The 72,089-nt window shown below is 34.3% G+C and overlaps 1 pseudogene; it reads left to right on the top strand.

The window, feature by feature from the left end:
• The first annotated feature begins 18,963 nt into the window (after positions 1 to 18,963).
• Positions 18,964 to 33,851, top strand: LOC149231178 (uncharacterized; annotated as a pseudogene).
• The last annotated feature ends 38,238 nt before the right edge of the window (positions 33,852 to 72,089 follow it).

Raw genomic sequence — 72,089 nt, 5'->3', positions numbered from 1 at the left:
AATCATTGTGAGCTCATGGTTTTAATTTCAGAAGCTAGATACATATTTCTATCCCTATGTTAGATACATGGACAATTACTTAAGTTTCATATTGGTAAATATTGTTGGTTTTCCAAGAGAATGGTGTTATTGCAAGTTTCATGAAGACATAGCTATTTGAAGACATGGCTAATTGGAGACATGGCTTAACTAGTCACATAATGATGATGACTTCTTGCTTTATGATGATAGGTTTAATACTCACATATGTTGATTATCATGATTGATTCTTATCAGATGTGGGATGTTAGAAGCTCCCTAGTGATGTGTTGTAAAGGCTACAACCACCCTCCAAAATTTTGGCCCGCACCAATTTCGGAACCTCCCATGAAGAGTTTCACTTGATGATTGCACACACTCAGGTTCACTCCATGAGTTCGTGTGAGTCTTTAAATTTTCCTTGAATGTTTATTGCACTCAAGTCTCTACATGTTGATGTCTGAGTCATGCTTATGACCATTTTCTGGTTATGCTCAAGGTCTTTGCTACGTATGTGTCTGTTGTGTTTGCCATGAAGGCATTTGTTGCACTCACACACGGAGTCATATTCATTGTGTTAGTGTCAGTATTTGCAGCCTTCCTATAGTGATCAAACATGCTCTTACAAAGTGATTTTAAGGTGTTGAGGTCAAATTTTGTCATTTCAGTGAGTCTTCAAGCAAAATTTGGTCACTAGGTATTAGCTCTAGGGTTTGCATTTACTCCTGTTAAAGTTGTCCAAATGTCGGTCCATGTCACCATTCAACTAAGTGTACCATCATTCATAGGCTTTTCATCATCATTTCAAGTTCTAATGGGTCATTTTACGCCTTGTTCATGCTTCAGTTGTGCCTAGGTAAGGTTCATTTCCCTCTCCTAGGGTTTTGAAGGTAACGCCTCTTGGATGGTCAAATCATCAGCAAAACTCTTATCCTGATGTTCATACACCTTCCCCTATCATTGATGTACCTTATTAAAGATTTCCCATAATTGATATCCCTCAAATTCCTCATTTTCGCACAAACCCTAGTTTCTTGCTAGAATTTGACAATTTTCTAGGCTAGGCCTATGTTTTTCCCTTTTCGACCCCTTTCCCTCACTCAAATCTTTGAAATTCCACTTTCCCCTACTTCTGAACATCCATCCCTACTCCCCAAAATTTTCTCAAGAATTTAGAAGCCCCTTATCCCCTTCATTTCTACAAATCCCCTGTTCCACACATAGGGATAGGTTTTACTCCAATGATGTTTCTGAGCAAGAAAAGATGAATTTGGGAAAAATGAGAAAGGTTTTTGTCCACAATAGGCATAGGAAGAAAAAACTCCTTATTTTTTTACACATGTGTCATGGTTTTATAGAAATGTCAAAAATACAGTTGCCTTAGGAGAATTGATGCACCTCTGAAGTGACCTTGGGAAAATCAAGATTTCTCCTAGCTTGGTTGGCCAAATAACTCGTTTGATGAATCAAATGATAACTAGACACAAAACTATGTCAAGTTATTGGCGTTCTTGTGGAAAATATCCCATAATTCTATGGTTTAATCCTTAGTAGAGATTGGTCTGAAAAGATTCATGGCTATTTCACAACAGACTAGTTCCATATGTGGCTACCTTATAACGACAAGCCAAATCAAATCAAGGTCGACTATGAGAAACATCAAAAGTATATCGTCATAAAACTGGAGGGAGAAATTGAGCTTGTTGCATACAGTAACAATATCATTGGAAATTATTCAGTTGAGTCATTCCTAAGCAATTCTAATGTGAATACTTCACCCTTTTTGGAAAATTTTGTTACATCACAAGTCGAAAACTATTCTCAAGCCGATTCTTCTAAATGTATCAATTTTGTACATTAACATGTGGTTGAGTCTTTATTTTGGAAACTATATTTTGATGGATATAAATCTAACGATGGACCTAGAGTAGGTTGCATATTGGTTAGCCTCGAAGGGGAAAAAACTATGTTGGCATGCAGAGTTGAATTTGAATGCACAAATAACACTATTGAATATGAAGCATTAGTTCAAGGGTTGTACAAAGCCATCGGCCTTGAAATCAAATATCTTCAATTATTTGGAGATTCAGAAATTGTAATTAAACAAGTGAGGAATACTATACACTATCTCTTCGAACATTTGAAACATTATCAATCTCTAGTCCAAGACCTCACCTCTCATTTTACAGAATACAGCATTTCCTTGATTCCAAGACTTCAAAATGCAAGTGTCGATCTCTTAGCTAACATTGCATCCAAGCTCATTCCACTAGGAGATTATAGTCTTGATCACTTTTCTATAGAATTAATTTGTAGACCTTCTATTCCCGAGAACATCACCAATTGGAAATTTTTTATTAATGATTCAGATATCATAAATTTTCTAACATCTGATGGCTCTTATGATGATCATACAATAGATGAAGATTAGCATGACAACCATCTTAAATAGGAAACAATAACAAATTCCATACTTAAATCTGTGGTTAAGCTGGAAGATTTATATGATCTTAAGGACAGATTCAAGAAACCTACTAACTCAAAGCTTCAAAGTTCAACTTTTAGTATTGAATTAGTTAATCTTGGAACTAACCTTAAACCTAAAAATATTAATCTTGGACTTGATCTTACATTTGATGAAAAACTATCCTTTATTCATTTGTAAAAGAAATACAAAAATATTTTTGCTTGGAACTATGAAGATATTAAGACATATGATACTTCTATCATTCAACAAACCATTCCTATGATATCTGATGAAAAGGCTGTATAACAAAAGTTGAGAAAGAATCACCTAGATTGAGAAAATCAGATCAAATCTGAATTGAATAAGCTTCTCAAAGCCAAAATAATTTTCCTATCAGGCATTCAAGGTGGGTTTCTAACCTTGTTCCAGTCAGGAAAAAGAATGGTGATATTTGAATATGTATAGAATTTTACAATCTCAACAAAGCTTGTCAGAAGGACATCTTTCCATTACCTCCTATGGAATAGATACTGCAATTAGTTTCAAGATCAGAACTAATGTCTTTTCTGGATAGATTTTTAGGTTATAATCAAATTCACATACATTTAGATGATCGGCTAAAGACCACATTTCGATACAAATGGGGAACATATGATTATCAAAAGATGTCATTTGGATTAATTAATGATGGTGCAACATTTCAGAGAGCCATGGATATATCTTTCAAAGGTTTGGTGAATAAATCAATGGTAATTTATTTAGATGACATAATTGTGTATTCAAAAAAGTGCAGTAATCATTTAAAGGATTTGAAACAAATCTTTGAGTGTTTTTAGAGATATGGAATTTCTCTAAATCCCAAGAAATATTTCTTTGCTTTGAGTGAAGCAAAACTTCTTCGATTTATTGTATCTAAAGATGGCATTCACATTGATCCTGATAGGATAAAAGAAATTTTTGAAATCTCTTTGCCTCATAATAAAAAATCTATGCAATGTTTCCTAGGTCAGATAAATTTTGTCAAGAGATTTGTCCCTAACTTTTCACAAATTGTTTTACCCCTCAAATCTATGATTAAGAAAAAATTTGTTTTTAAATGGGGAAATACAGAGCATGAAGCTTTTAATCTCATCAAACAAGCAATCATAAATGCTCCCTCTTTAGCAACTTCGTTTTTTTCTAATCATTTCATTTTATATATCTTTTCTTCTGAGATATCATATGCAGCTATATTGACACAAGTCAATGATGACAAAATCGAAGCACCAATTTCCTTCTTTAGTTCCAATTTGGAGGGGGATGAATTAAATTATTCAAATTTTGAAAAGAAAGATTTTGTTGTTTCCAAATCAATAAAACATTTCAGACTCTTTCTTCTCAAAGCTCACACTGAGGTAGTAGTTCCATTATCAACAGTGATAAATTTACTAATGCAAAGAGAAGTAGGTGATAAAAGAGAAAATTGGATAACATCACTCCAAGAATATGACATTGAGATCAGACTAGCTAAAATTCTTAAAGGTCAAGGTTTTTGCAAAATGCTAGCAGGAACATGCAACTTACCAACACTACAAGATTCAGGGGATGATATACAAATATGTGAGGTAAGACTCAATGATATTGAATCTAAATATGTTGATATCATCTTCTATTTGAAAAATGGGTATGCCCTTTGTTAGCCTCCTATTGCAATAGGTGTTCATATTTCATAATTGACAGTTGAAAGTGCCACATATGTCATCCTTTCATGCTGCAAGGTTCCATATTTCCAAAAAGAGGCCAAAAAAGAGGCCATGAAAGTGTGCTAGTCTATATGCCACTGTTGTATTCCAATTTTGATGAGTCATTCCATTTTTGAAGAATTTTCAGTTAAGGGAAGGCCAAACAGCTTAATCTTGGCCTCTCTGGGTTTCAATTTCTTGTTTTAGAATATAGAGAATGAATATCTGTCCAAACTGTTTAATCTTGGCAGATTTGTAGATAAGTAGAGAAAAAATGGTGCTGAACAGCTTAATCTGAGCCCCTGGATTCAATAAGGATTGATTTAGATAGGAGGATAGCAAAAAGAAAAGTTGAAAAGCTGGGTTTGCTAGTTCAAGTGCACCCAAACCAAAAAGAAGAAAAAATGCTAGGTAAGTAGGCTGAGTAGGTAGCCTTGTGGTGGCAGAATGATGGATTGTGATCCATTTTATATTTTCAAGTGTTATATCTACTCAATCACAATTGCAAGGAAAATTCCATTTAGAGCAGCTCAAGCGAGGCATGTCTAATTCCCCCTTCATCCTATTCCCCAAATCATTCACTAACTTCCCCAAAGAGGTCAAGATCTGCTTGATATCTCTTTAATTCATTATGTTTCATATCATTTCCCTTAGTAAAGATCTGCTTTACTTAAGGAGTGTTCATATGTCCTCTACAAAGTTCTATCTCCCCTTTTAAGCCTAAGATCTCTAAACTTAGCGCTTTCTTATCATTCTCATATTAATTTCTAACTATACTATGTAACTCCCTATCTATTTCCCTTTCCCCTACTAAAAAATGCTAAATAGCTCCCCTATGTACATATTCCCTCCCTCTGGTTGAAAAATAACCATAAGCATGCTTGGGAATTGCTAAGTTTATCTGAAACATAGCAAGAACCCTCATTTGCCCCTTTGTTCCTCTCAAATCCCTTTCCAAATGCATTTAGGACTCATTCCTCTACATAAAGTCCCTTCCATAGTGTAAAAAACCTCCATTTACTTTGATTTTACCTTTTTCAAGGCCTAAATCCTTCTTTTCATGCTTTTGGACCCCTTCCGTAGCATTAGAATCCCTTCAAACACCATTAAAAATCCCTCAAAAGCATTTAAAATCACTTTTTGATCCTCATATGCCCCTCCCGATGTACAAAATCATCCTTTTTACCCCTCCGATCTCATCAAAACCCTTTTTCTTTTATAAAGTCATGCCTCCGATGCGATATCACTGTCGGAGGTCGTGGCGACTAAAGTGATGGATTTATTTTTTGTGACTGATGGTTCGCTGATTGCCGATTGCGATATCGCTAATTGGCAATCGGCATATCGCATATATCGTGCCATACTATATACGCCCCCGCCCCGATCGCTGATGCTCCGATTCATCCGGAGCCATTGATCGGGCCCTCAGATCAACGGCCCCGATGATATCGCAGTGCCGCCGTATATGGCTCCGACTGGCCGGAGCCGAAGTAATATAAAGCGCATCATATTAAAATTTCAGGTCTGAAAAGGGACTGGCACTGTGCGCTCCAATATTCCGGAGCCGAAAAGTTATAAAGAACAGTTGAAAGGGTTTTCGGGTCCGATGACCCGTTTTCATTGTAAATCCGCCGATAAGGGTTCGCCGATGGGCTGGATCCAAAATAATAAAAAGTGAGCCTATAGCATTTCGGGTCCACAGGGATATCGCATGTCGGAGGCATTGTGGTTTGGAAGTCTGCCATTCACCGATCGCCGATTGTGCGCCAGCCGTTGGATCGGTTCGCGTCGGATCCAACGGCTAGGATCTAATCTTATGAACAGTGTTCCGCTTGTGCCCAATTTTGATGGTTTTTTACGTTTAAAGGCATTTTTGCCTGTTTTAAAGGAAAAAGGGCCATTTTCATTGTTTTATATGCGGCGCCCATGCCCGCAATAGATGCAAAAGAAACAAGGCATCCCTCCGCCATTTTCAATCGCTCCAAGCCCGAAATTCTTCCAAAACACATAATTTGTCCTCGGCATGCCTCTAGAGATCCACTATTCCACTAGTTTTTCAAATTTATCAGTTTAAAGGAAAGAAAGAGCCCAGATTCATGTGGCAAAGTGTATCAGGAAGCGACAAAGAGTATCAGATGAAGATATCAATAGAAGACTTAAACAACAACACAGGTGGGCAATAAAGGCCTACAACAAAGTCAAAGGAACAGTCCTGAGCCATAAAGGCTCACCAACTCATATTTTTGGCCTTTAAAAGCCACTTAAGGCAGCAGAACTACTTGAAGGCGTAGGCAAAAGGATTCAAAGCCTGGTTTTGCAGAAACATTGTATAAAGCCACATTTGAGAGCAGCGCTGCAATTCCCAAGGCACAGTTATGGCTAAAAAGCCAGTGCATTACAGCAAAGGACCCCTATTAACTCAGTTTTGAGGCGGTTGCCTCCAGCGCACTGCTTATTAGATTTGTTTCATGTTTTTTGCACATGAAGTTAGCTTACTCACATTTATTTCCCTTAGATCTGTTTGAGATCTGTTCTTTAGATATTTTTGAGATATTTTTCCCTCAGATCTTCTAAGAGATCTAGTTTGTACATATTTTTCTATATAAACCACCCTCTGATATTAAAAAAGGGTTGGTTGGTTGATTTGCTCCAAGAGATACTCGCACTGTATATTTAAGAGCTTCTATAATTAAAGACTGCTGAAAAGCTTGGAGAATGGACTGTTCGTTGTGTTCTTAATGGCTGAAGAGTGAACTATAGAATTCTTTTGCTGCTACATGGCCCAATAAGTGTTTTGGACCTCTATTTACACTTCATATATGCTTATATCATACATATATCACCACCTAAGTTATAGAAAGAAAGATTAGCTTAGAATTTGTTTGGCTGCACTCTATGCTCAGTTTCTGTGACTTCTATATGTTTTCTTTTGATTTAGGCATGAATATGAATTCCTCATTGCTCATATTTGCTCTATTTCATTCATGTGTAATTGTTATTTAGGAATTCTTGACTGCTCGTAGATACAGTTTACTCACCTTCCCTCTGTTAAGCTGGATGAGAGATTCTTAGTTGCCTTTCATTCCTTAGCCTTCGTTCCATCTTTAATCTAGCTTGAATGTTGTTTCATGTGTAGCTATCTTGCTCTATATTCCTCTTGTGACCAAGAAAACACACCAGCAACCCTACTCCAGGACTCCATGCCCAATGGTTTGAACCTCTCACACTATGCACGCCTGCCTACTTGAAAACATCAATCATCCCACCAAAACTTAAACAAAACCCAAAGAAGTCCATAACTAGCCTAAAATCATCCTAAACAAAGCTAAATCATAAAGAGAGAGCCCTCTCTGATTGAAGGTTGGCTAGGACCTGCAGTCCAAAGATTGGTTTGTGGTTACCTCGGTCATATCCCTTAAGGAGCTTAGGGACAACCTGAGAGTTAACACCCTTATGCAAATCAGTTACAAAAGAAAAATGGATTTGATGACAAAAGCTAAGCAATATGAAATCATTGATGATGTTTTGTTTAGAAAGAATTATGATTATGTTTTACTTAGATGCCTTGAAAGACCTGAGGCATAAAAGGTTTTGCAGGAACTCCATGATGGGCCAGCTGGTGGACATTTTGGAGGAGATACAACAACACATAATATCCTACATGCTGGCTATTATTAGTGAACCTTATTCAAAGATGCACATGAATATGTAAGGAAATGTAAAAATTTTCAAGCAGTTGCTGGAAGACAGAAGAAACTCGCATTACCATCACAACCAGTCAATATTAAACAACCATTTGAACAACGGGGACTCAACATAATAGGTAAGATCATTCCTCACTCTTCAAAGTAGCACAGATATATCCTTACAACAATCGATTACTTCACTAAATGGGTTGAATAAATTCTACTTAAGGTAGTCAATTCTGAAAACATCATTGAATTTATTGACCAATTTATTATTACTAGATTTGGTCTATTAACTACCCTCTTGTTCAAAAATGCATCTTATTTCATAGGCAATGCTATGACTGATTTTTCTCTTAAAAGAGGTTTCAAACTTAAATATTCTACTAACTATTATCCTCAGGGAAATGGTTTTGCTGGATCTACAAATAAAAACCTCATAAGGATCATGACATGAACTTTGATCAAAGTCAAAAAAACTACCATAAATCTTTAACATTTGCTCTTTGGGCAGATCGAATAAGAGATAATGCCTCAATATGAACTTCTCCTTTTAATTTGGTCTATGGGAAAGAGGTTGCTCTTCCTACAAATGTAGTTATTCCCTCTTTAGCCCTGGTTCAATTTATTGAAGAAACTCCTTCCTCTTCTATGCAATTAAGGCAATCATAAATCCTCAGTCTCGAAAAAGAAAGAGACAGCTAAAATCATATATGCACTTCATCAAGAGTTAGTCAAATCTTCATTTGATGCAAATTCTGTAAGTCCTAAATCCTTTCAACTTGGAGACCTTATATTGAAGTGGGATAAAGCACATGAGGAAAAAGGTAAACATACCAAATTCCAAAGAATGTGGCTTGGCCCATTTCAGATTGTGGAACAAATCGGCCCATCAAACTTTTTATTACAAGGTTTATCAAGTAAGAGATATTATCTATGTGTTAATGGGCAAACTTTGAAGAAATATTTTTCATAGAAGATAACCGCTTCTATCCCTTGTACACTATTGCCTTTAATTTGTTCGAGGAAAATAAAAGTTAAATAGTATTTACTTTTAGCCTTTCAATGAAAATATCTTTTATATTTTAATTTTTCTCTTTTATAAGTAAATATTGTTGAGAAGATAATTTTCACATTTGATACATAAGCTAAGTTCTATTTCTCTGAAACTTGTTTTCTTTCCACCAAAATCCTTTGTCCTTTGTAAAACCTCAACTTTATAAAGAGACCTTTGTTGTACCACCAGTCAAGAAAAGTATTTTTAACAAAGCAAATACTCTCTGTAGATAAGCACCTTTAACTCTATAATTGTCATCCAGAAAATCTTAACGAGTCAATGATTCTCCCTATCTAGTAATTTTTTCCTTTTTTAGAGTGTAATTCTAAAATATACTTAAACTTAAAGGATAAGAGGTCTCACCAAGAGTCGACTTACCATGTTCACAGGGAAATAATAAACTGGCATTACCAATACTCATATCAAGACAATGTAATGGCTTGAGATTATTTTATTCAAAAGACAAGGGGTCTCATTATGAGCCAGCTTGTTCAATTGAGTTACAGACAGTGAATGGAATTGTTAATTTTAGCCACCAAACCAAGACAATGACCTTTAAGTAGGAAAAAATGAAATTTTTAAGAAAAAATAAACTATTTAGAAAATAAAGAGAAAAGAGTAAGTATATGAATCTGAATTTATCTCTAAAAATTGCACTCTTATCTGGATGGGATATTGAACCATTAATGGCTAATAGGTAACCCTGTCGAGGCTATGGATGCCTGCTGGGAGTATAGGCTCTACCTCTAACAAATGAGTACATCTAAAAGCTAATTTGCAAGAGCCCCGTGCTTTATCTTTAAGAACAAGTAAAGACTAATGTAGACAAAGGAATTTTCATTTTGAAGAGGATATAAAGTGGATGGTAATGAGGTGGATTTTGTTTTCTTATTCAGAGAAATGTTACTTATCCTAGATTTCATGTAATTACTATTTTTGAACTATCTTTATTTTGGAAGTTTTAGAAGTTTCAAAAGACAATTAGAGATAACTAGTTCTTCTAGTGAATCACCAATTGTTGTGTTGTTCAACAACCCCCCCATTTATTGATTTAATAGTTAATATTATATTAATAAATGGGGACCCTTTATAAAAAATCCTCCAAGAAAAACCAAGAAATTAAGTGCTTTCTTTTTAAATTTTGAGAAATAAATTAAGATATCAAATCAAATCCCTTTAAGACTAGCAATTCTTGCTTTTATCACATATCGTTGGACCAAGTGTGTCAAATGTTAATTAACAACCAAGATTCACAAATTGCGATGGAAGGGATCACCGTAATAAACATAAGATATTATTAAACTTTCCATTTCAAGCTAAGACTTAAAACATTTCTTGTGAAAATGAAGCGCATATCGCAATCGCATATCAACTTTCACAAAAGGCACAACTCACAAAGCCTGTCGTAGTATGCGAACTATGATATTGTGGTAGAGAAAGTCAATGCCTATCGCATCATGACACTTTACTTAAAAGCCGATCTTGTAAACAATAAAGGTTTGTGAACTGCGATAGAACCTGGACCCAATAAAAACAAATTTCATAAACTATAAGTTAAGTCTCACACTTAGTAAAAATACACTTTACACAATAATTATTCATTTAGGCATAGTGCACTCTAAACAATGAAAAGTATGTCAGTCACCTCGTGTCTCGTAGAATTCTAAACAACTTTGGAAAAGTGCACAACCAAAAATGTGGTATTGTGATAAACTTATCGCAATTGCATAATCGGTGTTTCACACTTTAAACTTGCCACCTTCAAGTTTCTTCCTTCCCATTTGCGATGTCGTAGTTTAAATGAGTAATAAAGCAAATGATAAAAGATCTTAGTCTGTATTTAATAATTTTAATGGCATTTATGTTAAATAGGGATCAATGTGATTTGATATCTTTTCATCTGCATTTTGAATAGAAGCTACTTTCTTATCACCTTCCAAGGTTAATGGTATCATTTAATTCTCACTGTCATTATCTCTATGTGTTTATCCGATAACCTCCATTGCTCCATTTCATGAAACCTCAGTACAAAACATCGTTAAAAATAATGGCGAAGAAAGGAAAGGTGACTGCATCTGAGAAATCGGACATGGTACAACTTTTATCCAATACCACATGTAGCAAGGATGGAGTAACTATGACATGGGAAGCCATGTATAACCTGTTAGAATAAGAGAAGCCCAGACCACTGGTACCAAAGACCATGGTTAATGTTCAGGAGTCACTTGACACCTATTATTTTGAAACAACATGTTCATTCTTGCACCGAATAGCTACGAGACCAAAGATAATACCATACACGGATATGGTAAAATGGGTAATTAATGAGATGGACATTTTAGACAGAACTTTCAATAATAAAAGGTAATGGGTCATGGGTTCTTTCTCACCAGACAATCTACAACTAATGTATTGGCTACCAGAGCCTCAAAAGCTCTATAACAAAGAGTTCCTTGAGCATTTTCTAAAGAGAATGAGGACCCATTAGACGTTACATAGACCTGGAGGTCAAGTGGAGGAAAACTCATACATGATAAAACAAGTATGTACTCAATAGCATCCATCTGTCCCCCTCATAGTTTTGCAACAGCAATGATGTGTAGGTTATTTGGTACACTTGATAGTACCAATTTTTCTATGGAGTGGCTCCTGTTAATAGATGCAGCAGTTAATGCAACAATTATGAACTGGGGTCAGATTTTATCAAACAATTTTGTAAGGGCCATTATGGAATATAGAAAGAAGAGAAGTGGTTCTTCAAGGATTTTCCCCCTTTCGTTATGAGTGCTTTTGTTATGAACACAATTTGTTTTTGTTCTCAGTCAACAAATATGGGATGGAATTGGACTATACAAAACCTTCTCCCCATCCATATATACCATAAAATTTTGTGGGAATCTCAATTCCACCCCAATTATTATAAACTATGTCAGGGTGCTATGCTGCTTATTCATAAAGGAGTTTCTGATAGAACAACCCTTGGTTTTCTAAAGCAACCGAATTAAATATCTTGCCAGTATCCAGATGGTTTGGGCAAGAGACATTCACCAACATTAGAGTTTTTGAGAGCATTACTTCTCTGCATGTCCTCCCATATTATGTCCTCGAAAAGCTATTAGCCAGAGAAATAGCTTACCAGACAGTAGGGGAGGTCGGTGTAACCAGAGGATTGGAAGAATAGAAGAAAGCCATTTGGTCAACCTTCCCATTACAATGCAGTGCTTTCACACTACACGATTATGGAAATGTAGTAAAGGAAGTAGAGATTATTATGTCTCTAAAATTGGCTACAGTTCCAAGAAGGCAATATGACCCAAGTCATGTTGCTAAGGAATTTACTACTATGGTAAAAGTCAAATAGTTTACTCATGAAGAGGATACCTTTGATGACCTCTTCCAACAAGAAGAAACATTTTCACAAGTTCTACATATGGCATCATTACTGTTGACCCCAGAAGATATTAATGCTTTCCATGTATACAGGAATAAGAGACTTTTAAAGGTCCCATTGGACCTATTCTAGATTGAGCCAATAGGAGAGCCAACTCCTAGCATAAGCTTGGAGGGAAATTCCAAAGAAAATTCTAAAGAAGAAACCCAAGAGAAGTCGACTCATTAGTCAGAGCACTCGAAACAACAATATCAAAATGGAGGAGAAAATACAGATAAAGAGTCTAAGAAAGACACAACTAGAAGTAGAGAGGAGACGGTCGAGTAGGCCTTGGACAAGAACAAGGTAGAGGTTTCTTCTACTTCAGCTCAGTCAGGTAAAGCTCCAGTCATTGACCTAGAACAAGAATGGGAGAAATTCAATAAAAATCCCCATACAGCCATAAATCTTGGGCAAACATCAAAACTGCAAACCCCAAGCAAACCTTGCATAAAGAAAATACAAAAATAGTAGAAGAAGGAGATAAAGGTTCTCAAGATATTGATATTATTCTTGTTGTTCCTACTTCTGAAATTGTCTTGAGAATTGAGGAGATACCTCCATTAGATATATTCTATAGCCCTACGCATAAGGCTATAGTTAAAAGATAAAAAAGAAAAGAAAAGGAAACTAGACACTACTGTTGTTATGACTCTAGAAAATGAATCAATGGATGTTGTTTCGAAGGACACGCCTGTCGACCCATCAGAGAATCTCACAAAGCTATCACTATTCGTAGGAGCTTATGCCACATCAACCATTGATAAGGCAACAGAGGTATGAATGCTGTTGAAGGAAAAAAAACAAAAAAAATTTGCTACTAGAACAACAATTAGCACAAGAAAAAACCAATGAGCAGGCAGAGCAACAAGTAGTCCAGCTTTAAAGGGAATTCGAGCAGATGAGAGTGAAACACAAGGCCATCTTATCAGTAAAGGATTCACAAATTCATCAAATTCAAGCTATGCTGGATAAATTCATAGATAACCTGCAAATTGACGAATTCATCAAAGAAGCAGTTAGCCTCAATTCCCTTTTCAAGCAGCAAGAGGAAAGATTCTGTTCGAAAATCTTGCAAATAAATCCTTACTACGAGACAGTGATAAAATGACGAACTAAGTAATTGATATGAGGTTTGAGTACGAAGAAATCCACAGAAAGTTTTTTGAATTTATCACCTAGAAAGAATTAGAGGATGGAAGAAAGGTTGACCTACCAAAACAGGAGGAGTCCCTCAAAGATATTATGTTTACAGATTGGGATTCTCGATTGAAATGGGTAGAAAGGGTGACAGAGATAACAACAGGAGAAATAAGAAGCATAATAGAAGTTGTAAATGAAAACCTCCATGGTGCCAACAATTTTAAGGAGTGTGTACCAAGGTTTCTACCGAATGTCAAACAACTAGAGCTACAGTGGAAATAGACAATGCAGGAAAATGAAGAGGCAATTAAATAGCTAGACATGTTGAATTGGGAGACATACTAGTAGTTTCTATTAATACCACAAAGCCAGTGGATGACTCTGAGGTGTTTAACAGCCTCTACACAAAAGATGGTGCCAGCATTGACAGATGCCCTATTTGCTCGGCAATTAAAATCTACAATCAGCCAGCCGCCTCAGCTCAAGCTAAAGATCGATATTTGAGACGTGAGAGATCAAGTTAGCATATTAACTTAGTTCAAGTTCAAAGGATGATAGTAATTAGTTTATTTTAGTTTTAGTTTTATTTTTTGCCCATTTTGAGGAATGTTGTTTGAAACCTCCTCATCTATTTTCGTAATAATCTATTTTGAATAAAGTATTTTAGTATTTAAACCCCTCTCATGCATCTAGATAGGGGTCCAAAATTTTTATCAAAAACTCTTTTCAAGACATTACACTTCTGTACTTTTCAGAAGGTTTTGTCGAAATGAATGGAACATGATCTATTTTTCTTTGAATATCTGATATGCTCTACTGAAATGCACTTTTGTACTCTTAGAATGTGTTGGATTGAATGAAATTGGGTCAATATTGTTGAAGAACATGATCAGGACTTATCATATATGGTACCTTTATCGCATGATTATGTTTTATTTATGTATTAAGCAATACTTCTTCTCTCGATTGTTTTATGTATGAAATGTAAGAATTATAGTTCAGCATAATTGCACTTCTGTATGATGTTAGCTCTAACTCTATTTTGAATACATGAGTGATTTTTTATATGCGATATATTTCTCTCAATTGTTTTGTCTAACTATTTATCCAAAAAAATTATCGTTAAAAGGTTTCATTTCTTTTGGCTATTGAATGATATTTATTACCAATTACTATAAGACATCATTGTAGATCGAATATCTTATTTTGTTCCGGGATATATTTATAGTTATAAAATGTTAGATTAATATATATGCATGTGTTTAATACTTAGATTAGATTACACTTAGTTGAATCATTTCCCGTTACATCTTATATCATCCCATCAAAAATTTTCAAATTAATTCTATTTGGGAAACTGGTCCCATTATCCCCGATCAGAGCCACTATACCAAAGAAAAAAGGAGTTGCCTTCAACGTCCAGATCAGGTGGTTATCCCCCATGTTGTCACAGCCAATTTCGAGGCTTCAACAAGTTGATATGATAGCGCTCCATGAGAATATTATTGTGAAGTTTATTTCCACTGATTGAGGGATGGTTTGAGGAAATTAACTACAATACTGGAGTCAAGGAAGGGTGAGCCTTGTCCCCAATTATCTTTTTCATATGAATTGATAAGTTAGAATAGTTTTTGGAAGAATTAGGATCTATTTGTCTCACTCTCACTTGTACATTTATCACTCTTCTTTTTTATGTTAATGATAGTTTTATTTAGATAAGGAATCCTTATGATTTTGGTAAGAAACTAAGAATCATTTAAGATTTATGTCCCAAGGTGAGTATGGTTGTTAGTATTGACAAAACAAAAGTCTAAATATATTTCATCTGATACTTTCATATCTGACAACAGCAACTTGGAGGTAATTCCTTACTATAGATATCTTGAAATCCATATCCATCAGAAGATCAACTAGAATTATAGCGTTAGAAAAAGTAAAAATGCACGATGTAAAGCATGTTATTGATATTATAACAGTTGTACCTCTATTGATATTTGGAAATGGGATGAAAAAAATTCTTAAGGACTTTGATCATCCATTTTATTTTATATAGATGGGAGGTTTGGGAATGAAATATCTCAAAATAATCACGGTTGAAGTGGTTGAAGATAGAATAGATTTAGAATTAGTTTCTAACTTATAATCTCAATATTAAAACAAGTTCACCCTATCATATCCTCCATGCTAAAGCAAGTTTTTCCCCCATTGAAGGCATGGTTGTGACAAGGAATCTTAAGTATAATAGGAGGCTGTAAAATATGGAAGAGATGAGGTTTCTTCAAATTGATTGTAACAATATCCAAAAACACCTTATACTCAAGTGGGGATGGCATAAGGATTTCCATTTTTTCCTAAATCATTGGGAGATAAAGGAAGAGATCTTTTTACAGAGCATGGGTAACATTAAAAATATTATTAGCTCAAAATTTGAGTAGAAATTGTGGGTTTCTAAAGAGTGAGAGAGAAAAAGGAAACTCAGATAGTATAAGGAGTTGATGAACCCAAATGTCAAAAATCAAAGGTATGTCTTAAAGCACAAGAGGGATTATGCATCTCCTAGTGAAATATTTTAACCACCATTTTCCAACAGTGATCAAATCCCTGAAAGTGAAAACATTTCCTCAATTTTTAATACTTATTAGTGCATGGTAAGTCTAGTATTTAGATGATGCTCAATATGTTAGGTGTCAATTCCATGTTGGGCATGAAAGGAAGCCTAAGGGTGTTGAACACACCATTCAAAAATTTCAACCAAAATCTATCTTGTGAGATATCATATGTCTTGGCAGATCAAATACCTAGAGGTGCAAATATTCCTTGTTTTGATCCCTTTCAGCAATTGATATATTTGGCATTAAGATGGATTTAAGTTACTTCTTGACATGTTGCATCTAGAATCCATGTTGATCATCGAAGGAGTTACACGTGTTCCTCCAACATAGAAACACACCTTTGAAATGTTTAAACCACCATGCACTAAAAGAAATCAAATCCATATCCATAGAATTGTAAACATTTCGGCAAATTTTGATCCGTCTCAATGCATAATAGATAAAAAATGAGAACCTTTCGTCTAACTTTGGTCCTTATTGGTGGATGATGGATATAAAGCTAAGATGAATTTATGTCATTTTGTATTGAAATATTTTAGCTATTGGACATTGAAATATTTGTTTTACTAATATTTTTAAAATAGTATGTCAACTCCATATTAAAAACGGAATGATTTTCACATCTCTCTCATACTATTAGTACTGTTTTATTTTCAAAGACTTTTTTTGTACGTATATATGAAATTGATATAAATAATACATATATCGAGTTGATATAATATTATATTATTTAACATGACCATTAAAATATTTTAGTTAAATTGTCACGAAAGTCTTATTTTATTATTAATATTTTTTTATAACACTACATATCGAATTCATAGAGACCATATAAAAAATTAATTATAAGAAAATTTTAATTTCAATTACTTTATCTCTATTTATATAAAATTGATATAAAATTATATTAAATAACTATTATTATTTTTTAACTATTTATAAACACTAAATATTAACCAAAAGAATTATAAATCTCCATCATATCAAAAATATCTTTTATATATATTTAATTTTAATCACAAATTTAATAAAATATGTATTTTTTTAAACTATATTTATTAATTATTAATCAAAATTCATATATAAGAGTTTACTACTTGCCTCCCTACCAGTTGGGAGACAAGGCAGTGGCCATACAATAAACTTTAATAACTATCCGAACCAAATACATAAAATTGTGTGGCATACTACCATACTAGGGCTGAGAGGACAAAATAATTATCAAAACCAAACAACTAGAAAGTTGTATGCTTCTGGACTATGATTAATTTTAACAAGAAAAAGTTGAAGGTTCTACCTCAATAGGGTTGGTAGCATATATATTAGTTAGTTTAGGGATACACTTCAATGTCAAATGAGTCTGTATGTATTTCATTTTTCAATGCATGGTAGTCATTCAAAGCTGGAACTCAATGAAATTAATCTAATTTCATCTTTCGCATAGCAACACCTTGTCGTCTAACTGATAAATGTCTAACTGTTTGAAGCTATTTGTTCACGAGGATATTGGTTTTGGAATATTCTAATTCAATAATATATTTTAATTATTATTGGTTTTGTGTATCTAAATCCAAAAAATATATATATTAATATTATTTTAAATTTAATTATTAAAATTATAGAAAATATCAAATTTATTAAATAATAATAATAATAATTTTTTAACCTAAACTTTTTATTTATTAAAAAATATTTTATATAAATTTATTTATTTATTTTTTATTGGAATTTCGAATAAAACAAAACTGATTAATATTAATGTAAATTTAAAATTTATTTAAAAAAAACATCTAATATTTAAAAAATAAAAATTAATAATGTATATATGTAACATTTGTAAGATGTTATTATATTCTTTCTTTACCATTTATCCAATTGATCTCTTTCTGAACAATTATTCAAGAGACTAAAATTCCATGATATTTTTTTCAGTTTAAAGTTTCTGCCATAAAATGATCTTGATTGATTATATATATGTGATTTGATTGATAAGGTTACAAAATCATACATATTTTACTTTTTTTAGTTTTGAACCTATGACCAGGAAACACATACTTTTAACTATTAGGCCCACTGAAGATGTGTTAAATACTAGCAATTGCGCCAATGTTGCAAAGGAAACACACATACTTTTAACTATTAGGCCCAGTGAAGATGTGTTAAATACTAGCAATTGCACAAATGTTGCAAAGGAAACTTTGTAAGGCAATAGCATATAGCACTAATTAATGCTTCTTTGATAACTGTTGAAACATAGAAATATCAACAAAAGGAAAGGACATGCTACAGTGAAACCTTACTACAATAGTACTTCATTTAGCTTTACAAATATGTTGGAGTTAAAAACCTTGCCTGATTATGCCAACATGAATGCCTTGTAAATAAATAAATAAATCGTAATTTGCTATTTTCCAAATCAGAGATCGTTTTACTACAATTCCTTCATATTTATTGTTGATCACCCTTTGGGAAGAACTCCACTAAATGCCACCTTGCACCATTGTTCACGATCAGAGGATTGAACAATGGTGTTCCCTAAAATTAAATGGTTAATAAAATGATTAATTATTATTAAACATAAACATGAAAACATTAAAAAAAATAATAGTTAATTATTTATCTTGTTCTATCGTAATTGATTGCTTGGATCTATTGAAAGTTTGTATCTATTCATAACACCAAGAATCATCTCTAATTCACAGTTCTTGCAATCGTTTCTCTTTCTTTCTATAGGTTTAATTCACAGTTCTTGCAATCGTTTCTCTTTCTTTCTATAGGTTTCTGAGTTCTAGGTATTCAATTTGTTTCTGTTGTATTCCAAGTGTTTAAATGGCTTCCTACGGTTCTTATTATGGCGATTCTTATTATGGTGGAGGATTTCCTGACCAGGATTTCAGCCATTCTTCGTGGGATTACAATGTTTTGAAGAACATAAAAAATATCAGTCTTGTCGTGCAGTGTCATATGAAAAGTGTTTATTTGTAGCTTAGTTGTGGCCTGGTAACATCAACTATCAAGGTTTATTTACATCTTTTTCTGAATATTGGTAGGCTCCTCTCCGGGCTTGCACGAGTTTTGTAATCTGACTCTTATCCATTCCTACTTACTCAAGCAATGATGCAAGTTCTTTAATTCTTTGATTATGTAGGCCATTTTGTTGATTTTTTTTATGTGAATCTTCTCCAATGGTGAATGATAGGGTTTCTTCTAAATGAATGGGATGGATCTGGTTGAAATAGTTTGTTTCATTTCAAAAAATTTGGCACTATAATGGTGAGTGCATTTGTCGAGACCTCTTTGGCCTTTGCTTTCCTTTCCGCAGCTGCAATCACAACCAGGAGTTGAGAGTACCTATTTCTGGGAGGATTATTGGGCTCGAGTATCAGTATATTGATGTGGCTGCAACTCGCATCTTCGATCTTTGGTGGTGCTTCGGCAATTTACACAATTGAGAAAAATCTAAAGTTATTTGCATCTACTAAAACGTATATTAAAACGTATATTAATAAAAATGAAATGATATTAGTGTTAGTGTCTGAGCGTCCATAGAAATGTAGAAGGAACGTGAAAACGTGGAAGAAACATGAAATACTGAATCATACAGATTAGATGGTCACTCGTTCTAGAGGTCATCCAGTAGTTATAAAACCCTGGAGTACTTACTATATCTTTACATTTTTTGCACACAAATTTGAGGTTTAGTGTGATTTATATGGAACTCTGAGCAAGCACTCTCTGAAGACATCATCAGGAAGATTAGGAATAGTTTCATCCGATCTCACCAATGCCAACCTCTTTGACCTACGCAGGCTCTTGGGTTTTAGATGAAATGAAAAAAATAAACAAAATTATTAGTGAATAACAGTTATTTACAATACAATTTGTACTATCCAAATTTTCCAACAAAATAATAATGGAGTGTTTGTGTTATTTACGTGAAATGAAAAAAATAAACAAAGTAAGTAGTGAATAACAATTCATTACAATACAATCTGTATTATCCAAATTTGCCAACAAAATAAGTGTAGAGTATTTGTGTTATTTGTTGGGTGTAGTAGAGAAATTATGAATCATAAAGTTAATATATATAAAAACCATAATGGTTGTTTTACATGAAATGAAAAAAAAATAAACAAAATGAGTAGTGAATAACAACTCTTTACAATAAGGTTTTTATTATCTAAATTTACTAACAAAATAATAATGAAGTATTTATGTTACCATATTATTCATTTGTTGGGTGTCTTAGAGAAATTATGAATCACTAAGGTTAATATATATAAAAGCATAATTGTTATAAAACAACGGAACACACTGAAAAAATTATGAATCGCTTGGAAACAAAGAGGGTTAATATATAAAGAAACTTGAATGCTTGGAAACAAAGAGGGTTAATATATAAAGAAACTTGAATGCTTATAAAAGAATGAAATGTCAAACTCATTTTGTTTAATGAAGAAGTGATCGTTAAATATTTGAAAACCGGTTGAAATGTGAACGTCTATACTGGCTTTGACTAATGGTTTTGATTAAATTGCACTATTATCAAAATGTAAATCTTAAAAGTGGCATGGACGTTTTTAACAAAGTTTTTAAATGCCATGAAAATGTAAATTGTATGATTATTATTATTATTTTAAATTTTAAAATAAAATTTAAATAGAAAGAGAAGACAAATTAATAAATAGAGAGATGAGAGAGCATGTATTTCCTCTTAAAATGTCAAATGTTCAAAACTAAGGGGATCAGGTATGTATGTCTTCATAGACTTAGCAATCAAATCGTTGGGCGGAGTTGGGTCCCTTGTCCCACAAACAAGGGGGTCTCATATCGTCTTGGTCATGACTTTAAAATTACATTGAATAATAATAATAATAATATGATAAAGGTATTGTAAAATTAGATAATAAGTTACATAACTAGACATGCATTTGTGACAATTTGAACCAAAAAAAATAAAATTAGACAACAAAATCTATTTTCCACAAATATTTCTAACAACTAAATCTATTTTTATATTTAAAAATATATGTTAAATTAACAATCTCATTACGAATAATAACACCAAATTTTACGAAAAAAAAAAACACTTTATTAAACTACAAACAGGTTCAATCAGATTGATTTATGTTTCAATCCTTGAGTGTTCGTTCCTATAATCAAGTTGAAATAATCAGTCGGACCATCAAGTATTTATTATAAATTGTCACAAGACACTTTTTCATATGTAATAATACTGTATATTATGTTATTGAAACCTAATCTAATCTTTTCCAAGTTGAATGTAGGCTAGATTAATTAATACCTTAAGCTTTGCCTCCATGAAATCAAGGATAGTTGCTGGAATATTCCCTCAAACTCCTTCATCAATACTTAGAATTGTTATTGTCTTTTCACTAGATGGTGGGGATTCCTGCAAGCCTTAGCCATGGCTGATGTTCGAGGCCTATCAAATACTTTTATATAAACATACGATATATTGAATGAACTAAAACAGTTTATCCATAATATATTTCAGTGGACAGAATGAAGCAAACACTTCAATGGATTGATACAGAGGGCAGAAGAGTGAGATGGTTATGACATCATCCATCAAGTCAGATCCCTGAGACATTTATGAGATCATCCGATGGCTAAGAATGCTACTTTAATCATCTAACAACATATCTCACATGGAAAATGGTATGCAAAATGGCGCAAGATGACATTTAAGGGTGTTTTTCTCAAAGGAAATGCTTTACAGTACAACTAGCACAACCATATTTACCAATATGGTTGCTATATGCCGATAGGCGTATATGAAGCATACATACAACCACATTTTCCAATCTGGTTGATATACGCCGATAGGCTTGTATCAAGGACATTAATGCTTATTATGTGTATTTTTTTAAACACCAACTATTGATGATTATTAATAACTATATAAATAATAAAAACCATATCTTTATATATTTAGCATATATTATTATATGATTATTATATTAATATTAAAATAATAATATTAAATCATAATAATATTATATTATTATAATAATATAATTATATTATATTATAATAATAATAATATAATAGTTAGTGTATTATTAATAATACTAATAATTATTATTATTTTTATTATTATTATGAACCAATAATAACAAACCATGGTCTAGTAATAATTAGAATTGTGATAAGTGAATTATAAACCCAAGGGATTAATACTAAAATCCAATGGAATAATATTAAAACCATGAGATTAATATTATAAACCTAATGTATATAAACCTTAAGATAAATATTATAAACACTAAAATAAACATAATTCAACATCTTAATTTTTATAAATAATGACAACCATATTCTTATGATTATTGTATTAGTATTATAATATTAATATTAATTAGTAATAATAATAATTATAAGAAGAGCTTCGGCATAAATCACATATAGAAAGACCTTTGTCGATGCGTTTCGAACCAACAAGTGTGGTTCATGGTCAGGACAAGTGTGGTTTCGAACCAATAATAATAATGGATAATAATATTACATTATCATTTTACTATTATAATAATAATATAATATAATAGTTATTATATTATTATTAAAAATAATAATAATAATAATAATTATTATTATTATTATTGTTAACTCATAATAACAACCCATGGTCCAATAATAATTAGAATTGTGATAAGTGAATAATAAACTAAAGGGATTAATATTAAAACCCAATAGAATAATATTAAACCCAAGGGACTAATTTTATAAATCCAATGTATATAAACCCTAGGATAAATATTATAAACACTAAAATAAACATGATTCACCATCATTGATTTTTATATTCAGACAATCCTTATCGCAATTCCGTGTTGGACCATGGTTGATCGGGGAATATAAACCCAAATCAACAATAAAGCCAAGGGATTAATACTACGACCCCAAGGGATTATGAACCTAAGGGAATAATATTGAACCCAAGGGACTAATATTATAAATCCAAGGTATATAAACCCTATGTGGAGACAATTTTTATCATAATGCGAGATCGGACCATGATTTACCACAATTGACCATGGTTGATTATGGTTGGCCATGGTTGACCATGATTGATATTATAAACCCAAGTTAATAATAAACCCAAGGGATTGATAATATGAACCCAAGGGATTAATACTAAAACACCAAGGGATTATGAATGCAAGGGAATGATATTAAACTGAAGGGACTAATATTATAAACCCAACATTGGTAAAACCTAATATGAATATTACAAACACTAAAATAAACATGGCTTATTTTCATAGTCACACAATCCTTATCACAGCGCGACATTCAACCATGGTTGACCATGGTTCGCTATGATTGACAACGGTTGATCATGATTGATATTATAAACCTAAGGGAATAATAAACCTAAAGGATTGATATTATAAACCCAAAGGAATAATAAACCCAAGGGATTAATACTGAAATAAAGATGGTTGAATTAATAAACCCTAAGATTTAATATTATAAACTCAAAGGATTAGTAAACCAAAGGGATTATTAATATTATAAACCCTAGGAACTAAAAAACTCAACCGTTCAATATTATAAACCCAAGGAATTAGTGAGCCCAAGGGATAAATATTAAAAACATAAGGGATCAAGAAGCGCAAGTGATCGATATTACAAACACAAGAGATTAATAAAGCTTACCATGATTGATATTATAAACTCAAGTTAATAATAAACCTAAGGGATTAATACGAAAACCCTAGGGGATTATGAACCCAAGGCAATAATATTAAACCCAATAGAGTAATATTATAAACCCAACATTGGTAAACCCTAATATAAATATTACAAACTCTAAAATAAACATGGTTTATTTTAATGGTGAGACAATCTTTGTCACAATGTGACATTCAACCATGGTTGGCCATGGTTGGATATGATTGGCAATCGCTAATCATGATTGATATTATAAACCTAAGGGGAAAATAAACCCAAGGGATTGATATTATAAACCCAAAGGAATAATAAACCCAAGGGATTAATACTAAAATCCCAAGGGATTATGAACCCAAGGGAGTAATATTAAAACCAAGGGACTAATATTATAAACCCAACATATATAAACCCTAAGATAATTATTATAAACACTAAAATAAACATGATTGGCCATCATTGATTTTCATATTGAGACAATCCTTATCCCAATTGCATATTGGACCGTATTTGACTTCATAACAAACCATTGTTGGCCAAGGAATAATACACGCAAGCAATTGATATTAAAAACACAAACGAACAATAAACCCAAGGGAAAATAAACCCAAGGGATTGATATTATAAACCCAAGGAATAATAAACCTAACGGATTAATACTAAAACTCCAAGGGATTATGAACCCAAGGGAATAATATTAAACCCAATGGACTAATATTATAAACCCAACGTATATAAACCGTAAGATAAATATTATAAATGCTAAAATAAACATGATTGACCATCGTTGATTTTCATATTGGAACAATCCTTATCACAATTCCATATTGGACCATGGTTGACTCATAACAAACCATGGTTGGCCAGGGAATAATACACCCAAGCAATTGATATTATAAACGCAAAGGAACAATAAACCCAAGGGATTTATACTAAAACCCAAGGATTAATATTAAACCCAATAATAAAACCCATAATGTTATAATCCCAATATTAAACTCTAAAATAATAAATCTAATATTAAACACAATATTAGAAACCTAATATTTGAAACCCTAATAACAAACCCTATTTTTCTAATGTCACATTACAACATTGAATATCACATTATTATTGGATTGATTATCACATTGAGACAATGTTTGTGACAATGTAATGCTTGACAAATTTTTAGACAAATGTGACATTCGACCATTGTTGATCATGATTGACTATGTTTGGTGACAACTAACAATCGTTTACCATTGTTTACAATAGTTGACCATGGTTCATTTTCATATTAAGACAATCTTCCTCTATAATATGAACCCTCAAATTAATAAACCCAAGGGATTGATATTATAAAACCAAGGAATTAATATTAAAACCCCAATGGAATATAAACCCAATGGAATAATATTAAACCCAAGGGATTAATATTAGAAACCCAAGGTATATAAACACTAAGATAAATATTATAAACAACATGGTTAATTGCCGTTTACCATAGTTGATTTTCATATTGAGCTAATCTTTGCCACACTGCGACATTGGACCATCATTGTCCATGGTTGATCATGGTTGGCTTTCATATTGAGACAATCTTTGTCATAACGTGACGTTGCACCATCGTTGACCATTGTAGACCATGGTTGATAATCTTACAACACTTGACCATGGTCCATTTTCATATTAAGACAATCTTTGTCTAGGAATATGAACCCTTAAATTAATAAACCGAAGGGATTGATATTATAAACCCAAGGGATTAATATTAAAACCCCAAGGAATTATAAACCCAACGGAATAATATTAAATCCAATGGATTAATATTATAAACCCAAGGTATATACTAAGATAAATATTATAAAAACATGGTTAATTGTCGTTTACCACGGTTGATTTTCATATTGAGCTAATCTTTGCCACAATGCGAAGTTGGACCATCATTGTCCATGGTTGATCATGGTTGATTTTCATATTGAGACAATCGTTGTCATAATGTGATGTTGCACCATGGTTAACTATTGTAGACCATGGTTGATTTTCATATTCAGACAAATCTTTCTCACAATGAGAGATATTGTCTCAATATAATAAACCCAAGTGATCAGCATAATAAACCCAAGAAATTAATGAACCTAAGCTATTAATAAACCTAAGGGATTAATAAGCCTAAGAGATTGTCCCAATATCATAACCCCAAGCAATTAATCATCCTAAGGGATTGATAAACCTAAGAGATTAATAAACCCAAGGTATTAGTATTATAAACCTAGGGGATTAATAAAGCCAAGGGATTGATATAAATAGTAGGATTAATATTACAAACCCTAGGATTAATATTAAACCCAATAATAAAAACCCTAATATTATAATCCCAATATTAAGCTCTAAAATTATAAATCTAATATTAAACACAATATTAGAAAGCTAGTATTAAACCACAATTTTCTAATGTCACATTACAACATTGAATAAATTTCAATGAAATATAACATTGCAACAAACATTATTAGATTTATTATCACATTGAAACAATGTTTGTCACAATGCAATGCTTGAAAAATTTTCAGACGAATGTGACATTCGACCATGGTTGACGACGATTCACAATGGTTTACTATTGTTGACAACAACTCACCATGGTTCAATTTCATATTAAGACAATCTTTGTCTAGGAATATGAACCCTTAAATTAATAAACCCAAGGGATTGATATTATAAGCTAAAGGGGTTAATACTAAAACCAAAAGGGATTATAAAGGGAATAATATTAAACCCAAGGGATTAATATTATAAACCCAAGGTATATAAGCACTAAGATAAATATTATAAAGGCTAAAATAAACATGGTTAACTATGGTCTACCATGGTTGATTTTCATATTGAGTTAATCTTTGCCACAATGTGACGTTGGTCCATCATTGACCATGGTTGACCATGGTTGATTTCCATATTGAGACAATCTTTGTCAAAATGTGATGTTGGACCATGGTTGACCATGGTTGATTTTTATATTTACACAATCTTTCTCACAATGACGCATTGGACCATGGTTGACCATCGTTGACAATGATTATAAACCCAGACGATTTTTATCAAACACTATGATTAATATTATAAATCCTATGAATAATATTATAACCTAGGAATATGAACCCATGGATTAATAAGCCCAAGGTATTAATATTATAAACCCTCAAATAAACATGGTTGACTAAGGTTTACCAAGGTTGATTTTCATATTGAGACAATCTTTGTCACAATGCGACATTGGACGATGATTGATCTTGATATTGTCACAATGTGACGTAGGACGATACCTAACCATGATTTACCATGGTCTATGATGATTGAAAGTGGTTTACCATTGTTGGCCATGGTTAACGATGGTTGAGAATGGTTCATATTCTTACTGAGACAATCTTTGCCACAATATGACATTGGAAAATGGTTGACTAAGGTTTACCATGATTATAATCCCAGGGGATTTATATTAAACTTAAGGATTAATATTATAAACTCTATGAATAAATCCAATGGTTTACCAATGTTGACCATGGTTTAATATGGTTGACCATGGTTGATTTTTCTATTGAGACAATATTTGTCATAATATGATGTTGGAATACGGTTGAAAATGATTATAAACCCAAACGATTTGTATTAAACCCTATGTATAATATTATAAACCCTATGTATAATATTATAAACCCTATGAATAATATTATACCCTATGTATATGAACCCTTAGATTAATAAACCCAATATATTTATATTATAAACCCAAGGTGTTAATACTAAAATCCCAAAGGATTACTAACCCAAGTGAAAAATATTAAACCCAAGGAATTAATATTATAAACCCAAGGTAAATAAACCCTAACATAAATATCATCGTTGACCATGGTTGATTTTTATATTGAGACAATAATTTTCACAATGTGATGATGCAACATGATTGACCATAGATATTATATCCAAGGGATTAATATTATAATCTCAAGGTATACAAACTCTAAATAAATAATAAAAACCCTAAAATGAACATGGTTGAATAAAAGAAATATGGTTGACTATGGTTGAATACAGTTGACTATGGTTGACTATTGTTTGGAGATTTATGAGATTTAAATTAAACCGAAGTATTAATATTATGAACCATATGAATAATAGTACACCCTATGAATATTAACCCCTAGATTAATAAACATAAGGTACTGATATTATAAACCCACGGGAATAATAAACCCAACAGATCAATACTAAACACCCAAGGTAATAATATTACAGAGAAGGCATAAATATTATAAACCGAAGATATATAAACCCTAAGATAAATATTGTAAACCATAAAATTATCATGGTTGACCATGGTTGATTTTCATATTGAGACAATCTTTGTCACAATGTGGCATTGCAACATCGTTGACCATGGTTGACAATGATTTATTTTCATATGCACACAATCTTTTGTCACAATGCAATGTTGGTTCATGGTTGATTTTCATATTGAGAAAATCTTTGTCACAATGTTATGTTGGACCATGATTATAAACCTAGGGTATTTATATTAGACCCAAGAAATAATATTGGACCCAAGGATTAATTATGAAACCCCCAAATTTTATAAACTCAATGGAATAATATTGGACCCAAGGGATTACTATTATAAACATAAATTATATAAACCCTCAAATAAACATGGTTCACTATGGTTGACCATGGTTGACTATTGTTGATTATGGTTGACAGTAATATTAAACCCCAAGGGATGAATATTATCAACCCAATTTGATTAATGAAATTCATGGAATTGATATTAAACCTAAGGATTAATATTCTGAACCCTATCAGTAATAGTACACCCTAGGAATATGAACATTTAGATTAATAAACCCAATGGAATTATATTATAAACCCAAGGGATCAATACTAAAAACCCAAGGGAATAATATTACAACCAACGGATAAATATTATAAATCTAAGGAATACAAACACTAAGATATACATTGTAAACCATAAAATTATCATCGTTGACCATGGTAGATTTTCATATTGAGACAATATTTCTCACAATGCAATGTTGCAAGATGGTTGACCATGGATATTAGACACAAGGGATTAATAGCATAAACCTAAGGTATATAAGATGTAAAATTGATATTATAAACCCTAAAATAAACATGGTTGACTAAAATAAATATGGTTGGGAGTAATATTAAACCCACGGGATGAATATTATCAACCCAATTTAATTAATTAAATCAATGAGATTTATATTAAACCCAAGTATAAATATTATGAACCATATGAATAATAGTACAACAGAGGAATATGGACCCTTAGATTAATAAACCCAAAGTATTTATTTTGTAAACCCATGGGAAGTAAACCCTAAAATTATGATGGTTGACCATGGTTGATTTTCATATTGAGACAATATTTGTCACAATGCCATGTTGCAACATGGTTGATCAATGATATTATATCCAAGAGATTAATATAATAAACTAAAGGTATACAAACCCTAAAATAAATATTATAAACCCTAAAATAAACATGGTTGACTAAAATGAATATTGTTTACTATAGTTGACTATCATTCGCTATTGTTTGGAGTAATATTAAAGCAAAGGGATCAATATTATCAATCCAATTTAATTAACTAAATCCACGGGATTTATAGTAAACCCAAGGGTTAATATTATTAACTGTATGAATAATAGTACACCCTAGGAATATGAACCCTTAGATTAATAAACCCATGGGATCAATACTAAACACCCAAGATAATAATATTACACACAAGGGATAAATAACCTAAGATATATAAACCCTAAGATAAATATTGTAAACCTTAAAATTATCAGGGTTAACCATGCTTGATTTTCATGTTGAGACAATATTTTTCACAATGCGATGTTCCAACATGGTTGAACATGATTTATTTTCATATGCCGACAATCTTTTGTCACAATGCAATGTTGGACCATGGTTGATGTTTATATTGAGAAAATCATTGTCACAATGTGACATTGGACCATGGTTGACCATGATCATAAACCAAGGGGATTTATCTTAGACCCAAGGATTAATATTCTAAATCCTGTGAATAATATTGAGCCCTATGAATAAGAATCCTTAGATTAATAAATATAAGGGATTGATATTAGAAACCAAAGGGATTAATACTAAAAACCCAAGGGAATAATATTTCACCCAAGGGATGAATACTATAAACCCAAGGCATATAAAACCTAAGATAAACATTATAAACCAAAAAACAGACATGGTTTACCACGGTTGACCATGCTTCATCTTCATATTGGGACAATCTTTGGCACAATGTGACATCAGACTATGGTTGACCATGGTAGATTTTCATATTGAGACAATCTTTGTTACAATGTGACATTAGACCATGGCTGACCATGATTATAAACCCAAGAGAATTATATTAACCACTAGTATTAATATTATAAACCCTATGAGTAATATTATACCCAAGGAATGCAAACCATTACATTAATAAACCTAAGAGATTGATATTATAAACCCAAGGGAATAATTCTAAAATCCCAATGTGTTATAAACCCAAGTGAATAATACTAAACCCAAGGGATTGATATTATAAAACTATGGTATATAAATCCTAAAATAAAAATTATAAACCCCAAAATAAACGTAGTTCACTAAAATAAATATGGTTGACTACGGGTTGACCACAATTTTAGAACATTGTTTATGGTGACCATGTAATTAATAAACCGAAGAGATTAAATCCTTGGATTTATTAATCACTTAGGTATATTATATTAATCAAATAAGAGATGCTATTAAACATGATTAATATTGTATTAACGATGTTAATAGTTTTTTAATTAAGAATATTGTTTTCAAATTCATTATTATTAATGATATATTTTATTTAAATATCTTTTAGAATATATTATTTATTTATAATAATAACTATTATAATTTTATAATAACTAATATTTAAAGTGTTATTTTTAATATCTATAAGAAGTAATATTTAAAATGTTAATTTTTTTAAATATTAATAACCTAAAATTGTAAATGGTGGAGATCACATATGACTTTTTTTATCCTATTTATGAATTCTTCATTGCAATTTATATATAAAACTACTAGTACATTGGATTTAGTTTTAATATTCAATAGTAGGATTAATATTATAAACCTTATGAATAATATTATACACTAGGAATACAAACCCTTATATTAATAAACCTAAGGGATTGATATTATAAACCCAAGGGAATAATAAAACCAAGGGAATAATTCTAAAACCCCAATGTGTTATCAACCCAAGGGAATAATATTAAACGCAAGGGATTTATATCATAAAACTAAGGGGTATATATATATATATATATATATATATATATATATATATATATATATATATATATATCCTAAAATAAAAATTATAAACCCTAAAATAAACATTGATTATGGTGACTATGGAATTAATAAACGAGAGACATTAAGTCCTTGAACTTATTAATCACTTAGATTTATAATATTAATCCAATAAGAAATATTATCAAACATGATTAATATTGTATTAACGATGTTGTTAATAGTTTTTATTTAATAATATTATTTTCAAATTCATTATTATTAATGATAATTTTTATTTATATATTTTTTAAAATATATTAGTTATTTATAGTAATAACTATTATAAATTTATAGTAACTAATAACTAATATATTTAATATTCAATATTTAAAGTGTTATTTTTAATATTTAACTAGTAACTATTATTTTTAATATTTATAATAACTAATATTTAAAGTGTTATTTTTTAATATTTATAATAATTAATATTTAAAATGTTATTTTTAATATTTATAATAACTAATATTAAAAATGTTAATTTTTTAAAATATTTAATAACCTAAAATTTTAAATGCTAGAGATGACATATGAGTTTTTTTATTTTATTTATGAATTCTTCATTGAAATTTATATATAAAATTACTAGTATATTGGATTTAGTTTTAATATTAAATGGTAGGAATACAAACCCAAAGGATTGATATTATAAAACTAAGGTATATAAATCCTAAAATAAGAATTATAAACTCTAAAATAAACTTAGTTCACTAAAATAAATATGGCTGACTATAGGTTAACAACAATTTTAGAACATTGATTATGGTGACTATGGAATTAATAAACCTAAGAGATTAAATCCATATATTTATTAATAGCTTAATTATATAATATTAATAAAAAAAAATGTTATTAAATATGATTAGTATTGTATTATAACTATTATTAATATTTTTTAATTAATAATATTGTTTTCAAATTCATTATTATTAATGATAAATTTTATTTGTATATATTTTTAAAATATATTATTTATTTATAATAATAATTATTATAAATTTATAATAACTATTCAATTTTTAATATTTATAATAAGTAATATTTAAAATGTTAATTTTTAATATTTATAATAACCAATGTTAATTTTCTTATATATTTAATAACTTCAAATTGTCAATGGTCGAGATCACATATGTTAATTATATGTTAGAGCATCGAGGCTTTCCCTTAATTTATTTAAAGTTAAGGTTTTTCTTATAGAAAATATTTTCATATGTACTATTCATATGGTATTGTGAAATGTTTGGAAACCTTCCCTTAATTTAGTTAAAGTTAGGGTTTTTCTTATAGAAAATATTTTCGTATTTATTATTCAACCTTTGTTACCTATTATAAATAAATAGTTGTTTCAACATGTTGTAAATGTGGAAGAACATGATGCAGTATATCTATACCAATAGAATGAGGTTTAACCATTTTGGTATCTTCTAAGCATTTAGTTTATGATAAAATTGTAATTTTCTTTGTAATTCAAATTAAAAATATGAACTTGGATGTGGGTGATTAATGGGAATTGAATGCCGATAAGACAGGAGAATGGTAGACGACAGTGTCACATGGCCACCTGTGTCCTCCTTCATGCCAAATTATGGCAAAATACAAGTTACAGGCAGGCACCATTAATCTGGTGCATCGGTCAACGCAACCATAGCAGGCTTAAAGCCATGGCGAATATCAGCAACATTTCATTATCCCTCTCCCTGCTTGACTACTTTTTCCCCCCACAAGTAGAGGAGCCGAACACATGCACTGTCATAGGGCGATGCTTCTGGCTTCTATGTTGTGTGGATTTGAGCAATGGACACCACTTCACCCATTCCACCCACTGTGCTTTCAATTTTACCTAGCATTCCTCTGCCACTAGCCCAATCAACACTAGAAACCCTAGAGCGAACAATATCCTATATGCTTCTAATTCTGGTCTAACTCTGCTATCCCTGCTCAAAACTCCAATAGCCATCCTGCTGGTCACGTAATGATGTAGATTAGGCATAGAATGCGTAGTAGACGTGGACGTAGTTGAGGCTGTAGCACTCACCCAGCCACGTAGCCCACTGCTGATTCAGAAACCCCTGTCTCCTCCCCCTCTTCTGGCTAATTCAGAGGTCATCTCTCTGACAACTACCCACATGCTCGTAGTGGAAGAGGCCGAGCATAGATTCATGGTGCCTGTAGAGTGAATGTTGCCACTCAATGACTGGCCCTCCTGTTCTCCATCACCCCTCTTACCACAGTAACCAGTTTCGCTTTCAGAACATGATGAATCAACCAGCCATCCTTGCCACCATAAATGTGGCTTTCAGTGAGGAATTGAATCAACAGGAGGCATAAATCACCGAGACCAGAGAAAGGGACACCAAGTAGGAAGGAGAAGGCCGAGAAGCCGGGTGATATAGGAGCTGGAGCAAACATAGAAAAGAATATTGTTTCATTTAGGCACAGAGAAAGATACGACAACATCCTACATGGTGAGGATATGGCTAGTGGCAAGCATTCAAGAGATGAATGCAGGAGAGACACGCAAAAGGCCAGACGTAGCGAAGGTGGCATGTCTACTGTGGTGGCGGAGGAGGAAGATTACAGCTGTGGCATCATGGAAGAAGCGGTGGAATAGGTGGACCACGGCTGTCGCATAGTGGAAGAGCAGCCACCTGATGACTACTGGGCTCTGTTGGACTGTTGAGAATGACAGGTGGGCATCGATGGACTGAATCATGTTTTTCTCTATTTTGACTATATGTATCATTCGTACTAGATCACAACTGGGTTTTACCAATTTCATGCTGACTGGAATCTGACTGGGTATATAGTCTTTTTCTTTATGAACTGGCTTTATTTACTAGATACACTTGGACTGGTTTCCCCTTGGTGGGCAGTCTTGTTTTTTGTATTCTAAGATACATACAGAGATAACTTTGTTCTGCACCACAGAGGTGGAGCCTCCATATAATTTTACTTTTTTACTTTAATAGATCATCATTACTTAGAAAAAAAATAAAAAATAAAAAATATGGAATTGAAGCAACGAGTTTCTGTCAAATGAAAGGATGGGATGATTTGAATCCAGATGCCAAAGTAAATTATAAGACTGGTTCACTTGCTATAGATTTATAAATTTTTAATTGTTATATAATTTTCAAAGAGCATATGGATTGTATGGCTGAACTGGCTTGGAAGCTTCAAAGTTTCTAGCGGATTATGTACACTCTAAAGGACTCAAATTTGGAATATATTTTCTTGCTAGATGGTGTAAATCAAATATTAGGTAAATTAAAACAATTCTATAGATATTAAAAATTTGATTCATTATGGTTTTATCTGTGCATTCAAATTAATTTTGTGCGTGGAAACTTGGCATGTTTTTCATACATCCAAAAAAACCATTGCAGGTTCCCTTGGATATCAGGAACACGATGCCTTTGTAGATTATCTAGTCTATGTGACATTGGTGTGGAACTTTGATGGAAAATTAGGGAGACCCAAAAGTAAGTGAAACTCTTAGTAATGATATAAAAATTATCAAACCATTCCTGGTTGGTTTTGTTGAGTTTCTTTCTCTATATTTTCATTATGCAAAACTCTGCATTCACTATGAATGCCTTCCAAAGAAAGTGAGAAAGTTGAGAACAGATGGCGTTAGAAACTTGAGAGCATTTGAGAATATTTATGCAAATTTTGGTTTAAATATAATGAGTGTGTGAAACTAGTTGGTGTGTTATTCAGCGGCTGACCATAGAGCCCAATCTTGAAGTATTCAAGAGAATCTGTATGCAACCCCATCTTGAGAATCTGTGTGCAAAGTGGCACATGCAATTATCTCCTCATTTAATCATGAAACGTTTGACTGATGGCATTCTACTCCACTATTCGAACAAAAAGCTCCAAATAAGCTCATTTTGCTAAATAGATGGGACCTTGTGGCCGTCTATTTGCTTTTAGAGTGATGTCTAATATGGTAGGACAAGTTCATGCTCCTTTTTTCCTTTTTCGGATGTTTATAACAACCCTAGTGTTGCTTTGGCCACGGAGGGGGAGGAGTAAGTATGTAAAAAAAATTGATTTAGGTGGAGAAACAAAAGAAATTACATCGCAATTAATTATTATGTTGTATTAATTTATCTTAACAAAAAAATAATAGTTATGATTATTTTTAACACACAACTAATTAAAAATGGTATTGTGTAACTATTAAATTAGAAAAAATATATGATAAATACACAGAACAAAAATAGGTTAAAGATTAAATATCATTAATATACTTCGACACGATCATTTTGATCTTCATATAAGTGTTCACACGGGATATAAAGGTTGCTTTGTATATCTCTCAACTGATATGGAATCCAACTGAGAAAGAAAATAAAGTAGAATTATGGGATCAAGAGAAAGGGTAGGCCTTGCACAATTTCTCCCTCAATTTCAATGCCACCTTGCTTGTTGCCACTACTCTCACCTGCCCTCTCCATGCAAGCTCTTTGATGCCCGTGTGGCCACCTCCTCTATAGGGATGACTTCGTTGATGGATCATCCATGCTTGAAGCAACAAGCAAGAAACCTATACACCAACATAATTTCTTCTATTGATGGAATTTCTCTGACACTAGAAATGCCACGCCCGGAGCTTAACACCCACCCAAGCTAAAAGAGAAGTGTCTAGTGAGTGGTTAATGTTAAAAATAGACAGAACTTGAAGAAACTGGTGCCCTCATAGAGCTCACCACCAAAGAAGTGGTAGCATAACAAAAAGACCAACATCGAAAGTCACTGCATCCTGCTTCTTGCCAAAATAGCTACTTGCCAAAATAGCTGCTGGAATAGGAAGAGACCCAAGAAATTCAAATTCACTAAGGAAAGACAAAATTAACATGGCGAATGTAAACCTCGCCACCCTATCTGCACATGAAAGAATGGGGCCGTTCACACACACAATCCTCCCATGCACTAACCTAAGTGTCAAGGACTTCAAGGCTATAAAATTTCAGCAATTCACAAGAAAAACTCCAAACTGAACCCAAGGTGACAGGGTTACCTTGATAAAGGCTTCAAGGATGAAATATTGAGGCCACAGTCCTGGGAGCCATCTTATTACACCATAAATGGTTTCGGCACAGAAAAACAGAAATAGTCCATGACACGATGCCAACAGTGGATCCCATGTAATTACTTGAATTATGCGCGCTCTCAATTCTGACTTGAACTACCCACCTTCTCCAATGTCATGACCCCCTTTCAACTCATGAGCAGAGCCCTACTGGCACGCTGAGAAAGAACTTCAAATGCCCAAAAAACTTTATGAGATGCTCAGTGAAGAAGAGATAGCAGGAAAAGGGAGAAAATGCAAATGCCCAAGAGACTTTATGAGATTCTCGGCGAAGGAACTTTACATTATTTATCCACGTTGCGAGTTATTCCTCCATGTCCTAACAACCATACATTTAAGAATTTAAATCGATATTAGGTCAGGGTTATGAGATGCTCAGCCAAAAAACTTTACATTACTTATCCAGGTTGCCAGTTATTCTTCCATGTTCTAACAACCATATGTTTAAGAATTTAAATCAAACATTCCTTTCACTTACATAGAGAATTTTTAATTATTTTTAATTTAATTTTTTAAATTTCTATAGGTGGTGGCCAGAGTAAATTTTAATTAGGATTTGGTAAAAAAATATTTTAAACATGGTTTAAACACTTGATTTAGATATGCAAGGAAGTTATCATTTTTAATTTCATTTATTAATGGAGTGGCTACCATGAGAATATATCGCATCTTTCAACTTAGACCATCCGATCAAAATGATTAATTGGAAAATATATTAAAATGCCCAAGTCCAATAAAAAAAACAGCTATCAAAATGTAATAAATTAATAAAATATAATATAATATTTTATATTTCAGATGCTAATAAAAATGATAATATAATATTTTATATTTCAGATGCTAATAAAAATGATAGTGAATTAAAATTTCCCATAAATTTATTTTTTCACTAATAATAAAATTAAAATATTATATTTTATAAATATTAAAAATACATATAAAGCGATGAATATTTCAGTATCCTTTCCGGGAAAAGTAATCTAAATTAAGTTTTCTATATACTTCATCTATCTTTCGTAAGTTTTAGAAGTCAGTTTTATAAAATTATTAAAACAAATATTCTTATTTTAGTTTTTCTAAACAGCAATGGTATTTTAATTTTTCAACATGGACATGATATTATAAAAATTAAGGTAAATATCCGAGAAACTTCTTACACTGCAGGATGGGTCAAACAATGTTTGCGGATTGTTCATGATTTGATTAGGTTGGTTTAATTTATTAGGTTGGATTTTTTTTTTAAAGTAAATATAAGGTATTGGATAAAAAAAACACTGGTGAGATTATTTGCAAATCTATTCTAAATACTAAAATTCCAGAAGTAGGAGTTAGTGATGGGACTTGTTTTCATATTGCTTGTATTCTCCTACATTATTGGTGTATGAGTGATGCTTCCAGAGATTTGAAAAAGGGTGAGATTATTTGCAAATGGATTCCAAACACCAAAACTCGAGAAAAGCAGGTTGCTGACAATATTTGCTTGTATCCTCCTACAGTAAAGACATATGACAAAAATTTAAACACTCCTAAGACTTGCAAATATACCTTTAAAAAACTAATCAATCATGTAATAAGATTTTAAATTAATTTAAATAGTTTGATTAGAACCGATTTATTAATTGATCATGGAATGAGATTTGATTTTAAATTAATTTAGGTAGTTTGATTAGAACTGATTTATTCGCTAGAGCTTTTGAGTGCGCACAACGTATTCGATAAAAAGAGCAAAGGAGCACATTGGAACGTTATAACGGTGATATACGTAGTAAGATTTTCGGTCATGGTGTGGGATTTTTTATTTCCTCTAATTTATTGAAAGAATTAATTTATTTATTACCTGCAACTTGCTGTAGGCTATGCCTTCAATCGATAATGGATACTTGCTTGGATATCTACAATATTATATCGTAGTCTAGATTTACAGCGTTCGGTAGGGGAGAGCTGGTAGGGGAGAGGTGGAGAGAGGTAAGATAAGAATTTCACAGAGGGTGGTAGGGGAGAGGTGGAGAGAGGTAAGATAAGAATTTCAAATGTATCTGTGAAATTTGATGGTTTCTGCAATATTTTAATGTTTGTTGTGATCATTTTTAAAAAGAAAGTTGATTACGAAGGAAATTAGTTGACTAAATCAGTTTTGATTATTTTGACCAAGAATAAAAAATATTGATTAGTATGGAAATATTTTTGCAGTATTTTATGGACAAATTAGCAAATTAGCAGGATACCCAATTTACCTATTAACTTCTATTCAGGTAGAAAGACATGCAGGTTGCTGTTAAATTAGAGATCAACCCCACCTTCACAAATTTTTAAATTATATATATGCAAACGAAATACTACAGAGCAATGAACGTACTGTCAGACGCCCAAGCTGACTGCCTGCCTAAAATAATCCTTTTAATGCACAAAAATGGCAGCACATATTTAAACGAAGTGAAGTTGTTAATTCTCTCTTGGGCAGCCGCTGATATTTTAAACACAAGCCGATAACATGACAGGGGAGGACCGGGACCATCCTGGCAAGAGTTATATTGAGTTTGTTGGGTCAGTTAATGTCCACGGCTGTATATACTTATCATTGGATTTAAGTGAATAAATTATCAAATTGTGTGCAGTTTTTGTTCATTTATGGTCATCTAAAGCCATGCTAGTTAGAGCATCCAAAATAACAACAAATAATTGTGAAGCTATAATTTCATTAATGTATAGAACAATATATGCTATTCATTAAATTTATACTTTGCTAAATGTAAAAATTTACATATATTTCTATATATTAGTAGAGTTATAAATTTATAATTATAGAGTAGTCTGCAAAAAAGAGGAACTGCCAAAAAGAGGAATTGAATTGACAATAGTGGTCAGAATCCAAGTAATTTTTTTTCTAAAAACTCTTAAAAAACCAATATTTAAATCATATTTTTAATAGTAATAATAAATTCAATGCCATCAAAAACTTCCAAAATACCTAAAATTATAAAATTTATTCATAACTAAAACCCAATCAATTAGATAATGTATCTGATAGGGTTGCAACCCTAACTAGGCCAGCCGTACGCCTACACTAAGGACTACATTGAAAATTGTTACGCAAATAGTAGGCACGTGTTGCTTATTCCTCACAACACTCTCACAAATCTTAGGGGAAGTGGACACTGGTGGTATGCCTACCACCCATTCTCTGCCATAGTGGCTGCCAAACCGAAAATTCGCGACGGCTGACAGAATACTGACTAAAACCAGATCATCTCAGAAATCGCACCTCAAATCCACTGGTAGGTATTGTTCTTAACTTTATATTTGTGAAACAAAATCATAGGTAGGGATAAGGCTTACGGGCAAAGGCCAGGGCAGTCGGGAGGTAAAAACATCCTGTGACGGCACAGCAGTGGGCGTCCGACTCCTGAGTGTGATGTTGTGACCGTCCCGGCCATGGACGCCCATATCGCTTTCTCCCCACAACGTTTCGGTGACGCCGTCGTGCTCTTTTCCCGCCGCTAATATCGGATTATGGATACCACGTGCGCATGAATATCGCTGTAAGGCCGTCATACCAAGACCGGGCGCACCCGCACAGAACGAGACAAGTCACCCCACGTACCATCATATGACGGGTGGCCGTGGTCCCAAAAACTCTTTACTAAATTTTAAACGAAATTCATCCAAAAAAACCCTTGCATGAGATGGAAAAAACTACGGCAGGATATGGAGATGGCGCAGAGTTTGGTGAAACGAGGAAGACATGGTGTGACTATGTTTTAGGGTGCACACCTCTGAGCTTGTGTGCACGTCCAGGACATGGCGTAATGTATGAATGGTATGATTGTGCGAAAGGGACAGTTGCAACGGGCAGTTCTCTTGTAACGAGAGTTGCACTAATTCTTTGTAAACTCCTGGTGTAAATTTCTGGGTGTTAGGCTGAATTGGGCCAGCCACATGTAAATCTACTTGTGTTCCTGTGATGTCATGAGCACTTAGCATTGGGTTAGAAAAGATAAAGACTTAATTGAATGAAGTAAGTGTATGTATATTTCTTTTTTCTAAATAAGGAAAGCTTAAACTTAAATATGAATTTTTTAGTGCTATCTTTCTCAGTAAGCGTTTATTGAAAAATTAAAAACATGGGAAAATATTTAATATATGTAATTTTTATTAAATAGAATTTCAAAAAATGACTAATTTATCTAGTACTTGATTATCACAAATCCTAAAAGCGAATCTCACAAACAGAATAAAGACTTTTGAGCAAATATACAAATAGGGTCAAGCCCCTAAAAAAGGACAAAAAAATGCGAAAACTACCCTCATATCTCCAATCCCAAAACCGAATCCCAAAAACAGAATAAAGATATTTAACCAAATATAGAAACATGGTCAAGCCCCTAGTGCACAAAAAAGACAAGAACTTGCGAACTAACTACCCTCATATCTCCAATTGTCCATTTCTCAAGAAAGTGCCATTGGAAGGACATGGTAATATATCTTACAAGGGATCCCAATGCACCCTTCTTTTATTAACATATTGACTGCAACGTTATGTTCTTTATATATGTGGGAGACAAAGATCCTAGGAAAAGATGAAATCAGAGACCTAATCCTTATCATCAAGTGTGAAAGGGTTGGAACATGCAGGGTGGATCGCTAATTCACCCACTCAACGATCAGCATAGAATCTCCAAACACATCAATCTCGGCAATTTCCAGCCACTTGGGACCATAGAGGATACTCCAAAATGCTAGTAACTATGCTTTTGTATTAGAACTATTTCTACTACAAAATTTAAACTTACAGAAATCATCAGGCCTCATCACAATCAACATCCCACCACCATATCTCCTTGAAGATGACGCCCCATCAAATAAGCTCATTGGTAACCTGTTCCATATATTCTTCATAATTATGCATCTTCTTGGTTCCTTATCAATGAGAGGGCCCTTCTCTAAAAAGAATGTTGAGGTCTTAATGCTAGTGACCCTCATGTCCTGCTCCTTTTGGTTAAAAATATTAACATCTCTCTCTCTTCAAATGCCCCATATTATATAAAAATGAAGGGATCTATATTCCTTGTGCTCCATCAACCACGTTGGTGAGAAATCACCCACCAGGGACTGATTCGGCGTTGCATATATATGGATAATGTCTAGGACCTCCCACACAACAACAACAAAAGAGGACTTAAGAAAATGGTGGTTTATGTCTTCCAAAGATACTAGACATGAAGTGCATCTTCCGAGCCCTACAAATTCTCTCTTAAGTAGATTTGTCCATATGAGGATTTTATCATGGACCCCCGACCAACATAAACATTTCAACTTTAGTGGGATGTCCTAATTCCATGATACTTGAAACCAACTAGTCTACGGATGAAACGACTGCTCATGCGATAGGTATGAATATATTTCTTTGACTATAAGTTGTCCTTTGACCATATTGCCATTCCAGGTTAACTCATATTCCTCCTCTACTAAAGTAATACCAATAAACTTAAGGAGAAGAATGTATTTTTTCCACTCGTCATCTAACTCACTAGAAAGATCTATGTCCCTTGTCCCTCTCGAACAATTGAGCTATAAATCAGGGCCTCTTTGTTGTAGAATGTAACTAGGTTTGGTCTTTGTAATGACCTGTAATTATTGTAAATGATGTAATGAAGAAAATAATTTATTATTGGCTTGCTTCATAGGTTTCATTAGAAAGGATGTTAGGTCCCTATACTACTAGTGTAACCCCTTATTGTTCTAGTGCAACCCCCTTATTGTATTATTGTACCCATATAGTTCCTATGTTGTTATTATTATGCTCCATAGAAGCCAACTATTGTTATTGTTGTGCCCCTACAATATTATTGTTATGTAGGCTCTGATTGTATTCAGACCCCTTACACTCCCATATATAGAAAGGAGGTCTTGTCAATTGTATCATCGAATAATTGTTCATTTGTGTAATGTAAAGGAGGTTTCCCACTCGAAGAGGTTGATTTTGAAGTCACTGATCTATATTTTCTATCTTTTTGTGAACTGGTTTCATAACATTTAGTATCAGAGCTTTGGATTCTAGGGTTTCGTTGCTCCAAACAGGTCATTATAGGATTTTTGCTATAATGTCTTCTCTGCAAAGTTTCAGAAGCTAAAAAAAAAAAACCCATTTGAGTCGAAATTGCTCTAAACCTCGAGTCCTAATTTCAAGTCTTATGTGTCTATATTTTCGGAGATATGATCTGAGAAAGTTAGGATTTTTTGCAAGCTCCAGAATTCCATCTCAAATAGGTCATCGTGGAATTTTCACTATAATTGTTTTTCTACGAAGGTTAAGACTCTAAAATTAAAATCCTTTTGAGCCGAAATTGTGGTGAAGCTCAGCCCCGAATTTCAGAACTTATTTCTCTACATTCTTAGAGATACGGTCCAAGACATTTAAGGTTTTTGTAGGCTCCCGAATTACATCCCAAACATGTGACCTTGGGCAAATTGCCATAACTTTCTCTCTGAGCATCAAATTGAAATTTCATAACAAGTTACAAAAAGAGGACAGACAATAATTTTCTGTGTACTGTTTTCAGGTCCTAAGGTCAAAACAATGACACATGGCACTTCGTACAAGTTCTCTATACTAAAAAGGTATATAATCATGTCATCTTGGGATATTGGGCATAACTCTTTCTTGGAGAATCCCATTTAGATTAGACTGGTGGCATTAGAAAGAGGACACAGAGGGCTAACACAGATTGCAATTTCATACCTTGGAGATACAAAATTTAGGAGATACAACAGATTCGAGATCGAGTTGCTAAAAGCTTGAAAATAAATGACTCAAATAAAGAAAATAGAAACACATAGTAAGCAAAATTCAAGGGATGATTTGAAGAATGTGATTGAAGATATGATCAATAAGATAAATGGTATAGAAGAAAAATTGAATGGAAACCTAGAAGATTTGAAGAAAGACATGGAAGGTTTGAAGGAAGGTGGGATAAAGTCACTACAAGAAAGGCTTCCTAACGCCGAAAAGGTAGTAGAGGAAACTCATGATGAGAACAAAAGAAATGTTAGTCATGATTTCATAGACTCTAACGTTGGATTGAAGACCTGCTATATTCCAAATATAGATATGAGGAAATATGATGGCAAGGATTCGGTAACTTGGATACTACAGATGGAGCAATATTTTTATCTACATGATGTGCAACTGCCACAAAGGGTACTTATTGCATCTCTATATGTTGGCATTATGATGCATATATTGTCCTTGATGGCAAGTAACTTGTAACATAACAAGTATATGCTAACTAGATGAATCTACATGTCATATCAGAGGTGGCAGAATGATGGAACAGAGATATCAAAAGTGACAAAATGATGGAGCAGAAAGATGGTGAAATATTTACGAATCAAAATCAGAAGCTTGATATAAGAAATTAGGTGTTGTCCTTGATGGTAACCTACCTGATGAGTTGTCATTGATGATAACCTATTTGATGAATGAACCACTTGATAAAGGTATAAATGGGATGTGACAAAATGCATGGTAGTTGTGTTTACAGATGTGATAAAATGCAAGGTAGTTCAGAGGAATTAGTTGAGAAGTGATGTATAATGGCAACTCACATTGTAACATGTCAATTCAGAGGTAACAGAGTAATGGCACAGAAGAAAAAGATTGAAGAAAAAGAATGTTTTAAGTTGTATATGTTGCTTAACCTCATCTAATTAGCATATACACACGGGTACACATAATAAAAAGAGCATATACATATGCACACATTTTCACATAAGAAAAAGCGCATATGGGATGCAAAATTAAGGTTAAAGAATGACAGGGGTTCCTACCATTGTATTGGCCCACAGTAATGAGAACGATAAAGAATATTGATCTCGTCAGGGAATACAATCGGCATAACTATGGTTTTGACTTGAGGTATTGAAAAATGATAAAACTATATAAGGAGGTGAAGATTAAAGTGTGAGAGTTTGTAAGAAATGAAATGTTATGAAGAGTTAGATCAAAATCAAATATGCATGTTATGGGTTTTTTATGTTTTGCTTGATGAATGTTTGATGATGAATGAGATACAATGATGGATCAATATCATGAGACCTGAATTGACTTATCATTGTATGATCTAATAATGGATAGTCTAGATCTAATTGCTAATGCATGTTTTATCCTTTAAATGCTATCATATGGGTATGTCTGATGTCTTGAAAAGTTGCAAAATTATAATTCATTATTTACAAATCTATACACAGGTTCGACTCAGTGAAGGCAGGTATACACGCAGTTTCAACACTTCCAATTAGCGTATGTAGAGGAAGGGCTTGTTGTTTAGAAATGACTGATCTATTTCAACAATGCTATCGTTTTACTGTTGTTTGTCAATGATGTCTTCATTAGATCTAAAGTAAAACTAATTGTATAAGGAGATTGAGTCTAACTTACTGATTGATTGAGTAAGAAGGGTGATCTTTGCTACTATCTGTTTAAAGCTCTATAATATGACAATAGATCTTCATAATGTCTTTGGTTTGTACATTTTTTGGTTCAGAAGTTTTATGATTATGTATATTTAGAGGTATATGCAGGTTGGGTTAGAGAAAGTAATGTATACACACAGGGTGTCCTCATTGAAGTAGAGTATACATTTTGACATATTATTTTTGAGGTTGCAGTTGGTTCTGGTTGATGATGTAGTGTTCCAAGATCAGTTATGTGTACTCGTTATAGTGATCTAACTATTCGAGTTGATAGGTTTATTTTTTATTAAGTGTCGCCTAATTGGGTTTTCAATGAATAGTTGATTCAGTTGTATCAGATTTGATGATTGGGTGATTTAGTTGTGTCAGAGGTTTCAGTGATTTTTTGATTCAGTTGTGTCAGAATTTTCAATGATTGGTTGATTTAGAAAGTGATGATTAGGCTTCAGTTAGGTCAGAGATTGATGATTGGGTTTCAACGATTGATTGATTCAGATGTATCAATGATGGATGAATATGTTATAGTGATGATTTACAGTTTTGAGTTTTGATATTGAGCTTAAGTGTTGATAATGGGTCCAGTATGAAATTTTATGAAATGCGGCCTACAAGTTATGATGTGTTGAAGCAGGTGGATCGAGTCTGAAAATTTGATGAAACATGGTCCATGGAGGATTTTGAGGGTTGGTGCCTTTAGTGAGGAAGTAAAAGCTTCCTGCCACTAGTAGTTGTTGATTAGATTAGGGGGTTGTAGGTTGCTTCCAGTAGCAGTTGGATAACGCGTGAAGGTTGTAGCCTTTTGTGGGTCAGCACCTACATAGTGGTAAACATATTAGCCAGTATAAGAGCTACGGGGTTGTAGTTCCCTTTCAGTAGAAGCTGGATAATGAGAGAAGGTTATAAATTTCTGTAGGTGGGTTCCTGCATACTGGTATGAGTCGATGCCAGTACAAAATTGTAAACTGTATTTTCTTTATATTAAAAAGAGGACAGAGACGAAAACAATAGGTGGTTTTCTCCCACATTAGGTTTCCACCTTAAATCTTCGTGTTTATGTGTGCTGCTTATGTGTGATGGTTTATTTTGTTATTAGAGGACATGGTTATTGTTTATCTAATGTTTAACAAAGTACTGATGCATTGGCTGAAGACAAACATAAGATGAATTAATTAAATCATAATTTCACTGGATATAGGCTAATTGTCTTAAGAACGGTCATGTACACACACATGTTACTTTTAGTAAAGTCACGTATAAAAATTTGAATATGAAATGTAAAAATCTATTGACTTGGAAATACTGATAGCCCCCCCCCCCCTCTTAGTATTTTTCCCAACAATTGGTATCGGAGCGAGTCCTTTGGCAGAAGCTTTATCTCTTGAAGAAGATCCCTTGTAACAATGGGAAAGAAGAAAAAGAAGAAATCACCTCAAAAGAAGAAGAAATCTCAAAGGAATAGTGACAACAAGAAAGACAATCATCAACTAGGTGGAAGCAATTATTTAGATTCAAAATCACCTTAGATTGAAGATGAACAAGAAAAACAATTATCAGGTACTAATTTTTGGTCCTCTCATGATACATTTATCTATTCATGCAATATTGAAGATAATGAATGTGACAGTGAAACAACTGAATTTTCTCTTATGGGTGAAACTGAAAGAAATCTAATAGAGGAAAAAGTTAAAAGTCTCATGGATAGAATTATAGATCAACAAGATTTATTTGACAAAAGGGAGTGTACCTACAAAGAAGAGGTTACTAGGTTAAAAACTCAATTGGAGGATGGAAACAAAATAAGGAAGCAGTATAAGGAAAAGGAAGATCAATGTCAAAGGTTACAGTATGAAGTGACATGATTAAGAAGTGAAGTGAATGAAAAGGATACAAGAACCAAGGAACTTAAAGAAAGAACTAGTTACTGTGAAGGTCTTCAACCTAAGCTCGTCTCTTTAAAAGAAGATATTGAAAAAACAAACAAGCAGAATGAAGAACTACTTCAAGCATTTGAAGAACAAGAAAATGAGATTCTCAACTTAAAACAACATGCGGAAGAAGGAAGAAAAGTTGAAGAAATCATGAAGAGGCAGTATCTGGAAAAAGAAGAGCAATATCAGGTTGAGGTAAATATGATAAAAGGTAAATTAGAAGAAAATGATAAACTTTTACGATTTCAAGATAGTACTAAGATTTTGGATAATATTCTTAGTAGTCAAAGGTCTCTTGCCATCAAATCTAGTCTTGGTTTTCATGAAATTGTTAAAGGTGAATCTAGCTCACAAAATGATTCAAGGAATTCTAATGCAAAATCTGAAATGCTCTACAAGAAGATAAGAGGGCAACCCCATCAACAACCAAGGAAAGAAAGTCTTCAAAGAAAATCATTTACTCCAAACTATGGAAGTGTTAATCGATTCTTTCCTCTGATGAATAATGTTGAATGTTCTATCTATCATAATTTTGGACATGTTGCAGCTATGTGTCGAAGTAGAATGTTTCAAGCTAATAACAGTCTCATAGAAAGATCATCAGCTTCCAGGTACTTTAGGGGATATTGCTTTTCTTGCAATATGTTTGGTCATAAAGCCATTGATTTCTATAGAAGGAATATGAAACATATAAGATGTTATGATTGTAACAAGTTTGGGAATATAGAAAAAGGATGCAGGAACAAGTTTATTGGTCGCCAAAAACAATATGGTAAGCAAACAAATAACCACATTTATATTAGAAAATCTGAAAAATATGAATTCACCAAGAATCAAGAAAGCGAGATTAGATAAGATGTGATTTTGTTATCTCCTCATTCGAAAACAAGAATGATAGTGGATGTGCTCATCACATTACTAGAGACAAGAGAAAAAAATGGAGTCTCTAATGAAGAACCATCATGGTAATGATATTCTTGGAACTGACGTTTCGACAAATGTTCTAGGACCATGTACTATCAAAACAGACTCAAGAGGAACTGAAACTATGAAATTTCAGTTTTCCAATTTTCATAAGCATATATTATGAAGACAAGTAGCATATATACATGATTTCGAAACTACACAATCTTATATATGTTGGTTTGACGAAGAAGTAGTGGGACAAACTCAGAAAAAGGGTCTGATATGGTTCAAACAATTATTAATTGTCTTTTCTGGTTTTTATGGTTGATGATTACAGTCTGTGGATGTTATTTAGAAGTTATTTTTACCCTGATAAGTTTTTGATGGCTTCATGTATAACTGGTTGATGATGATGCCTTGATGAGTAATACTAATATATGCAATGATCAGATCTGATAGTGAACAATTGGCACAGGTTTAGGGGGAGAATATGCTATGCTTATAATAATTCATTGTTGGCATTATGTTTAGAAGTCTTTGGTACATAATGATTCTTATCATTGGCGAGGATGCTTATGTTGTTGAAGTGTTTAAATGATGCATCATGCTATGTTACAGTTTTGATGCTTTCGATCAGATTTGTGGATGACTCTTTTGATGATGCATATAGTTACGTTTCTTACATAGTGATCTTCATAAGTTCAAGGAGAAGAATAAATATTAAGTACACATCTTCATTATTTAATGATGTTAAGTGTCACTCATGTTGTTGCCATCATGCCTTCAAGGATGCATAAATTTCATATGGTGTAGTTATGGATGGGGATTGCACTTGATGGTATCAAGAAAGTTTGACAAAATCATTGTGAGCTCATGGTTTTAATTTCATATTAATGAGAAGCTAGATACATATTTCTATCCTTATGTTAGATACATGGACAATTACTTAGTTTCATATTGGTAAATATTGTTGGTTTTCCAAGAGAATGGTGTTATTGTAAGTTTCATGAAGACATAGCTATTTGAAGACATGGCTAATTGGAGACATGGCTTAACTAGTCACATAATGATGATGACTTCTTGCTTTATGATGATAGGTTTAATACTCACATATGTTGATTATCATGATTGATGCTTATCAGATGTGGGATGTTAGAAACTCCCTAGTGATGTGTTGTAACGGCTACAACCACCCTCCAAAATTTTGGCCCGCACCAATTTCGGAACCTCCCATGAAAAGTTTCACTTGATGATTGCACACACTCAGGTTCACTCCATGAGTTCGTGTGAGTCTTTAAATTTTCCTTGAATTTTTATTGCACTCAAGTCTCTACATGTTGATGTATGAGTCATGCTTATGACCATTTTCTGGTTATGCTCAAGGTCTTTGCTACGTATGTGTCTGTTGTGTTCGCCATGAAGGCATTTGTTGCACTCACACACGGAGTCATATTCATTGTGTTAGTGTTAGTATTTGCAGCCTTCCTCCAATGATCAAACATGCTCTTACAAAGTGATTTTAAGGTGTCGAGGTCAAATTTTGTCATTTCAGTGAGTCTTCAGGCAAAATTTGGTCACTAGGTATTAGGTCTAGGGTTTGCATTTACTCCTGTCAAAGTTGTCCAAATGTCGGTCCATGTCACCATTTAGCTAAGTGTACCATCATTCAGAGGCTTTTCATCATCATTTCAGGTTCCAATGGGTCATTTTACACCTTGTTCATGCTTCAGTTGTGCCTAGGTAAGGTTCATTTCCCTCTCCCAGGTTTTGAAGGTAATGCCTCTTGGATGGTCAAATCATCAGCAAAACTCTTATCCTGATGTTCATACACCTTCCCCTATCATTGATGTACCTTATTAAAGACTTTCCATCATTGATATCCCTCAAATTCCTCATTTTCGCACAAACCCTAGTTTCTTGCTAGAATTTGACAATTTTCTAGGCTAGGCCTATGTTTTGTCCTTTTCGACCCCTTTCCCTCACTCAAATCTTTGAAATTCCACTTTCCCCTACTTCCTAACATCCCTCCCTAATTCTCAAAATTTTCTCAAGAATTTGGAAGCCCCTTATCCCCTTCATTTCACTTCATTTCAACCAATCCCCTATTCCACACATAGGGATAGGTTTTACTCCAATGATGTTTCCGAGCAAGAAAAGATGAATTTGGGAAAAATGAGAGATTTTTTTGTCCACAATAAGCATAGGAAGAAAAACCTCCTTCTTTTTTTACATAGGTGTCATGGTTTTATAGAAATGTCAAAAATACAGTTGCCTTAGCAGAATTGATGCACCTCCGAAGTGACCTTGGGAAAATCAAGATCTCTCCTAGCTTGGTTGGCCAAATAACTCGTTTGATGAATCAAATGATAACTAAACACAAAGAGATTTCCAATGAGCTATCATGAGCTCAATTTGGGGTTGAGAAAGATGTTCAAAAGTTGAGTGCAACAACACTCTGCCTTTACGTAGCCTCATTTTTCACATTTTTACTAGTCTTGGGAGATTTGACTTTTGATAGGGAAAATGACCTCCAAATTGGATAATTCAAGATGTTCTGGAAAGTAGACTTGATAAGATTTCCAACGAGCTATCATGCAACCAATTTGAACACTGCAAAGGCCTCCAAAACTAGTCTGCAAAAAGGCGCTACGCATTGTGCCAGCACGACGCACTGGGTAGTGATTTATAGTATAATTTTATAACTGGCACTACGCATTGGGGCAGCGTGGCACATAGGTCTACAAAACCTGAAGTCCATTCAAATATTCCTGCAAAACTCAAAAATTTTATATTCTTCATTTCACAAGTGATTTTAACATTCCTAAGTGCCATTGCAAGGGTTTTAGTCAATTTTCATGGTGTTTCAAAAGGTGAAAAATAAAACCCTAGCTCCTTGCACACTTCCATTGAAAATCTGCCTAGCGTTTGCAAAATTGACATTTTTTTCTATCTTATTCCCCACTACCACTTTCACATCCCCTTCACTACATTTCACTAATTTCATTTCCGATTCCCCCTCTGATTTCCACTCATCCTAGTCCCCTATCCCAACCCTAAAACCCTAGATTCTAGGGTGAAACCCTAGTTTTCTTCATTGCACTAATGGTTGTATACCCTATCCCCTTAATCCGACTCCCCTCATACATTTTCCCCTTAATCCCATTCTCCACATATAATTTCCCAAACCCTACACTCCCCAAACCCTATCCATATCCCTAAACCCTACTCACATCCCTAAACTCTTACTTCCATCCGTAAATTGTGTTCACACATACATTTTTACACTCTCTTCCACAAACTCTACCCATTTCATTCCTCCACCATATTTTCACACTGTTATCCACAAAACCATCCATATAGAACCACATTTTTCAAAACCAAAGGAAAACAATGGAAGGAGACAATGATCATGGGTATGAGCAAGAGATTGAACATGACCAGGAATCTTGGCTTGAGAGAAAAAACTTGCACTTGGAGAAGATGCTGGATAAAGCCAACAAAGACAAAAATATGTTGAGGAACATGGCATACCACTACTTGGCGAGAAACAAGGTGTGCAAATCAAGAATCAGGATTTTGAAGGTCAAGTTGAAGAAGGCATCGAGGAAGCGAAAAGAGAAAGATAGACTTCATATCTTCGTTGAGGCTTCCTTGACCCAACACAACACTTGATGAAGGACACTTAGCAACAATGTAAACTTTGAAACGGGAACTGATACTGTTACCCGTTTTGTAGACATAGCAAAAAAGTGACCCGATTTTGAAAATGGGTGATGCAGAACACACATGTTTTTTTTAGAGCATAGCTTTTTGCAATTTCATTTTTTTTATGTACATTGCGTTTTAGAATGGTAGCGATTTTCATGCTAATTTAAAAAATGGTTATTCTGCATCAGACCCTTTTTTTAAGAGACCTATTTTTTAACTTTAAGTTTTCTAATGTATGAAATGTAAATAATTATTTCGTAACCTTTTTTTTAAAAGACCTATTTTTTGACTTTAAATTTTCTAATGTATGAAATGTAAATAATTATTTCGTGAATTTAATAATTTTGGAAGTGGTCTTCTTCTTCATATTTTCTAGTTTTTATTTTTTTTTTTAATTTTTTTTGTAGTGGGGTTTTTATTGATTTGCATATTTAAAGAAGAAGGTCGATATTTTGGGTTTTCGATATTCTACATATTTATACATCATTAATTAAATTTTCAATCCACATGAAATAATTGTCTCTAAAAAACAAATATAAAAATATATATAAAAAAGACAAAAATAAAAAATAAAAAATGTTAAAAAAAAATTATCTCATAAACCATAAAAGAATTTGGAAAAAAAAAAAAAAAATTAAAAAATATATATATATATATATATATATATATATATATATATATATATATATATATATATATATAATTAAGTAAGTAAATATTGAGAAATTAAAAAAAATATATATTAGCAAAAACTAGGAAAAAAAATTAAATTAAAAACTAACTAGTTTAAAGAAAAAAAATAGAAAAATAACGGAAAAAATCTAAAAGACTAGAAAAATTAATATTAAAAAAAAACAAAAAATGTAACAAAAAAATTATCTCACAAACCATAAAAGTATTTGGAAAAAAGAAAAAAAAAAAAAATATATATATATATATATATATATATATATATATATATATATATATATATAAAATAGAGAAATTAAAAAAAAACATTAGCAAAAACTGGGAAAAAAATAAAAAAATAAAAATAAAAACAAACTAGTTTAAAAAAAAATAGAAAATTAATGAAAAAAATTAAAAAACTAGTAAAATTAATATTAAAAAAAAGAAAAATAAGTTTAAATTATAAAAAAAAAACCAAATAAATGGTTATTTTTTATTAAAAAAAAGGAAAAATGCAATTATTTTTTATTAAATATGCATATTTTATTTAAAAATAAATAAATATTTTTTTTTTTTAACAATCTTTTCTTTTATTAAAAAAAATAAAAAATTTTAAACAATTTTTATTTGAAAATACAAATTATTAAAACTACATTTTATATTTTCAAAAAAAAAGAAAAAAAAATTAAACCTACACTTTATGTTTAAAAAATAAAAATAAAAATTAATAAAAATTAAATTTACATTTTTTTTGACCATTTTTTTTTATTAAAAAAAAATTATAATGTTTTTCTTTAAACAATTATTTATTTATTTCAAAATACAAATCATAAAAAACATTTTAATTTTCTTAAAACAAATTTAATTTTTTAATTTATAATTTAAAAAATTATTAATTTTTTTTTTTTAAATTAATGTATCAAAAAAAATTAATTATAAATATGTTTATTAAAAAATTTTAAAAAATATTATTAAACAATTTATTATTTTTTTTTTTATTTATCAAACGAATATTTTAAAAAATTATTAAAATTTTTTAATAAAAATTATGTTTTTAATAAAAAAAAAAAATAGTCGGCCCCAGGCCGCGCCACCACCGGGCGGTGGGAGGGTGTGGGGGCGATTCCGGGAATCGCCCCCACGCCCTCCCACCGCCCAGTGGTGGCACGGCCGGGGGCCCAGGGCCTACATGCAGGCGTTGGGCCCCCGGCCGCACCACCACTGGGTGGCGGGAGGGCGATTATAATTTTTTTTTTACATTAATTTAAAAAAAAAAATTATAATTTTTTAAATTTTAAATCAAAAAATTAATTTTGTTTTAAGAAAATTAAAATGTTTTTTATGATGTGTATTTTGAAATAAATAAATTTATAAAAAAAATTAAAATTTAATTTTTATTAAAATATTTTAATAAATTTTTTTATTAATTTAATTTTTATTAAAATTTTTTAATAAATTGAAATTTAATAATTTTTATTACAACTGTTTAATGAATTTTTTACGTTTAAAAAAAAATTATCATTAAATTTTTTTTTGTTTGTTTTTAAATAAATAATGAAAATTTAATTAAAAAATTTATTTATTTATTTATTTTTAAATCAAAAGACTTTTTTTTGTAAGCTGAAAATGTTCTTTAATTTTTATTTTTTTAATTGAAAAATAACTATATTTTTAAAATTTCGATATTTTTTTAGTTTTTTTCCATTAATAATTTGAGCTTATTTTTGTCTTTTTAGTTTTTTCTAAATGTTTTTAATATTGATTTTACTAGTTTTTAATTTTATTTTTTTTGTTAATTTTCTATTCTTCTTTAATCTAGTTTGTTTTTATTTTTTATTTTTTTTTTGGCTACTTTTTGTTAATGATTTTTTAATCTTTTTATTTTTTTTGAAATTTTAGTGTTTTTTGGGGACATGATAAAATATTTTATGCTATTATTTTGAAATGTTGAAATTTCACCCTTGAAAAAAAAATTGTTATCCCAGCATCAACACTTTTCGTTTTGAGGGTGTTTTTTGCACAAAATTTACCATTGAGAAAAAAAAATGTTATTCGAACATCAACACTTCGTTTTAAGGGTGTTTTTTGGACAATTTTTGCACCAAAAATTGGTTTTCACTGCCATTTTTAAAACATGTTGAAAATTTACCCTGGAAAAAAAAAGGTGTTATTCTAGCATCAACACTTTTCGTTTTTAGCACTGTTTTTGATGTTTTTTGGCTAGAGTTCCCGTTTTGAGTTTATAGTTCCCGTTTCAAAGTTTACATTCTTCAACCCAAATTTCAAGTAATTTGGGACACTTTTTGCAATTTTGAAAATTTTGGCCTAAAAAATAGGTTTTTCTGCCTGATGCGCCGCGCCACCTGGCACGTGCTTTTGCTAGGGACCTCCTTTTGAGGAAAACTCAACATTTCTAGATTTTTCATGGAAAAATATGAATGCTGACAAATGGCCAATAAATTTTGACAGGTTTTGAGCTTCCAAAAAGGTCAAAAACACCTCCAAAATGACCTTTCTGCCCCTTTTTGGACACACAGGAAGTAGTGTTGGGAGAAATCAATTTTGGATGGGAAAATGGAGGCTAAATTCAGAAATTCCACTCGTTTTGGAAAGTGGATAGGCATACCTTTCCAACAAGCCCACTTGCAGCAAATTTGGTGCATGGGAAAGCCTCCAAAATCTACTGCAAAAAGGCGCTACACATTGGGAAATCAGTGCCGCAGATTGGAGGAAATTTGCTCATTTTTGGCCAAAAACTCTGTTTTTCGCCTAGTTTCTTCACAGTTTGACTTTTCCCCTTCTAATTGTCAAACTCATGATGTAATTTAATGTGACATGATGGATTTTGATGCAATTATGCTAAATTTTCACTCATAGAGGTAGATTCATCCATGAAAAGGTAGTTTGCAACTGAATGAATCAATTCACTAGTTTTTAGAGGCAAGTTGTTCCACTACCTACTTTTTAGTTCTCAGTTTAGACTTTACTGGAGCAGCTCCTAAACTTATGAGCTCGACCCCTAGAGGCTAGGATTAGTTTTTGGTTTCTTACATCTTGTAATTTTTCAGTCATTAGCATGGTTGGACTTTTGAGAAAGCTTGGAGCTTATTCTATATTCATTTCAGCAATTTGGCTAAGGAATAAACCAATAGTTTGCAGCACTTTATGGGATTCATGTGGCATCTTGCTTTGGTATTATGTTTTCTTCTATAATTTTAAGTCTACATGTGTTTTATGTATGTCATCATATTTCTTTGCTTTATCTTAACTAAATCAAACAAGGATAAAGGTAGAATACATTGAAAGTGCAGTGCTCTACCTAGGGTTTGTTTAGTTATCTATGTTTTCAGCTATTTGAAAAGGATCCCTTAGTTTTCATGCCCTTTTCAACGTCTCACCTGTCTAAAAGCTCTCCATCTCACTCAATTTGAAGTACAAAATCACTTGCCTACCTTGCCCCATAGAGGTCTCTGCAAAACTGAGTCTCATTCCCCGGACCCAAATCTGCCTTTCACATTTCAGCCAACAAAACATCATCAAATTCAATCAAACACCTCTGTACACATACCTAGCCTAAAATCATTCATTACATCAGTCATCTCAAGCTTTCATTGGCCATCTTTTCTGAGATTGGCAAGGAGAGAGCCTTCTCCCGACCTGGTAGGGCTAGCTACCAGGTTAAGCGTGGTTTGATGTTACCCTAGATCCTACCTTTCTCAGCCTGAGGTAGATTTAGGCCTTAACACATTGTCGTACAAGTGTTATCCCAATCATGATTGATCAATCACAAGTGTCACGTTTGTCACCTGCATTGTCGGTTAGTCATGTTGAACATCTGTGTCCTGATGGTTTAGTCATTTTGTCATCAAGTCATACGAGTGTGTGTTTGCATGATCACCTATGAATCTTTCAACTGTTCACACACTTAGTTACTTTTTCTGAAGTTCTAACAGCCAAACTCCTCACTGGCAGCTGGACCATCACCCTACTTTTGACTTGATCAACTGTCAACTAGAACAACGCAAAAGCTCCAAGATTGTTCTTTCAAGTTGTGCTTTCCACAAGCAATTCAATCAGCACTCATGTTGGCCACCTAGATAGTTGACCGATTGTTCATCCTAGAAATTGTTCAGTGCTCATGAGTAGGCCTCCCGCTTCCCATCAGTCATCTCAGCTCAGAAATTGCACAGAGATGATCAGCAGGCCGACCTCCCAACCTCAATGCAATTTTCCAATCTAGCAACTCCCAGCAGCAGACTCTCGTTCCCTCCAGGAATTGCACAGTTTATGCTACCAGTGACTGAGCAACCAACTAGAAGTTCCCTCTGGGAATTGCGCAAACCTGGCTGCTAGTGACCCCGGCAGCCAACTAGCAGTTCCCTCTGGGAATTGCGCAAGTCTGGCTGCCAATGACCCCAATAGCCAACTAGCAGTTCGCTATGGGAATTACGCAAGTCTTGCTGTGACTGACCCCAACAGCCAACTCGCAGTTCTGTCTAGGAATTGCACAAGTTTGGCTACTAGCAACCTGAGCAAGCAGCTAGTAGTTCCCTCTGGGAATTGCACAGATATGGCTGCTAGTCTCCCGAGTAGTTCCCAAGAAAAATTGCTCAATCCCTGCCTATTGACCCCTTATGTAGCCTAACCCGTTCCTGTAGGAAATTGAGAGAATTTAGTTGTCTAGCCCCTGTTGACTATTCATTTCAGAGAATGTGTAGAACATGCCTGCCTTGCCGTCCAGCAACCTGGACTGTTCCCCCCAAAACTTGCACAACTTTTCCTCCCAGCCGTGCTAGACCTTATAGTCAGTCACTGTCGACTCAGATTGCCTACCTCCATCTCTTAGTGACTCTTGCGTAGTTTTCATCAGCAATTTCCCAGAGCCATCGTCCCCAATCATAGCCTTGCTGCCTCTCCCAGTCACTTGCATTCAAATGATCATGTGTCATCGTAGACTAGGAGGTTTTGTAATTGATGTCGTCTCATCACGAGTGACTGTAGGTACAGGTACACCAACAAACATGTCAAGACAATGAATGGGGTGAACAAAGGGAACGCATGTAGATGGACAGGTTCACTAACATACGAATGAACGACGCATGCAAAGCGGAGGAACGCGACGAACATGCACCTTTGCGAACAAGTGAGCTTTTCAAGCCTTCCAACATGAAAGAAAGGAACAACATGCTAAAGCTTCATCAAGTGAACAAAGGACCATCGAAGACTCCATGCACTTCACCATGCGGAGGTGAAGCTATGGTACACCATGAAGACATCCATTACTCAGCAGCATTCTAGCTTGACATGCACTCCAGCAGTAGCATGAGTGCACCAGCGATGTCATGTAAAGTCATGTCGAGTCAAGTCATGAGTCATGTTGCCCACATCTCTATTATGGGCTTGTTGTCAATCGATGTGATGTAATGTGGAAGTCCAGGAGACCCACTTGTTGAACATAGAGTCATGTAAGTCGGAAAGTCATGGAAGTCGAATAGTCATGAGGGTGGTCGAACAGCCACAAGGGTCAGTTTCACCTTTGGCTATAAATACCCTCCTCATTTGTACATGAAAGTATTATTCACCTCAACTCATCCCACATAGCCAAGAGAGTCTATAATATTTTCTTTGAGGAGTAATTAGTGGCTCCAGTTCCCCGCTGATGGGGTTAGTGATGTATGGTGTAACAATGTGTCTTGTAACTTTCTCTTAATTCAGAAGCCTGTCAATAGTCCAACACGCTTTTGCACATGTATTATATTTGTTGTAAGACTGATCTTTAACACTTTTAATGCATGTTTCTTTAACCATGTTTTGTACATTTGAATTGATTCATTTGTTGTAATGCATAATCCATTAATGGAAATGTGTTGTATATACTATTAATGTTGTCTTGTCCGTGTCAACTACTTTTTCGGACATCAGACAAACCTTTCACATGAACCTTGTTGTAACAATCGTGGCACTTATCTCGAACTAATACATGAGCGATGTACGTGTTATCTTACCTTGTATGTTGTGATTTCCACATCTAAGTGGACTACTCCACTGGAAGCTATGTATGTTTGTTACGTTGTGTGTTCCTAGCCAAGTTGGTACTGATCCTTTTCAACATGAAACTCATCTTCACCTTTTCCTCTCATAGTGAAAGAACCAAAGTACACATACACTAGCTAGGCACGCGAACCTCACTACTTGAAGACAAAGTGAACCACTCTCCTATGCTGACAAGCAAGAGTTGAGGCAAATCCTTAAGACAATGGAAACCGAGCCATCATACCAGATGGGACTCCCACACCAAATAGTGTGAGGTTTAGTTGGGAATTCATACTAGGGTGATCCTTTAAATGTTAGTGGGTCGAGCATCGTCAACATTTATGGCACTAGAAGGAGGGCAGCGAGTTGTACATGGCTAAAATTACCCACATCCATTCAAAAAACATCTGGTCAAGGAAGTAACTCGCACTTTCTCTCACCTACACGCAACTCAGAGGTTTGTTACTCGTCACCTCTTAGTTTTGATCACAAGACTTCAGATCAACACCTTCACTCCGTTCACCGCATCACTCGCCAGTTCACCAAAGCATTCAGATTGATCCTAGACAAACATCATCTTCCACGTGTAGTGAGGAAGCCAAAGGCCACTCCTATAAGTGTTGTTGTATCGTCAGTGGAATAAGCAACCCTTGCCACACTTGAAGGTCTAGGAGAAGCTATCAAAGATGCAAAGAAATCTCCCATCCTCTGACAAAGTGAACAAGGCACTCTTGTGGTCTACGGATCATAGTTGGGTATAGGAGGTGGAGGGGAAGGTAGTGGAGCAGGCAGAGGTGGAGATGAACCAACGGGCTCATGGTCGGACACATCAGATTCCAAAGGAGAGGAAGAGTACGAAGAGGATGAAGAGATGGCTGACCCCAATCTTGAATGGATGACTCGACGACCATTGGCTCTCCCAACTATTCTACACAAGATGCGGAAGCAAGCAGAGAGTCTGAGGATCGAGTTTAACCCTGATAGTGCAGTGAAGGCGAAAGACCACTTAGAAAACTTCTACCTACAACTACAGATCCTTAAGGAACGTTATGATGAAGTAGCATGTAGATTGTTTCCGTGTACCTTGGATGACCAGGTAGCTGCATGGTATCACAACCTTCCACCCACCTCTATACAGAATTGGGATTCTTTGAAACTTATGTTCCTTGAAAAGTTTGTTGATGACAGGACCCCAGCCATGCTACTCAAAGAATTGCAAAGCCTCAAGATGGAGGGAAAAGTTAAAGTGAGTGATTTCAATCAAAGGTTCATGCATATACTGAATAGGTTCCTAGAAGACACTAAGCCTCATGACTTCATCACCATTGATTACTACATGTCCACACAGCCAACCAACATTGCACAACTCATCAAGTGAGTTGCGAGACCAACACTATTGGAAAACTGTGAAGAGTTTGTCAGTGTTGAGAAAGACCTATGTGAAGTTGGCGTCATCAAGGATGATCAATGGACAAAGGAATCCAAGGATGCGAGCAGGCAGTCCCAAGAAATGACGAGTAAGGGTAGAGACAAGGAAGCAACCGACATTGAGACCCTCGCTCATCTTGTCAAGAGCTTGTCCACTAAAATGTCTAGACTAAAACAACGTAGATCAGACACATCTGCTAGCAGTCACCCACCTAGACAGAGACAGGCAAGCAATTCATTAACCGGCTCATCAACCAGTGATTAGTTCATTCCAAAAACTGTGTAAAAGCCTGTGTTCTAGCTAACGGCGTACAAATCCAAAATTCTATTCTTTCCATGAAGAACATCATTCTGAGAACTCTTGCCCGAGCTGGAAGCAAGCCACAAATACTTTTTATAGTCATACACTTGAGGTGAGAAGCGATATACAGGAGCAACTGGAAGACACGTATAATGATACAGAGGTTTCACTTGATGAACGATCAAGCTTTGAGCATGCAGTGAACACGTATCAGTGCTTTCAAACAATGGCAAAGATGAACACCGAGAAGCAGCCTCGGAAGCAAATTGACCATTATAGTCTTAGAAGTAAAGGGGCTCCTCCCACACTAGGAGATGCAACAAAATGTCAGACTGCTAATAAGAAAGACCAATCCAACGGCTACCTCAAAGAAACAAACAAAAAATAAGTCTCGAAAGACTGCAGTGGATCGGAGTACATCCATGAACAGTGAATTGCACAACACTCCACCAGACAACAAAAACACATGTTCCACCCTAAATACCTCAGTGATTCTACCACCTTTGGATTATAACATCGTTGATGACATGAATAAAACTCGAGAAAACATTAGTTTTTTCTATTTGGCTAAGATCTAGAGTTAGTGAGCTATCCTACTGCGCGCTTTGTGACAGACATCGATGGACAACACAACCTCTACCAGCAATGGAGTAAGAACACCTCCTGGACCACTTCCAACTGTGCTTAATGCACTCTGGAAGGAAGGAGAAAACACAGGTTTCCCTCCATTCCTGCTATCTTTTGAAGTCATTAAATACAATTTTCACAACTTCTTTGTTGATTCTGACATGACAGAAAATGCCATGCCACTCTCCATTGCTAAGAGCATCAATACACAATGGAGCAAAACTTCCATGAGAATCATCCAACTTGATAGAACATCTGTACCATCCATTGGTGAACTACGTTACGTGATCATCCGACTATCCCCTGACTGTTGAGTCCACCAATGCATCAATATAGTGGTCGTGGAAATTCCTGAAGCATATGGTCTATTACTCAGTAGGGACTGGTCCTGCAAGTTGGATGGATATTTTTATATAGACTGGTCCCACATGTGGCTTTAATACAAGGGCAAGTGCAACCAAATCTAGGTAGAATCCGAGAGGTACATGAAGCATAATGTCACTCCCATCAATGGTGAGAATGAATTGTTGGCTCTCAAAGAGCTCATGTTTGACAACTGCCTCCTTGAAACAATGTTGGGGTGTTATCCTACATGGACGGATCCAACCCCGCCAGACAAATAGTTGGGACTCCTTCCTTGCCCAACTGATGGTAATGAAACTTGTACAATACATTGTACCAATAGTAGCAGTAGTAATAGTGACAGTAGTAGCAGCAGTACTAGCACATCAAGTGGTTCATGTATAAATGAGTTGTGGACTTTGTACTTCAACGGATCAAAGACACAGGATGACTTAGGAGTCGGGTGTGTTCTGATCAACCCTTACAACAAGAAGCATATGGTGTCAAGCCACTTGGAGTTTGAGTGCATGAACAATGTAGCAAAATATGAAGCACTCATATTGGGCTTGCAGAAAGCCATTAGCCTCAATGTGGTCATGCTTAAAGTGGTAGGTGATTCATAGATAGTGGTATGACAGGTACATGCCACCATTCATTTTTTATCACCACATCTAAAAAACTACCAATAATAGGTATGGTAACTAATCTCAAAGTTCCAAGCATTTAATATCATTCTTGTTCCAGGTACATGTAATGTAGCTGCCAATGCATTAGCAAATGCAACCTCAAGAATGTCACCGATTAGGGATAGATTTGCCGTCAAAATTTTGTACAGGCCATCTATCCCAGATAACACAACTAACTTACGCGTGTTTAATGATGATAAAAAGATACTACATTTGATGGCCAACGCTGACATTTTCAAAGATGCAGTAATAGATGACGACAAGCACGAGCACTCTCTGGAAGCAGGAGTCGATGACATGAAAGGCCACATTATCACAAAAGCTGTGGTATCACTGGAAAAGCTATACGACTTGCAAGAGTGGTTCCAAGGGCCAAGAAATAACAAGACCCACAGTTCCACCATGAGGCACGAACTGATAAACCTATGAATAGAAAAGGATCTGAAATTTGTCAGCCTCGGTCCATGTTGTACATAGCAAGAATGACAAGAATTCATCCTTTTGTTCAAATAGTACCAATATGTGTTCGCATGGACATATGATGATTTGAAAAGTTATGACACAAGATCATCCAACATATCATCCCAATGAAGGAAGGGGTCAAGCCATATCAATAAAAGTAGGGAAAAGTACATCAGTTACTTGAACCCCTCATACAGAAAGAGCTTACTAAATTGTTGGATGCATGGATCATAAACAAAATTCATCATTCCACTTGGGTCTCTAACCTTGTTCCTGTACGAAAGAAGTCTAGGGAAATCAAATTGTGTGTTGATTTTCGGAATGTTAACCATGCCTCAAAAAAAGATAATTATCCCGTTCCATCTATGGACCATATCTTGCAAATATTATCTGGGGCACAGACGTTCTCTCTCCTTGACGACTTTTCAGTAGGTTATGGTAGCAATTGGGGTAAGTTCTCTTATAGACGGATGGAATTTGCGCTTGTAAAAGCAGGTGCAACATTTCAGCATGCTATGGACATCGCCTTTCATAGACTCATCGGGAAAAGTGTGGTGGTATACCTCGATGATGTGACTGTGTTCTCCTAAAGATGAGAAGACCACATATGTCATCTTAAGAAAAATTTTGGTCGATTCGAAGATAAGGGATTTCGTTGAACCCCAAAAAGAGCATATTTTCTGTGTCAGAGCGGAACCTCATCGCACACATTGTTTCCAAGAGCGGTATCAAGGTGGATCCAAAACAAGTCTAAGCTATCACATGCATTCCTCACCTAGTCAACAATAAATCCATGCAGTCCTTCTTGGGAAAGATAAACTTCCTCTAGAAATTCATCTCAGATTATGCACAAATAGTCAAGCTCATGTAGGACATGATCAAGAAAGGTGCAGTGTACACCTGGGGCAAGAAAGAAATACATGCATTCTTCCAGATTAAGCAAGCCATTGCTGAAGCACCCACACTATATAGCCTAGATTTCAAAAATAATTTCTTGCTGTACACCTTCGCTTCCGACAAATCGCTAGTTGCAGTACTCACTCAGAAACATGAAGCTAATGATGAATGTCCCATCTCTTTCATGAGTGCAAGCATGCAGGGACTGGAACTTAACTATCCCGCCATTGATAGACAAGCTTATACAGTTTACAAGGCGGTGAAACACTTCAGGCCCTACTTGCTGAAAAACCACTGCATTATCTTCCTTCCCCACCCAATAGTGCTTACATTGCTAGTACAACAAGAGGTGGAAGAACGACGTGTGAAATGGATGATAGTTTGCAGGAATATGATATTGAAATCAAGATAGTACACATGATCAAAGGACATGGGCTCTACAGACTTGCAGCTGAAGCAGTACACGCCCAGGAGAGTGAAGAAGAGCTCGTTGGTTGGGAGTAGGAGATTGAAGTGTACGAAATAAGGTGAGCAGCGCCCATGAAAAATGAAACCTCTTGGTACGTAGATATACGTCGGTACCTTGAGCATGGCACCATACCCTCTCACTTTTCTATCAGACAAAAGATGACATTATGCTTGAAATACTTAGCATACCAGTCAGTGCATGAAGTGCTTTACAGAAAACAGAGTAATGGAGTTTTGCTAAGGTGCCTAGAGGCACAGGAATCAGAGAAAGTACTTCAATATCTGCATGATGGACTTGCCAAGGGTCACTTTGTAAGGAATACCATAGCACACAAGGTTATGAGAGCCAGTTTTTACTAGCCCACATTATTCAAGGATGCACATGCCTATGCCCACAAATGCCTTGTCTGTCAGTGGTGCATCGACAAAACACGAAGATCAATAGCCTCACTACACCCTGTTGTAGTGACTGAACCATTCTAACAGTTGGGCTTGGACATTATTTAGGAAATTTTCCCTCATTCGTCCAAGCAACATTCCTCTGGTGATACATTCCTCTATTCATGAAATATTGAAGATAATGAATGTGACAGTGAAACAACTGAATTTTCTCTTATGGGTGAAACTGAAAGAAATCTAATAGAGGAAAAAGTTAAAAGTCTCATAGATAAAATTACATATCAACAAGATTGATTTGACAAAAGGGAGTGTACCTACAAAGAAGAGGTTACTAGGTTAAAAATTCAATTGGAGGAAGGAAACAAAATAAGGAAGCAGTATAAGGAAAAGGAAGATCAATGTCAAAGGTTACAGGATGAAGTGACATCATTAAGAAGTGAAGTGAATGAAAAGGATACACGAACCAAGGAACTTAAAGAAAGAACTAGTTACTGTGAAGGTCTTCAACCTAAGCTCATATCTCTAAAAGAAGATATTGAAAAAACAAACAAGCAGAATGAAGAACTACTTCAAGCATTTGGAGAACAAAAAAATGAGATTCTCAAATTAAAACAAGAAGTGGAAGAAGGAATAAAAGTTGAAGAAATCATGAAGAGGCAGTATCTGGAAAAGGAAGAGAAATATCAGGTTGACATAAATATGCTAAAAGGTAGATTAGAATAAAAGGATAAACTTTTATGATTTCAAGATAGTACTAAGATTTTTGATAATATTCTTAGTAGTCAAAGGTATCCTACCATCAAATCTAGTCTTCGTTTTCATGAAATTGTTAAAGGTGAATCTAGCTCACAAAATGAGGCAAGGAATTCTAATGCAAAATCTGAAATGCTCTACAAGAAGATAAGAGGGAAACCCCATCAACAACCAAGGAAAGAAAGTCTTCAAAGAAAATCATTTACTCCAAACTATGAAAATTTTAATCGATTCTTTCCTCTGATGAATAATGTTGAATGTTCTATCTATCATAATTTTGGGCATGTTGTAGCTAGGTGTCAAAGTAGAATGTTTCAAGCTAATAACAGTCTCACAGAAAGATCATCAACTTCCAGGTACTTTAGGGGATATTTTTTTTCTTGCAATATGTTTGGTCACAAAGCCATTGATTTCTATAGAAGGAATATGAAACATATAAGATGTTATGCTTGTAACAAGTTTGGGAATATAGAAAAAGGATGCAGGAACAAGTTTATGGATCGCCAAAAACAATATGGTAAGCAAACAAATAAGCACATTTATATCAGAAAATCTGAAAAATATGAATTCACCAAGAATCAAGAAAGGGAGATCAGATAAGGTGCGATCTTGTTATCTACTCATTCGAAAACAAGCATGATAGTAGATGTGCTCATCAAATTACTAGAGACAAGAGAAAAATGGAGTCTCTAATGAAGAACCATCATGGTAATGATATTCTTGGCACTGATGTTTCAACAAATGTTCTAGGACCATGTACTGTCAAAACAGACTCAAGAGGAACTGAAACTATGAAATTTCAGCTTTCCAATTTTCATAAGCATATATTATGAAGACAAGTAGCGTATACACATGATTTTGAAACTACACAATCTCGTATATGTTGGTTTGACGAAGAAGTAGTGGGACAAACTCAGAAAAAGGGTCTGATATGGTTCAGACAATTATCAATTATCTTTTCTGGTTTTTATGGTTGATGATTACAGTCTGTGGATGTTATTTAGAAGTTATTTTTACCCTGATAAGTTTTTGATGGCTTCATGTATAACTAGTTGATGATGATGCCTTGATGATTCATACTAATATATGCAATGATCAGATCTAATAGTGAACAGTTGGCACAGGTTCAGGGGGAGAATATGCTATGCTTATAATAATGCATTATTGGCATTATGTTTAGAAGTCTTTGGTACATAATGATTCTTAACATTGGTGAGGATGCTTATGTTGTTGAAGTGTTTAAATGATGCATCATGCTATGTTATGGTTTTGATGCTTTTGATTAGATTTGTGGATGACTCTTTTGATGATGCATATAGTTATGTTTCTTACATAGTGATCTTCATAGGTTCAAGGAGAAGAATAAATATTGAGTACACATCTTCATTATTTAATGATGTTAAGTGTCACTCATGTTGTTTCCATCATGCCTTCAAGGATGCACAAATTTCATATGGTGTAGTTATGGATGGGGATTCCTATTCTTCTTGGCTCTCACATGGTTGAGGATTGTTGCACTTGATGGTATCAAGAAAGTTTGACAAAATCATTGTGAGCTCATGGTTTTCATTTCACATTAATTAGAAGCTAGATACATATTTCTATCCCTATGTTAGATACATGGACGATTACTTAAGTTTCATATTGGTAAATATTGTTGGTTTTCCAAGAGAATGGTGTTATTGCAAGTTTCATGAAGACATAGCTATTTGAATACATGGCTAATTGGAGACATGGCTTAACTAGTCACATAATGATGATGACTTCTTACTTTATGATGATAGGTTTAATACTCATATATGTTGATTATCATGATTGATGCTTATCAGATGTGGGCTTTTAGAAACTTCGTAGTGATGTGTTGTAATGGCTACAACCACCCTCCAAAATTTTGGCCTGCACCAATTTCGAAACCTCCCATGGAGAGTTTCACTTGATGACTGCACACACTCGGGTTCACTCCATGAGCTCGTGTGAGTCTTTAACTTTGCCTTTAATGTTTATTACACTCAAGTATCTACATGTTGATGTCTAAGTCATGCTTACGACCATTTTCTGGTTATGCTCAAGGTATTTGCTACGTATGTGTCTGTTGTGTTCGCCATGAAGGCATTTGTTGCACTCACATAGGGAGTCATATTCCTTGTGTTAGTTTTAGTCTTTTCAGCATTCCTCCAGTGATCAAACATGCTCTTACAAACTGATTTTAAGGTGTCGAGGTCAAATTTTGTCATTTCAGTGAGTCTTCAAGCAAAATTTGGTCACTAGGTATTAGGTCTAGGGTTTTCATTTACTCCTATCAAAGTTGTCCAAATGTCGGTCCATGTCACCATTCAGCTAAGTGTACCATCATTTAGAGGCTTTTCATCATCATTTCAGGTTCCAGTGGGTCATTTTACACCTTGTTCTTGCTTCAATTGTGCTCATTTCTGTCTCCTAGGGTTTTGAAGGTAATGCCTCTTGGATGGTCAAATCATCAGCAAAACTTGTATCCTGATGTTCATACACCTTTCCCTATCCCTGATGTACCTTATTAAAAACTTCCCATCATTGATATCCCTCAAATTCCTCATTTTAACACAAACCCTAGTTTCTTGCTACAATTTGACAATTTTCTAGGCTAGGCCTATGTTTTGCCCTTTTGGATTGCTTCCCCTCACTCAAATCTTTGAAATTCCACTTTCCCCTACTTCCTAACATCCCTCCCTACTTCCCAAAATTTTCTCAAGAATTTAGAAGCCCCTTAGCCCCTTCATTTCGATAAATCCCCTGTTCCACACATCGAGATAGGTTTTACTCCAATGATGTTTCTGAGCAAGAAAAGATGAATTTGGGAAAGTTGAGAGAGGTTTATGTCCACAATAGACATAGGAAGAAAAAATTCATTCACTTTTTACACTGGTGTCATGGTTTTAGAAAAATATCAAAAATATAGTTTCCTTAGGAGGATTGATGCACCTCTGAAGTGACCTTGGGAAAATCAAGATTTCTCCTAGCTTGGTTGGTCAACTAACTTGCTTGATGAGTCAAATGATAACTAGACATAAAGATCTTTCGAATGAGCTATCATGAGCTCAATTTGGGGTTGATAAATATCTTGATAAGTTGACTGTAACAACACTCTGCCTTTACTTAGCCTCATTTTGCACATTTTGACCAGTCTTGTGAGATTTGACTTTTGATAAGGCAAATGACCTCCAAATTGGATAATTCAAGATGTTCTAGAAAGGAGACTCGATAATATTTCCAACGAGCTATCATGCACCCAATTTCAACACTGTGAAGGCCCCCAAAGCTGGTCTACAAAAAGGCACTATGCATTGAGCCAGCACGGCGCATTGGACAATGATTTACGGTGTAATTTTATAACTGGCGCAATGCATTGGGGCAGTGCAGCACATAGGTCTACAAAGCTTGAGATCCATTCAAATATTCCTCCAAAACTCAAAAATTGTAGATTCTTCATTTCACAAGTTATTTTAACATTCCTAAGTGCTATTGCAAGGGTTTAGTCAGTTTTCATGGTGTTTCAAAAGGTGAAAAATAAAACCCTATCTCCTTGCACAGTTCCATTGAAATCTGCCTAGGGTTTGCAAAATTGCCATTTTTTTCTGTCTTATTCCCATCTACCACTTTCACATCCCCTTCACTACATTTCACTAATTTCATTTCCCATTCCCCCTCTCATTTCCACTCATCCTACTCCCCTATCCCAATCCTAAGACCCTAGATTCTAGGGTGAAACCCCAATTTTCTTCATTGCAGTAATGGTTGTATACCCTATCGCCTTAATCCCACTCCCCTCATACATTTTCACCTTAATCCCATTCTCCGCATATAATTTCCCAAACACTACACTCCCCAAACCCTATCCGTATCCCTAAACCCTACTCACATCCCTAAACTCTTACTCCCATCCCTAAACTTTGTTCACACATACATTTTTACACTCTCTTCCATAACCTCTACCCATTTCATTCCTCCACCATATTTTCACACTATTATCGACAAAACCATCCATATACAACCACATTTTTTGAAACCAAAGGAAAACAATGGAAGGAGACAATGATCATGGGTATGAGCAAGAGATTGAACATGACCGGGAATCTTGGCTTGAGAGAACAAACTTTCACTTGGAGAAGATGTTGGATAAAGCCAACAAAGAGAAAAATATGTTGATGAACATGGCATACCACTACTTGGTGATAAACAAGGTGTGTAAAGCAAGAATCAGGATTTTGAAGGCCAAGTTGAGGAAGGCATCGAGGAAGCGAAAAGAGAAAGATAGACTCCAGGTCTTTGCTAAGGCTTCCTTGACCCAACAAAACACTTGATGAAGGACTCTCAGCCCAAATTTCAAGAAATTTTGGACTCTTTTTGCAATTTTGAAAATTTTGGCCTAAAAAATAGGTTTTTCTGCGTGATGCGCCGCGCCACCTAGTGCGTGCTTTTGCCAGGGACCTCCTTTTGAGGAAAAATCATCATCTCTAGACTTTCATGGAAAAATATGAATGCTCACAAATGGCCAAGAAATTTTGATAGGTTTTGAGCTTCCAAGAAGGTCGAAAACACCTCAAAAAAGACATTTCTTCCCCTTTTTGGACACATAGGAAGTAGTGTTGGGAGAACTCAATTTTGGATGAGAAAATGAAGGCCAGATTCGAAAATTCCACTCGTTCTGGAAAGTGGACAGGCAGGCCTTTCCAGCAAGCCCACTTGGAGAAAATTTGGTGCATGGGAAGGCCTCCAATATCTGCTACAAAAAGGCGTTATGCATTGGGAAATCAGTGCAGTGCATTGGAGGAAATTTGCTCCTTTTTTGCCAAAAACTCTGTTTTTTGCCTAGTTGCTTCACAGTTTGACTTTTCTCCTTCTAATTGTCAAACTCATGATGTAATTTAATGTGACATGATGGATTTTGATGTAATTATGCTAAATTTTCACTCATAGAGGTAGATTCATCCATGAAAAGGTAGTTTGCAATTGAATGAATCAGTTCACTAGTTTTTAGATGCAAGCTGTTCCACTGCCTACTTTTTAGTTCTCAATTTACACTTTGTTGGAGCAGCTCCTAAACTTATGAGCTCGACCCCTAGAGGCTAGGATTAGTTGTTGGTTGCCTATATCTTGTAATTTTTCAGTCATTAGCATGGTTGGACTTTTGAGAAACCTTGGAGCTTATTGTATACTCATTTCAACAATTTGGCTAAGGAATAGACCAGTGGTTTGCAACACTTTATGGGATTCATGTGGCATCTTGCTTTGGTATTGTGTTTTCTTCTGTAATTTTAAGTCTACATGTTTTTTATGTATGTCATCATTTCTCTTTGCTTCATCTTAACTAAATCAAATAAGGATAAAGGTAGAATACATTGAAAGTGCAGTGCTCTACCTAGGGTTTGTTTAGTTATCTATCTTTTCAGCTATTTGAAAAGGATCCCTGAGTTTTCATGCCCTTTTCAACTTCTCACCTGTCTAAAAGCTCTCCATCTCACTCAATTTGAAGTACCAAATCACTTTCCTACCTTGCCCCATAGAGGTCTCTGCAAAACTGAGTCTCATTCCCCGGACCCAAGTCTGCCTTTCACATTTGAGCCAACAAAACATCATCAAATTCAATCAAACACCTCTGTACACATACCTAGTCTAAAATTAGTCATTACTACAGTCATCTCAAGCTTTCATTGGCCATATTTTCTGAGATTGACAAGGAGAGAGCCCTCTCCCGACCTAGTAGGGCTAGCTACCAGGTTAAGCTTGGTTTGATGTTACCCTAGATCCCACCTTTCTCAGCCCGAGGTAGATTTAGGCCCTAACACATTGTCACACAAGTGTCGTCTCAATCATGACTGATCAATCACGAGTGTCACATTTTTTGCTTGCATCGTCGGTCAGTCATGTTGAACATCTATGTCCTGATGGTTTTGTCATTTTGTCATCAAGACATATGAGTGTGTGTCTGTATGATCACCTATGAATCTTTCAACTGTTCACACACTTAGCTACTTTTTCCGAAGTTCTAACAGCCAAACTCCTCACTGGCAGTCGGACCATCATCCTACTTTCGACTTGATCGACTGTCAACCAGAACAACACAAAAGCTCCAAGATAGTTCTTTCAAGTTGTGCTTCCCACAAGCAATTCAATCAACACTCATGTTGGCTACCCAGACAGTCGACCGCTGTTCATCCTAGAAATTGTGCAGCTCTCATGAGTAGGCCTCCCACTTCCCATCAGTCATCTCAGCTCAAAAATTGCACAGAGATGATCAGTGGGCCGACCTCCCAACCTTAATGCAATTTTCCCATTGAGCAACTCCCAGCAATAGACTCCCGTTCCCTCCAAGAATTGCACAGTTTATGCTACCAGTGACTGAGCAGCCAACTGGAAGTTCCCACTGGGAATTGTGAAATCCTAGCTTCTAGTGACCCCAGTAGCCAAATGGCAGTTCCCTTTGGGAATGGCGCAAGTCTGGTTGCCAATCACCCTAATAGCCAACTGGCAGTTCCCTCTGGGAATTGTGCAAGTCTGGCTGTGAGTGACCCCAACAGCCAACTCGCAGTTCCCTCTAGGAATTGCGCAAGTTTGGCTATTAGTGATCTGAGAAAGAAATTGGTAGTTCCCTCTGGGAATTACACAGATATGGCTGCTAGTCTCTCGGGTAGTTCCCCAGAAAAATTGCTCAATCCCTGCCTGTTGAGCCCTCACGTAGCCCGACCCGTTTCTCTAGAAAATTGAGCGAATTTGGTTGTCTAGCCCCTGCTCACTGTTCATTTCGGAGAATGTGTAGAACATGCCTGCCTTGCTGTCCAGCAACCTGGACTGTTCCCCCCGAAATTTGCACAACTTTTCCTCCCAGCCGTGCTAGACCTTGCAGTCAGTCACTGTCGACTCAGATTGCCTACCTCCATCTCTCGGTGACTCTTGCATAGTTTTCATCAGCAGTTTCCCAAAGCCATCATCCCCAATCATAGCCTTGCTGCCTCTCCTAGTCACTTGCATTCAAATGATCATGTGTCATGGTAGACTAGGAGGTTTTGGATTTGATGTTGTCTCATCATAAGTAACTGCAGGTACAGGTACACCAACAAACATGTCAAAACAATGAATGGGATGAACAAAGGGAGCACATGTAGATAGACAGGTTCACTAACATACGAATGAACGACGCATGCGAAGTGGATGAACGCGACAAACATGCACCTTCGCAAACAAGTGAGCTTGTCAAGCCTTCTAGCATGAAAGAAAGGAACAACATGCTAAAGCTTCATCAAGTGAACCAAGGACCATCGAAGACTCCACTCACTTCACCATGTGGAGGTGAAGCTATGGTACACAATAACTCAACTCTTAAAAGAATGGGGCTGTTCACACACACAATCCTCCCATGCACTAACCCGAGTTTCAAGGACTTCAAGGCTATAAAATTTCAGCACTTCATAAGAAAAACGAAGAGAAAAACTCCAAACTGAACCCAAGATGACAGGGTTACCCTGATAAAGGTTTCAAGGTTGAAATGTTGAGGCCACAGTTCTGGGAGCCAACTGATGACACCACAAATGGTTTTGAGGACAGAAAAACAGAAATAGTCCATGACACGATGCCAACAGTGGATCTCGTATAATTACTTGAATTATGTACGCTCTCAATTCTGACTTGAACTACCCAC

The sequence above is a fragment of the Pinus tabuliformis genome, chromosome J (genome assembly GCF_031772625.1).
Source record: "Pinus tabuliformis cultivar Carrire ecotype Pingquan chromosome J, CPIR1, whole genome shotgun sequence".
NCBI lineage: Eukaryota > Viridiplantae > Streptophyta > Pinopsida > Pinales > Pinaceae > Pinus > Pinus tabuliformis.
The sequence above is the reverse complement of the archived record's forward strand: the minus strand, read 5'-3'. Positions and strand labels throughout refer to the sequence as shown.